The sequence below is a fragment of the Dermochelys coriacea genome, chromosome 8, assembly GCF_009764565.3.
Source record: "Dermochelys coriacea isolate rDerCor1 chromosome 8, rDerCor1.pri.v4, whole genome shotgun sequence".
Classification (NCBI taxonomy): domain Eukaryota; kingdom Metazoa; phylum Chordata; order Testudines; family Dermochelyidae; genus Dermochelys; species Dermochelys coriacea.
Window position 1 is genome coordinate 68,708,169 of NC_050075.1, and position 72,089 is coordinate 68,780,257.

The window sequence follows — 72,089 nt, forward strand, 5'->3', positions numbered from 1 at the left end:
CACTGCACAGATGTTCAGCAGAAATGAGATTTGTACTCAGAATGTGCAAGAGTATTACCTATTTTATTATTCTGACTGTATGCATCAACCTGGGTATATGACCTTGACTGGTGCTTTAAAAATCCCAGTTCTAACTGCAGGTATAAGAGTGAAGAACTGTTAAACAAATGTGGCTGGCCATGGTATGCCTGTCTGTTTTTTACTGAAGTACTTCTCTTGAGAAGAGAAATAAAGGGAATGCATTCAAAATGCAAACCAACCACAAACCAATTACACATATGTGGCAGCGTACCCTCCCAGGTCTTCTAAAGCTGTTATCTGCAATGTTATGGTTGAGACCTACGCCCAGTCCTGCTCCTGTTGAAGGGCAAGGGTGTTCTGTCATTGACTTCAAAGAAAGCAGAATGCAGCCCTGTATCTGCCTGGCAATAAAATGATGCGAGGCTGATAGTATAAATGAGTTTCAGACATTTTTTCCCTCTGCCTTGAAAACCTCCCGAGAGCAAAGCACCTGAACCATATGTATATTGCAGTCACCAACACTGTGACCTGTAGTGCAGCTGCATCAACGCCTGGGGAAAAGGAAAAGTAGATACAACCCAAAAATTCAATATTCCCATCTCTATTGGACACAAAAGGTGAACCACTGATCATACCCCACCCTCAGTCATTCTAAAAACATCTTCTCCAGTTAATGTGAGAAGAGGCATAGCTATGATTAGTTTCCCCTTCTGCTTAATCTTCAGCAAGATCCTCAATACTGAGGATACTTCCCCAAATATATAATCTGTCTAATTCTGAAAAGAAACCATTCTGATATTAACTAGACCTTCTTTTGTCCAGTATGTTAACATAGGTAATGCTCTGACTTCCTGAGCATGATAAATCTCTCTGGGGAGTAATTTATTGTAGTTCTAAACAAGTTCTTCAAGCCCTGTTCTTCCTCAGGAATTCAGTTATTCAGTAATTAATGCCATTTTGAATTAAAACATTATATATCTGTCTCCATATGTTCCAGGCTACAACCTAAAGATATCTCACAATCATCTTGTGCCCCAAGATATGACAGTGGCAAAATCACAAAACCACATTTATACGAATTAAGGGTTTGATCCGGCTATCTGTTAAGCATCCACATTTCCTGTTCATTTCACTGAAGATTGAATGTGCTCAGAATCTTGCAGGTGAACATCTTCAAAGAAATGCAGTTTAGAGATTTAACATCAAACCCTATACGTGTACTAATTTTTTTTCCCCCTTGGGTTTTTTTTGGGAGGGGTGTTTGTTTTTGTTAAATCTGCCAACATTTGGTATTATAGAAGCAACCCTGATAAAACTGTAAAACACATAGGAAAGCTTTGCCACAAGAAATATGTAATGCAATAAAATCATGGTTTATTTAAACAAAAATCAGCTGAAATTTAGTCCCAGCTACCCCATTAAAGCTTCGGTTCAGCAATTATTTAAGCAGATGTTTAAATATTTCAGGTAAGCACATAGTAGCGGTTAGGCCATGCTTACGTGCTTTGCAGAATTGAGTTCTAAATAAATAAGAAAGCAGCTGGCTATTGACATAGTCCAGTTCCATTGTGTATATAGCATCTCTTTGTGGTAGCTATCAGAGTTTCAGGATTAACTGCACTCACTTAAGGTTTCAGATTTACTAGCCATCAGCTGTCTTGGGCAGAGACTTTCTTGTGTGTCTCTCCCTCCAAACCAAGATTTTAGGCTTGCAGTCCTGCTGCACCTCACTGTGATTTCTTTGGCAGGTCTGACCAAGTCCAGCATCTGTGGTTAACTCTCTTTCTCCACAGGCTACAACAGTGTACACTAGTTACCAACTAGCCTTCACAGAGCAAAGTACATTTATTCTGAGGGCAAAAGCAATCCTACATGCATGCTAAAAATTTACCAATCTCCAACACAGGGCTCTGGTAGATATCTCTCTTTCAGACCCCTCAGATGGGTTTGCTCTCCTGGTTACCAGTTCATATGAGGCATCAGAAAAAGAACAGCCTCGGGACAGTCCAGCTGTTTCATCATATGGGTTGTACTTTTGATCTCTGGCCTCTCATCAATGGCCATCTTCAGGTAAAGCTTTAAAAGTCTGGGTTTTTGCACAATCAGTGATGTAGATTTGAATTAACCATTCCCCAGGAAATTCACTTAACATTTACTGTCACAAAATTTCATGACTGTCTGGCACACTTCAGTGTACTCCCTTGAATGCTTTATACTTCCCAGGCTTTGTATATGTCAAAGTGGCTTCAGCTTTGTACCAGTGAAAAAATAAATACTTTAATTCAGAACATTATATATATATATGTGTGTGTGTGTGTGTGTGTGTGTGTGTACCTTGGGATAAATGGGCCTTCAAACTTGTTCACCAGTTATAGCATCTCTCTTATTGGTGTATATAGGGTATAATTTCTCAGTGGTAATGATACTTCTAATTTTAATGTAAAGAAATTTAGAAATTGAGCTTCCTTACTGTGGTAAATAGACAAAGCTTAACAGCATTATTAAAATAAAATATCAGACATGGTATCATGGGCTAATACCTATTGCTGCTGTATTCAGCCCAGTATCATTAACAAATTAATCTACTTTGTCAAACTAATGAGAGAATGTATTCTAAAAAGAAATTTTGTAAAAATGGCATTTGAGTCCATGTTTAGGGATTTCCAAATCAAATGTGCTAATTTTAGAATAAAAAGATGTATGTTTGTGTGGTTTGTTTTGTCCTCCACTCCCTCCCACAATTGCTAGCTGTACAGGCTCACCCTGGAATCGGAAAGTCAAGCTGGGTTCTTTCTGACATAACATTTCACAAACAAAGGTTCTGTAATTGGAACTTATTAAATGTAAAAGCAGAGATGCACAGAAGTTTCTTTGGGGAAAGCAGAAAGAACTTGATGGCTGAAGATGTGCCCACAGCTGCTTTCTAGAGTCCTGAGAGCTGCAAGACTTGCTGGTGCTTCTGTACTTTGATATTTTTGACATTTTACAGTCTTGAACAGGGATTTAGTACTCCTAATAGACACACTTCTGTTTCAGGAGATAAATTAGTGAGGCAGGCAGAACAACTCAATCCAGAGGTCTGTCTTCCCTCCCCTCCCACCATCTGCTGGTGTGTATGCCTTCATGACATAGCTGTTACCATACTTGTTCTCGTAACGATAGCTATAGGGATAGTGCTATATAAACATCTGAGATAATTTTCAGTAGCATGTATATACTCTCTCTTGTTTAAATGGGTGAAATATAGATGAGGAAACAACTCGAACTGGTTGAAACTCAGAAGTTCTGTTCTGTGGGAAATTCTGACACTTCAAAAATTATGTTCTGAATCAGAATGAAAATGATAAATTACATTTTTTTCCATTTCCGAAAAATCAAAATGTTTCCATTTTGATTTCTCTGAAACAAAACAGAGCAGTAGGCTGCCCCTAACTTCTAGGGACTCCTTGGAAAGCCCCCAACTTGCTGCCATCCAACAGAAGCCCTGAGAGCTCTAGCTGGAGCCAGAGCTCTACGAGCTTCTAGACTTCATGGCTCTGGAGTGTCCACATGGTGGGGCTACCCGAGAGAATGGAATCTGGAAACCTAGGCTCCTCAATGCCCCACCAGGCAAACTGGCAGGAAAACTGACTGTCAGGAAGGAATCCTTTTGGAACATTGCCTGTTTTTCAGTAGAAGTTTGAAACAGAGTTTTCCACAAAACCTTTTTGGTTTTGAGGAATGGGCATTTTCTGGCAAAAATAAATCAGCAAATTCCTAACCAGCTCTAGAAACAAAAGACTCATTCACTCTAATGAATGAAGGAGTATAATATAAAATTGAATCTCTTGACTAGAGATGGGACAGTATTCTGATGTGTTTAGCTAATTATCCACTGAAGCACATTATAACATACAGCTGGAAAATTATTCATGGAGTGTTGATATTGTAGAAATGGCATTTCAATTTGCCATGTTTTCATTCCTCTGGATCCATTCTTCATGAGTGGTTTCAGAGTAGCAGCCATGTTAGTCTGTATTCACAAAAAGAAAAGGAGTACTTGTGGCACCTTAGAGACTAACAAATTTATTTGAGCATAAGCTTTCATGAGCTACAGCTCACTTCATAAGATGCATTCGGTGGAAAATACAGTGGGGAGATTTATATACACACACACAGAACATGAAACAATGGGTTACCCATCTGTGTGTGTACATAAATCTCCCCACTGTATTTTCCACCAAATGCATCCGATGAAGTAAGCTATAGCTCACGAAAGCTTATACTCAAATAAATTTGTTAGTCTCTAAGGTGCCACAAGTACTCCTATTCTTCATGAGTGTTTGTTAGAGCAGTTTTAGTTGTATAGTGTCTGTTGAAGATGAAAATGAATTCCCAATCTGTAACCAAAGGTAATTAACAAAAAATTGTTTTAGATTGGGTTGGAAATAAGCATCTTCTTGCTTTTTCCAGACAACTTGCCCAGGAAAGACTGTTCTTTCAGGCACATCCCTATTGTTTATCACTAGCACAAATGTCAGGTTGCAGATATTCAGTCTGCAAGTCTGAGCACTTGTATGCATAGCTTAATCACTCTCTAATATTTGCCGAGCACAAACATGAAAGGAGTGTGAGTATAGCAGGTGAACTCGTATTTACAGCTGAGGGGACACTAACAGCAACATTTCCCTTTATTTTTCCAGCCCAGATTCTGATTTATTAATGCTCCTTCAATTCTGACCGTGTCAGACTGGTGGTCTGGTTCATCGAAGCATCCTCAAGGTTGCTTCAGCTTACGCTGGCTGCTAGTATCCCCCAAGGGGTTTTTCTAGCAGCTCCTTTTTCTGTGGCCATGTTCCCTATGCCTGGGTGATCACCAGTTCTCCTAAGTAGAGAGATTTCCAAAAAGCCTGTTTTAAACTGGATTTACAACACCACCTGTAGCTGCAAGAGGAGAAAGAAGATTCTAACCCATGACCTCAAAAAAACTTTTTAATTGGTTTGGAGAAGGAAGAGCCTGTGACTGGAGCAGTGGGGTATTTTCCTAAAGATATTTATTGTGGGCTTTTTAACTAGGTTTTTTTTTTTTGTAATCTCAAAACTTCAAAAAGCTGGGTTTTTGCACAATTGGGTTTTTTTATTTAAAAGGAAAACAAATTTCTGAAATTAATTTCTACCTGCTGCTTATAGGAGCACATGATTCATCTTATTAGTCATTAATCTGAAGCCTGTAGTTTCCATATGGGGAAAAATCTTTCCTGATCCCTGCATCAATCAGCATACTCGCTAAAGCATCCCTTAGCATAGTATTCACCTATTCCTAGTGTTGGTGTCAAAATTATCCAGCTTCTCTTAAAAGTCAATTACAGAATTTGACACCACCTCAACACTCCGAATAGGGGTAAGTCATTCACATCATATCTTTTCTACCTTTTCTTTGATTTCAAGACTTGATTTCAAAAGTCTTTGAGTCCTAAGTAGTTATTAATTAGTTGTTTCCTATCTCATTTTTAGTGCTGGAACAGCACTTCTTCAAATGCTTTAAAGGTAACTGTGCTTTCAGTAAGGCTAGTTTAACACTGAAGCTCTCATTCAAGTGGTGATGATGAAGCCTGTATGTAACAAACACTGAAGCAAAATAGGTAGAACAATGCTGTTTCAATTTTTTTATTATCCAATTTACTAACTACTCCTTGAAAAAGTTATATTATTATTAAAGAGACACAATGTTGTTATCAGACTTGATGTCTGCTGCTCGGAGATTTTTAGGAGCTATACATTATGCACACACACACGTGGGTGTGCCCAGAAATACAATTGCTGGATTTGCGGGGTTGACTGTTTTACCTTTTTCCTGTTATGCATCACAAACTAGACTATGAAAAATGAAAGTCATGTACAGTAAAGCTGTTGACTCCATTAATGTTGTAGAATTACTCGATCTATGTCTAACCAGTTTGATCTATCCTATCAATACCAAGATAAAAGGATAGTTTCCATCCTTCTAATAACTAGCCTTGTGAACTCCTTTTAAAATCTGTGTTGGTGAATTATAAGGCTCTTATCATTTGCAGATCATTTTAGAAAGCAGCCCCAGGTTACATGCATATTGGATTACTGCACATCAAAGGGATTAAAATAGGTGTGTTATAAAGATAAGGTTTTTCTCCTCTGCTACTTGCTAGAAATTGCATTAAAAAGACCCTGCAGAGACGGGGAAAAAGGGTTCAGAGGAAGAGAACTAGAAGGAGCAGCTCATAGAAAATGTCAGAATGGCTGACAGATTTCTGACAATATACACTGGTGCTTTGTTTCTTGCTTTAATGTGTATTTAATATCTTTATGAAGAAGCATAAACTCTGGCATTACCATATGAGAACAGAAACTACTTACACATTAGCTACTCATTTTACAATTTTTGTGAAATTATAAAGAAAATTGTATAGTTACTTTCGGATGCCAATTTTCTCATGTACTCTTCATTGACGAACCTTCTATAAATATATAGATAACCAAATCTCTGCGCAACACTTTTGTATGCATTCAGTAAAATAATTTAGGGGGAAACTGTTCATTTTTCTTGAATTTACAGGTTGTATCTGATCGTATTCCTATAATTTCTTAGTACAGCAATAAGAGAACCTAGAGTGTAACAGTACAGAAATCATGTATAGCCTTTCATAAAGCATTCCAAAGAGCTATATGCAGAAAAATCAAAACCAATTAAGGGCTGGTTCCAACTGCAGTTTAAAAAGTTATAGAAAAGAAGCCAATTCTAAGCAAAACTTCACATTCATAATGACAGACACAGTGGTAGATTACCTCAGACTACTGCTGATTTAGGAAAAATATGTGCTCTCAAAAGGCTCTTGCACTACAAGTCGAAAATCTAGTTCTTAAGAGTCAACAGATTATCTGATGCTGACTCCAGGAGCCTGGAAGGGACAATATTTAATGAGAAGGCCTAAGAGATCCTTAATAACTCTACTAGAAAGAAAAACAAAAACAGTGAGCAAAGTATGGATGGTGTCATAGTTCAAAGGAAGTTCTGTGCTTCAGTATGTACTATATACAGCCTGAAATATATTTATTTTGACTTACACAATTTATCCATCCTGGGCTCCAGTTGTGTAGTTATCTTTAAGAGCATATCCTGCCCATGTTGGTCAAATATTATCTTTAAAGTATTATGTGAACTCAAACTGTTTAGGTATTTTCCTTGTGCTCATCACATGTGCCACTGACATCTTGTGACTAAGGAAATCCCATTATTGGGAGATAGAATGTAGCTAAGATGCAAAAATGATCTGAAATAAAATGGAAGTAAGCGTACGCAAAGGATTGCATTTTAGTCTCTCCCAAAACATGGTGGCAAAGCAAAATTCAGTGGAAGATTAATATTAAAGTAAAAAATGAATGGAAAGCTTGTAAACCACTGAGGCCAGATTCTCATTGGCCTCTGTGTTGGTGCATGATAGTGTGGGGGCAGGGCGGAAGACATTTACCTCTACTGCTCCTTAACCTCCATTCCCCATTTCTACACACACTTTTGCAAAACCTCCATCAGAGACATGAAGAATTTCAGTCCCTTTGCTCAGGGGAGCTTGTGGACACCATCCATGTTCCATGTGAGGGATTATGGCAAAGGGAGGTGAAACAAGATGATGAGATCATGTCTCCCACCTACTTAAGTACCAAGCTGGCTGGCCATGAAGGGTAAGTAAACTGCACTCTGTAAAGGGATATAAAGTTGGCTTGGCACACCGCTTCTGAATATCTGGGAGTCCCAGGAGGCATTTTGCCCCATAATATTCCTCTAGGGGTGATGGTCTCTGTGTATGCCCCCCCACCCCACCCTACCCACCTGCACTATCAGCTGTGCTTTCAGGTCATAATAAAACATGTTACAGTTGAGGTTTAGCTTCCCTTTTGACCCCTTTCAGTTCTCTCAGAGTGCACACCTGAAGATGAGGCCTTTCGCCTTCACCTGTCCTGGGGTGGAATCCTGTGATCCTCCCACCTGTAGACTGAGTCCCCATGCCAGAAGGCCTGCAAGTCTTCCATTGGGGAGCTGCAATCAGCAATTAATATAGTTATCAGACAACTACAAATTGGCTTGTCTAAACTAGGATTTTAATACATCTTAGTTAGCATATGTTAACTAACATATTAAAAACACATCCTTAAGAACATAAGAATGGCCCTACTGGGTCAGACCAAAGATCCATCTAGCCCAGTATCCGGTCTTCTGACGGTGGCCAGTGCCAGGTGCCACAGAGGGAATGAACAGAACAGGTAATCATCAAGTGATCCATCCCCCATCACTCATTCCCAGCTTCTGGCAAACAGAGGCTAGAGACACCATTCCTGCCCATGCTGGCTAATAGCCATTGATGGTCCTATCCTCCATAAATTTATCTAGTTCTTTTTTGAACTCTGTTATGGTCTTGGCCTTCACAACATCCTCCGGCAAGGAGTTCCACAGGCTGGAAGTATTTCTGTGAAGAAATACTTCCTTTTATTTGTTTTAAACCTACTGTCGCATTAATTTCATTTGATGACCCCTAGCTCTTGTGACATGAGAAGTAGTAAACAATGCTTCCTTATGTACTTTCTCTGCACCAGTCATGATTTTATAGACCTCAATCATATCTCCCCTTAGCTGTCTCTTTTCCAAGCTGAAAAGTTCCAGTCTTATTAATGTCTCATAATACAGAAGCCATTCCATATCCCTAATCATTTTTGTTGCCCCTTTCTGAACCTTTTCTAATTCCAAAATATCTTTTTTTGAGATGGGTCAACCACATCTGCACACAGTATTCAAGATGTGGGCATACCATGGATTTATATAGAGGCAACATGATATTTTCTGTCCTATTACCTATCCCATTCTTAATTATTCCCAGAATTCTATTTGCTTTTTGGACTGCCATTGCACATTGAGTAGATGTTTTCAGAGAACTATCCACAATGACTCCGAGATCTCTTTCTTCAGCTAATTTAGACCCCATCATTTTATATGTATAGTTGGGATTATGCTTTCCAGTGTGCATCACTTTGCATTTATCAACATTAAATTTCATCTGCCATTTTGTTGCCCAGTCACCCAGTTTTGAGAGATCCTTTTTTAGCTCTTCACAGTCTGCCTGGGTCTTTAGTAATTTTGTATTATATGCAAATTTTGCCACCTCACTATTTACCCCTTTTTCCAGATCATTTATGAATATGTTGAATAGGACTGGTCCCAGAACAGACCCTTGGGGGACACTACTATTTATCTCTTTCAATTCTGAAAACTGACCATTTATACCTACACTTTGTTTCCTATCTTTTAACCAGTTACCAATCAATGAGAGCACCTTCCTTCTTATCCTGTGGCAGCTTACTTTGCATAAGAGCCTTTGGTGAGGGACCTTGTCAAAGGCTTTCTGAAAATCTAAGTACACTATATCTATTGGATCCCCTTCGTCCACATGCTTGTTGACCCCCTCAAAGAATTCTAGTAGATTGCTGAAGCATGATTTCCCTTTACTAAAACCATGTTGACTCTTCCTCAACAAATTATGTTCATCTATATGTCTGACAATATTGTTCTTTATTATAGTTTCAACCAGTTTGCCCGGTACTAAAGTCGGGCTTACAGGCCTGTAACTGCTGGGATCACCTCTGGAGCCCTTTTTTTAAAAATTGATGTCACATTAGCTATCCTCCAATCATCTGGTACAGAAGCTGATTTAAATGATAGGTTACAGACTACAGTTAGTAGTTCTGCGATTTCACATTTGAGTTCGTTCAGAACCTTTTTGCAAACAAAGAAAAGGCCTCCATATGCATACTCCATGGCAATGTTGCTGCATATTTGTGGACCAGTTTGTGGAATCATGTATGGCAGTGTCCTACAGAACAAAAAGAAAAGGAGTACTTGTGGCACCTTAGAGACTAACAAATTTATTAGAGCATGAGCTTTCGTGAGCTACAGCTCACTTCATCGGATGCATTTGGTGGAAAAAACAGAGGAGAGATTTATATACACACACAGAGAGAACATGAAACAATGGGTTTATCATACACACTGTAAGGAGAGTGATCACTTAAGATAAGCCATCACCAGCAGCGGGGGGGGAAAGGAGGAAAACCTTTCATGGTGACAAGCAAGGTAGGCTAATTCCAGCAGTTAACAAGAATATCAGAGGAACAGTGGGGGGTGGGGTGGGAGGGAGAAATACCATGGGGAAATAGTTTTACTTTGTGTAATGTCTCATCCATTCACAGTCTCTATTCAAGCCTAAGTTAATTGTATCCAGTTTGCAAATTAATTCCAATTAATTAGCCCACCTTGCTTGTCACCATGAAAGGTTTTCCTCCTTTCCCCCCCTGCTGCTGGTGATGACTTTTCTAGAAGTACTCCTTTTCTTTTTGCGAATACAGACTAACACGGCTGCTACTCTGAATCCTACAGAGCAGGTAGAGATTGTTGTAGGTTGTCGTTATTTAGGGTTCTCGGTGATTCTTAACAGAAGTTCTAAACACTTAGCTGACAAGAAAGTATATAGTTTTATAAAAATCCAGCATTTCATTGGTATTCCCATTTTCAGGATCTTAAATATATGTAATCTCCTGCCCTCCTGTATTCACCTTCATGCCACCATTAATTACATATAGTTAATTTCCTATAGAAGTGGCAGCCCTTCTTAATTTTCAAGGTTAACAATAAGTATCATTTAATTTCTCAAATCTCTATTAATCTCAATTTTATTTTAATCGAGTAACGAAATATTCTAATGTGATGTTTGTTTGTTTTTTGTAACAGACTCTCAGTTTAAGAGGACAGTATTTGATATAGTATTGGCTCTCCTTCACATGATGGAGTACATTAAACGCTTAACATGGAGATTACTGGCTAAAAAAATCTTTTTCATTTAATCAGATATCATATAATGACAAGGTTGTTAAAGCTCCAATGCCATTATGCTGGGGATAGTTAAATTCCTCTCCTTTGAAGTATTCTTAATGCTGTATCTCAAAGATCTTGCTTTACTTTCTTATTTAGCAGTATACTAATACAGAAGTGAAAAGAGTGTCTAGTTATGATAGTTATGATAGTTATGATCCCATGTGGATGTGTCCTCTGGCTATCCTATTTTAGAATTACCTTCATCCACTCATTTGTACTCTCTCAAAGACTTAGACCAAATTTTTAAAAGCAGCCTCTGAAATTGTTCCCCTACACTCTTTATTCCCAATGTAGAAATGGATGTGCAATATGGTAGTTAGCTGTTGGCAATATAAATCCCTGTTTTGTGTGTGCAAATACTGTATAACCCTAAAAAGAAAAGGAGTACTTGTGGACAGCTCAGAGCTGTAGCTCATGAAAGCTTATGCTCTAATAAATTTGTTAGTCTCTAAGGTGCCACAAGTACTCCTTTTCTTTTTAGGGTTATACAGACTAACACGGCTGCTACTCTGAAACCTGTATAATCCTAGTTATTGCATATCCAAAAACATGGCATTTTTATTGCATGCAGGGTAAAAACCTGCCTGATTCTCCACCAGCTGTTACAAAGCACTCTCATTCTCAAGCAGGCACTTCTACTTTTGGATTTTGTCAAACACAGGATGGAGACTAGGATTCATCTTAACTTTTCCTGTGCATTGAGATGATAATTTCAGAACAGTGCAGGCTGTTTCTTGGGGTATAATCATGAGTATTAGTAGCTCATGTGAGGGGTTTGGTGAAGGGGAGTGGCTTATAGAATGATGGATTCTCCTACGTAAGAGCTAACACAAAAAATTGCTCCCCAAAATAATAGAATATCTGGGTTGGAAGGGACTTCAGGAGGTCATCTAGTCCAACTCCCTGCTCAAAGCAGGACCAATCCCCAACTAAATCATCCCAGCGAGGGCTTTGTCAAGCCTGACCTTAAGAACTTCTAAGGAAGGAGATTCCACCACCTCCCTAGGTAACGCATTGCAGTGTTTCACCACCCTCCTAATGAAAAAGTTTTTCCTAATATCCAACCTAAACCTCCCCCACTGCAACTTGAGACCATTACTCCTTGTTCTGTCATCTGCTAACACTGAGAACAGTCTAGATCCATCCTCTTTGGAACCCCCTTTCAGCTAGTTGAAAGCAGCTATGAAATCCTCCCTCCTTCTTCTCTTCCGCAGACTAAACAATCCCAGTTCCCTCAGCCTCTCCTCATAAGTCATGTGTTCCAGTCCCCTAATCATTTTTCTTGCCCTCCGCTGGATGTTTTTCAATTTTTCAAGATCCTTCTTGGTAGTGTGGGGCCCAAAACTGGACACAGTACTCCAGATGAGACCTCACCAATGTCAAATAGAGGGGAACGATCACGTCCCTCGATCTGCTGGCAATGCCCCTACTTATACAGCCCAAAATGCCATTTACCTTCTTGGCAACAACAGCACACTGTTGTCTCATATCCAGCTTCTCATCCACTGTAACCCCTAGGTCCTTTTCTGCAGAACTGCTGCCTAGCCATTCAGTCCCTAGTCTGTAGCGGTGCATGGGATTCTTCCATCCTAAGTGCAGGACTCTGTTGAACCTCATCAGATTTCTTTTGGCCCAATCCTCTAATTTGTCTAGGTCCCTCTGTATCCTATCCCTCCAGTGTATCTATCTCTCCTCCCTGTTTAGTGTCATCTGCAAACTTCCTGAGGGTGCAATCCACACCATGCTCCAGATCATTTATGAAGATATTGAACAAAACCGGCCCGAGGACCAACCCTTGGGGCACTCCACTTGATACCGGCTGCCAACTAGACATAGAGCCATTGATCACTACCCGTTGAGCCCGACAATCTAGCCAACTTTCTATCCACCTTTATAGTCCATTCATCCAGCCCATACTTCTTTAACTTGCTGGCAAGAATACTGTGGGAGACCGTGTCAAAAGCTTTGCTAAAGTCAAGGAACAACATGTCCACTGCTTTTCCCTCATCCACAGAGCCAGTTATCTCGTCATAGAAGGCAATTAGATTAGTCAGGCATTACTTGCCCTTGGTGAATCCATTCTGACTGTTTCGGAACACTTTCCTCTCCTCTAAGTGCTTCAGAATTGATTCCTAGAGGACCTGCTTCATGATTTTTCCAGGGACTGAGGTGAGGCTGACTGGCCTGTAGTTCTCAGGATCCTCCTCCTTCCTTTTTTTAAAGATGGGCACTACATTAGCCTTTTTCCAGTCATCTGGGACTTCCCCCAATCGCCATGAGTTTTCAAAGATAATGACCAGTGGCTCTGCAATCACATCCGCCAACTCCTTTAGCACACTCGGATGCAGCGCATCCGGCCCCATGAACTTGTGTTCGTCCAGCTTTTCTAAATAGTCCCTAAATAGTTCTAAATAGTAACAAACTAACACTTAACCAAATGACAGCCTTTGAACAGTATAGAGCTAAAAATGTCACTACCAAACTAAGGACTTAATTCTTATCTTGCTTCAGACAGCCTTCTCACTGTGGTAACTTAATTGGCCTGAGCTACAACTGAGTTACACTGGTCTAAGATATCGGCATCAGCCTCAGAAAACTGAAATATTTTCACTGTAGAAAATTCTACTTTATATCTGTGTTTCTCTTATTTCTATTTCCTCAGACATTGCTTTAACAGCGAGGTATCTGTTTTAGAAAAATAAAGCCCATGATCTTTATTCCTTAAATCTTCAGCTGCTCCAGCCACTTAATCTATCCTGGTCCAAATATGTAGCTCCTGTACCTATGTAAATATGTGCCCAGATAATGATTAATTGTCTCAGTTAGGGAATTTTGATTTCAAGTGGGGAATATGGACAAAGATCAAATGAACTAACAAAGAATGAAGACCCTTCTTTTAGGCTAATATCTCTTGAAATAAATAGCAAAGGAAAAGAATTGCAGAATGTCAGCAGTTCAGTATCCTAAATTCAATGTTTTAAAATGTTTTCCAAACTTTGATGGCTTTTTAATTTCTTATTTAACTAAGTTTTCTCTACACTTCTAGCAGTATTTCTTTGAAATGAATGTATGCAAACTATGGACTTTATTTAAAGCTTAAAGCATATATGGTTGACTATTTTTAAGTAACATATCACAAAAATCCTACTGAAGAGCCCAAACTAAATTCATACATGAAGCTCCCAGGGGCAGTAACTTCACATGCTACTGCTTTCTTCCACATTGAAGAATTATAGAATATGGCTAGAGAAACAAGTTATTGGCTTTGTGGTTTTTTTGCTTTATTTCTTTATTTTTAAGTTGGCATTTGCAATCATATATGGATCAGCTATTTCCTATCCCAAATATTGGGGAAAGCTACCACTCAGCTTTATGACAGGTTTCAGAGCAGCAGCTGTGTTAGTCTGTATTCGCAAAAAGAAAAGGAGTACTTGTGGCACCTTAGAGACTAACAAATTTATTAGAGCATAAGCTTTCGTGAGCTACAGCTCACTTCATCGGAGCTGTAGCTCACGAAAGCTTATGCTCTAATAAATTTGTTAGTCTCTAAGGTGTCACAAGTACTCCTTTTCTTTTCACTCAGCTTTAATGTCTTAGCTAGTACTATGCATGTATGGAGATTCCATGACACAGTCCATATAGTTCCAAACCCATGTTCTGGTCATAGTGCTGACTTGATGTGTGATGTTGGGCAAGTCACTTTACTACTTGTTACTTAATTTCCCCTGTAAAATGTATCCCTGTAAAATCGGGATAATGAAAAACATCTTTTAAAAAAAAACAAAACAAACTTTGCAATTTACCTTGTTAGAAAAGTAAGTATTATGTAATGTCTGTTGGCAAATACTGGCTTTTAACTGGTGACTACTGTAGCACTAAGGCTGAATTTTACTGTGTAAATATTCTAAAATAAAAATTCTAGGATGAATTCTTCATCCAACTGAAGAGAGGTGGAGTTTTTTACTGACTTCATTGGAGTTTGGATTTCACCCCTAGAGTGTCTTCCAGATTGTTTTCCAGTCAGAGCTTAGTTCAATAATGTCTTTATTCGGAGTACTCTGTTTTTTTGTTTTTCCAAAAGTGGCTAGCTCGAGCTCTATTTCTTTCAAAGATGTTGCAGCACAGGTTGAAGTGCAAGTGCCATTGTGCACAGTAGCTTAGCCTTTCTTGGGTCTGTTGATGTGATAGCAGTGTGGATGTGATTAAGTAGTTCCAAATACTGCAGTCTAAAAAATATATTGTAGTTGATTTAGTCCTGCCATTGGAGAGTCAAATTCTTCTCTTTCTAGCCTATTTTAAAGAGAATTTATGGCAAGCACTAGGAAGCTTTGCCATCTTTGTGTTTCAGACATTATGGAATTTTTTTTATACTTTACAGGAGACTTGTAAATGAATGTCATTCTTAGTCATTAAGGACAGAATAATTATAAAGAGAAAAGCAGGTGTTGCAGTCACGCTTAATGCCTAAGGAGTTATAGGTCTGCTAGCAAAGTCGGGGACCTTTAGTTCAATAGTGAGCATGCCTGACAATCAGAGTCTGGTTTGATAAATGATTTAGTATGCTGAAATACACATTGCTTAAAGCATCTATGGTTGACTTGCATTTTTAGGGCAGTATATCAAGGGATTAAGTAAAATAAAGTCATTCATATCATAGTTAAAAGAACTTTTTAGAAAAAGGCAGTTAATTCCTTCCACCGTCAGAAAATTGCAATGCTCGGATCTCATTTTTAATCTGTTTACTTCTCCTATAAATTTTTGTCTGTGTCTTTTGCACAATTGTTATATATTCCTCTGCATAAATTCCAAGTTGTAGGTTACTGGAAACAGAAGAGAGAGCCTAAACTTATTACAGCATTAAATTAAGGACAACTGAGTATGACTTTTTGTGAATAATATATATGCAGTATTCGCCGGTAAAAGCAATCAAACAATGGAATTGTGAAACCTTTGGTGTATAACTTAAGAATTAATCTTTAGTCATTAATATGACATGGGGAACTGGCTCAATCTAATTTTCAGAACAGTGGTGATTTTGCTAGCTACCAATGCAGAATCCCAGCATGTAATTAACTGACAGTACATTCAGTGAAAAGGCTTAAAGCTTCCATTGCTTGAAGAACAAGAGCTAAAAGGAACTTCTGGAATAAACAAGTCTCATTGCATCTGGGTTGTTTATATGTGATTTTTCAAACAACCCAGTGCAATGTTTAAAGAAGCATAAATAAGCAATAATTTTGTGTAAAGTTATTGATTAGCAAACTTACATCTTTGTTTTCTTTCAAATCCCAAACTAATTCTATGATTGAACTGTAAATGGAACATGTATTTCACTTTGTTAAATATAAAGATAGAATTCAGTCATGTGTCATAAACTGAGAGCTCATCTTCAATAGACTTAAGTGGGAGGAGGAACCAGGGACTTTAATTTCTGTCTAGCATTCAATCATAAACAACATTCAGTTTTTTTGTATGCCAAAAAACGTATTTCATTTTTGCTGTAGCACATAGATAAAATGTTTGAAAATTGCTAAGTTTCTCAGCCTTGTTAAGCTTTTATGATCACCTTGGAGATGCCTTCAAAGTTATATGGCATAAACTAATCTTGAATTCCCTCATTATCTTAAAAGGTAACCAATTTCGCTGTTCAATATTGTTAACAAATTGTCAGGCATATAAGGCTTGATCCCATGCCCAATGAAGTCAGCAGGAGCCTTTCTGATTACTTGAATAGGCATCTGATCTGGTCTAGACTACTTTGATCTCCTCCTTTTCATCCCAGAGCATCTTTGACAATGAGTGTTGTCATTCATTCCTGTCCATGGCTTGTTCCTCAAGTATTGCATAGAATGTCCCTCCAGTAGTCAGCCTCTAGGTCAGAGACTTTGTTTATGTCTAAGTTATTTTTAAGTTATTTTTTTTGCCAATGCCATCTACTGTTTGTCTTCTACAGTGGTCCCCACCATCAGAATCTTTTTTGATTATAACTAATATCATACCCTGATTTCAAATCTTACTTCCCTAAATTATTTTTGTCTTAAAAATCATTGCACTTAATATCTATCTTTTGAAGAACTGTCATCTCTACTGCCTCCAGACTTCTTAGGTCTGTTTCGTGTAATGCAGCTGCTTCCAAACTATAGTGTAATACTGTTGATATGCTGGTTTGATCAATTTCCACTTTGATACCAAAGTGGAACATCTGATGTAAGAAAAGGGGGCATGGAATCACCATTGTTTTTCATCATGTTCTTAAACTGGATATTAAGAATGTCAGATGAGTTTGAGAGCATGACATTGGATGATTTTAGAGTTAAGTTCCTTAGTTTATGCAGATGATATAGTACAATTGACAGATGTTTGCATTAATGATGATACTCTTCGCTACCTTGGAATATTGGTATCGTCAACTTGAACTTGAAACTACTGCATCTTCTTGGCATTTATTGTATCTTGGAAAAGGAAAGTGTTGAAATGCAGCAGTGATGAAGTTGTAGAACAAGTAGAATCTTGTGTACTTAGGAAGCTTGATCAGTTGCAATGTTTCCATCAAGGATGAGGATAAAAGATGTGCTTTAGCCATAAGTGCTAGTAAGAAATTGAAAAAATTATGCACTGATAAAAATTATGTTTTGGTCTCTAATTTTGCTTGATTGTGGCATTGCATTTAAACTTCTCTGAGTATTATTGATTACATTCTTACTTGGTTTTTGATTGTTGTAATTATTAAACACAGACAGTATTACTCCTTTCTAACCCTTTCCTTTTGGATGCATTTCTTAGTTATTTCCAGAAGTATTCTGTGGTTTTCCCATGTATTGTCCCTGATATTTTGCTTCTCAAATTTCATTTTGGTGTTGAGTGTGCTACGTCCGTGCATATGGATATGAACTATTTAAATCTCCCACCGACCTCCATGTATTCTCGCTATATGCTGACTTAACCATGTGAATACTAGATTGTAGGATGCTACTTTTCCACTCTATAGTGTACTTACTTTGTAGTAAATATCTGAAATTATACTACCACGCTGTCTCATAGGGCAGTGATTTACACTTTGGACCAAATAAGATTACATTTGAAAAAGTGGGATTTTTTTCACCTTAAGATTCTGAGAAATGTACAATCACATTCACCCATACTCTATTCCAAAGAGAGATAAGGGTGGGTCTACACTGAAAAGTTACATTGGCATAACTATGTTTCTTATAGGTATGAAAAATGCATACCACTAGGCTGACCTAACCCCTAGTGAAGACTGTGCTAGGTCAATGGACAAATTCTTCCATCAACCTAGCTACCATCTCTCAGAAGTGGATTACCTCCAGTGACAAGAGAACCTCTCTTGTTGTGTAGTGTCTATGTTGAAGCATTACAGTTACACGGCTTCCATTCAAATCTACCACAGAATGCATCATGGTCATACATAATTATATTTTAAAATGGATGTAAACTGTGCAATCTATGTGTACCATCTGTAGATAAGAAATGAGAGATGAAATCCGATGGGAAGAGACTTAAAGATGTAGAATATATTGATAATCGGAAGGGAAATTTTTGTACTGGACAGAACAGTGGAGAAGGGAGATGGAAGGCAGAGTGGAAGCAATGTGGTTGTTTTGGGAGTAAATAATATGTGAGAGCATTCCCCCAGCCCAAGAGTTTCAAAAGAAATGGAAGAATGGAGAGTGGAAGTGATCGAGTTTGGGAGGCAAACTGTGGAGATATTGCTGAGAAAGGAATTTAACTTTTGTGGGCAGCAGCCAGTTATCACTGGGCAATGTGGAGCTGCTTGACATGATGTGGAGAACAAGGGGCACAAAATAGGCAGAAGACCTGATAAGTGGATTTGAACTGAGCAAGGGAATATCTTTTTTCAAAGGATGAAGCTGGGCAGGTGAAATGGAGAGGAAATTGACTGAGGTAATTGGAGGCTATGTTCTTGGGGGCAATGGGACTGGCTGAATTGGCAAAAATAATTTCAGTTGTAGTATTTCATATTCAAAACTAGAACATGACTCTAACTTGGAGGTCGTCTAGGAGGGGTTTCAGAAGGAATTTCTAGGAAGAAAGAGGAGCCATTCTCCATTCACAAGAACCACATTATTGCACTTCAGGTTCTCATGAATAAATTTTCTATAGATCACCACCAGCCTATCCACAGAAAATACCTTTTCAAAACATGTTAATTAGAATAGATTAAGCTTCTTATGCCAAAACCACTTTCCAAGAGTGTCAATCAGTCACCAGAATAAAAAAAAATTAAAATTATCATTTGAACATCAAGTTTTCACTACTTAGAGAAGATTTCAGATTATTAATATATGAACTTGTAATGGTAGCCACAGGGGTCAGTGCATGCTGACCCCTGTTTATGTGTCAGGTGTACTAATCTTTTTTGTAGTGCTTATGTCAAGTGAGTGGGATCTGGAAATAAAGTTCACTTTCTTATTAGCACCAGTGTGACCAGGATGGAAAACTATCAATTATCTTTTCTTTCTTTCCTTTTTAAAAATGGGGGTGGAGAGGAAATTTTTTTTAAGAATGCACTTTCTTTTTAAAAAATAAACTTCTTTGATATTATGACAACATATGTTAAGGCCTAAATTTACTACAATCTATTAAAATCATTTAAATTAGATTTTCTTTAAAATCAAGCAGTACATGTTTGCTGCCAAAGTTTTAAACAATGTCAAACCACTGAACTGTGGAAGTTGCTGGGCAGAACCCTGCAGAAGGACTGGCATCCTGTGGGTCCCGCAGAACACGCTGCCATAATAGCAGGGGAAAATGAACTTTTTTGTGGGAGGGATAGGGCGGGCAAAGAAAAAAACAGACTGTGGTAATTTGTGGGAAAACACTTTAAAACTTTTAATATTTAAATTTAAGAAAGGGATAGAAAAAGATTTGATGGCTATTATAATGAGTTAAAGTATTTTTAGATGGTATAAGCAAGATTTGTTCTTGTTAATGGTAAAAATTCTCTGAATTCCATTTATTTATATATATAATATATATTAACCAACTATTTTGGCGTTTGCTTGTTTTGTGGGTTTTTTTTAATAGCATGGAGGAATATCTCTCTCTCGTGGGATTTGTGAGATCTAAGGTGTTTGCAGGTGGGAGCAGGATAAAAATGCAAGAAACAATGCAGGAGCAGGTAGAAGTAGGAGTGGGTATTGGAGGGTGGGACAGGAGCGGGATTAAAAAAATAGTCCTGCACAGGGCTCCGTTGCGGGTAGACATCTGGAACCAGAGTTGTTGGAAAGCTAAACTGGTTTTGGACAGCAGTAGCCTCTTCTACAGGATCATAAAAAGTATTTTCTTCACTTCACTGAATTCAACTAGTTCAGTTTCATGACTAGCTCATTCAAAGTTGAAATATTGAATGGAAGGTGAAAAAGTAGGAAAGTGGTTTTCCTCTTCTAATCTGTGAATAAAAACAAGATGTGGAGGATGAGATCTACTAACTCCAACATTTTGAAGGACAAGATGAGCAGAAACAATCAGTTCAATTCACTAAATACATAGTTTTAAATTTAAAATATGTTTTGATAAACTTACTTTTTTTCCCTCCGGTATCCAGAACACTTAGGTAGTTTTATTTAACTACAAAATTTTAAAATGTTGTTTTTGTTCATCTTTAACTCCAATTTCCATCCAAATTCAACTTGGCACAAATAAGTAAAAAATTAATCATCTAGTAAAGTTAGAGTGACCAGATAGCAAGTGTGAAAAATCAGGACAGTGAGTGGGGGTAATAGGCACCTATAGGAGACAAAGGCCCAAATATCTGGACTGCCCCTATATAATTGGGACATCTGGTCACACTTAGTAAATAAGAAATGTCATCCACCACTTCCTAACATTAAAAAAAGTAAAAGTTAAGAATCTTAATAAGTGAATCATCCTGGCTTAAAAAAACTATCAAATTATATCCATAAATGAGTGTCATAACCATAAGGGTAGCCTAAAATTCCTCCTTACCTGTAAGGGGTTAAGAAGCTCAAATAACCTGGTTGGCACCTGACCAAAGGAAACAATGGGGACAAAAGATACTTTCAAATCTGGGGAGGGTGTGGGGGGGAGCAGAGGCTTTGTTTTGGGTTCTTTGTTTCTGTGTTTGTTCGCTCTTAGGACTAAGAGGGACCAGACATCAATCCATGTCCTCCAAACCATTCTGAACCAGTCTCTCGTATTACAGAAATTGTAAGTACAGCCAGGCAAGGCGTATTAGATTATCTTTGTTTTCTCAATTTGTGAATTTTCCCTTTTCTGGAGGGAGGTTTATCCCTGTTTTGTTGTAACTTTGAAACTAAGGCTAGAGGGGGTTCCTCTGTTTTGTTTCAGAGTAGCAGCCATGTTAGTCTATATTCGCAAAAAGAAAAGGAGTACTTGTGGCACCTTAGCGACTAACAAATTTATTTGAGCATAAGCTTTCGTGAGCTACAGCTCACTTCATCGGATGCATTGTTTTGTGCATCTTTTGTTACCCTTTAAAGTTATCTTCCAACCTGATTTTACAGAGGGGATTTTTACCTTTTTTTAAAATAAAATTCTTTTTTTAAGAACTGATTGGTTGGTTTTGTTTGTTTATTTTTTCCAGTGCCTGAAGATCCAGGGATTTGGGTCTGTGTTCACTTTATAACCAATTGGTTAGGATAGGATATTATTCTCAAGCCTCCCCAGGAAAGGCGGTGTAAGGGCTTGGGGGGTTATTTTGGGGGAACAGGAACTCCAAGTGGTCCTTTCTTTGTCTAAATCGCTTAGTGGTGGCAGCATAGTGTTCAAGGACAAGGTGGAATTTGTGCCTTGGGAAGCTTTTAACCTAAATTGGTAAAAATAAGCTTAAGGGGTCTTGCATGTGGGTCCCAACATCTGTACCCCAGAGTTCAGAGTCGGGAAGGAACCCTGACAATGAGAATCAACATTTCCTTAGGAAAATACAAATAAGTACAAAACAAGATTAAAACCATATTGTCTTTTTTGTTCTGTTTTTAAATCAAGGTTTCCTGCTTGCTGGTTTAAATCAAAATTAAAATTGGTGATTTAAATCCAATCTACCCTGTATATTACACAACTAAGCGAAAACTTCATTCGAGAAACACTACTTCAGTCAAGAATAGTTTCCAGCATCTACTAGAATGCAGAAAAGAAAGCTAAATCGAGTCTACAAGGGGCTGCGGGGCACTTAGTCCATTTTGCTACTGCCATCTGGACTGGTCCTAACACATGAAACGTGCATATAGCACTAACAACTCACTGGATTTTTTTTTCCATGTGTGAACTATCTCTGTGTTCTTCACATGGTACCATAGCAGCAGCTGCAAGAGTAGTCACACAAGTTGTAACATTCTAAATATGCCGCAAAATGGCCTGTGGAGCGGTATTTGCCACATTCTGAGAACTTGTGGCACCTTAGAGACTAACAAATTTATTTGAGCTTAAGCTTTTGTGAGCTACAGCTCACTTCATCAGATGCATGGAAAACTTTTCCACCAAATGCATCCGATGAAGTAAGCTGTAGCTCACAAAAGCTTATGCTCAAATACATTTGTTAGTCTCTAAGGTGCCACAAGTACTCCTTTTCTTTTTGCGAATACAGACTAACACAGCTGCTACTCTGAATTCTGAGAACTGTGTTTTTGGCTACTGGCCTGGTGAATATTAATGGTTGCACCTTCATTTAGTAGAATAAGATAAGCATGAGCAATCACCTATTGCTGATGAAACAACAGCAGCGTAATTATCAGAGAGCCAAATAAAAATATAATCAAATTTGATGGTCTCACAAATGGTAGGTCATCTGGTAAAATATTTAATACAGTGTATGATGTAGTCCCGTTATGCAAGTCTTACTTAAATACAGAGGGATATTTGCCCAGTCTCGCACAGATACACACGGCAAGGAGAGGACATAAACACAACTAGCTTTCTTTCTGTTCGATCCTCTGCTCAATTACGGTCTGTGCATCAGGGAGCACAAAGACTAGGCAGATCTTTGGCCTGTACTACTTCCTGGTTCCTCAAAATGCTGCCCCACTTCCACACCAGCAAACAGAGTTAGACCAACATGGGATAAGGGAAGGCTGCATGCTGACACTTTGTAGTAACAGCCATGCTTCCCTCCTGCTCTGGAGTCATTGCCCTTGACTCAGGCACAATGCTTCTAGGAGCTCCAATGGGAAGTCTACGTCTGATCCTGCCCAATGCAGTGAATCACATGCCAAAATCTGACAGTCCTTAGAGAAGCTTACTTTGTAGTATGGATGCAGAATTTACTTACCCAATGAAAATAAAGCGTGGTAATAAACGGTCATTGTTTGTAAACTTTACAAATTATGTAGAGGATATAAGAAGTGGAATATCTCACTTAATCAATTCCCTGCTATTGCAGGGGCCTCTGGCATTGGTGCACCTCAGTCGCTCCTGTTCTTTCTGTGGCACACAAAATATTTTAGTTTCCTGAGGGCTGTAATATTTTGGCCAAGACTGATTGCGGTGTATGGATGTTGGGTTAGCTAGACCATCCTTGACAGATGTTTGTCTAACCTGTTCTTAAAATCCTCCAGTGATGTAAATTCCACAACCTCCTTAAGTACTTTGTTCCAGTGCTTTACTACCCTGACAGTTAGGAAGTTTTTCCTAATGTCCAACCTAAACTGCCCTCCTGTCCACAGTGGATAAGGAGAACAATGTATTACCATCTTCTTTATAGCAACCTTTTACATACTGGAAGACAGTCATGTCCCCCCTCAGTCTTCTCTTATCCAAACTAAACAAACCCTTCCCCCCCCCCCAATCTTTCCTCACAGATCATGTTTTCTAGATCTTTAGGTATATTTTTGCTCTCCTCTGGAGTTTCTCTAGTGCGTACACATCTTTCCTGAAGTGTGGTGCATAGAACAGGACACAGAACTCTGGTTGAGGCCTTATTAGTGCTTAATATCACCAATTGGGGCCTGATTCTGATCTTGCTCACAGTGGTGTAAACCTGCTAGAAGATCAGATTCTGGCCCCAAGGATTTATTTCTCCATATGCACACAGCACAAGCCTGCTTTTCTAAATCTATCTAACTTAACCCCTTTATAGGGCCTCCAGTACCTTGTTGTCTGAGTATCTAACAGTCTTTAATGGACCTATGTGCACAACACCCCTGTGAGGTAAGAGTGCTACTATCCCCATTTTACAGATGGGGAACTGAGAGACAGAGAATAAATGATCTTCTTGTGGTCACACAGGAAGTTTAGCAGAGCAGGGACTCAACCCACATCTCCCAAATCCTTGGCTACTGCCCTAATCACTGAACAATCTTCCCTCTCAGCCTTCTTTACTCTATGGTCTTGATTGATGTCATCTTGCACATCCTCAGTTTATATGAACACAATTAAATCAATGGGGCTTTGAAATTGCTTTAGTTTGGAAAGCAGTATTGCATTCTGCAATGCCACTGGTAAATAGAACCTGTAGAGACAGAGAAATTAACAAGAGGCACATTGTCAGTACTACAGAAAAAACCCAAATTTACGGAAAGGAAAGACTTAACAAATGTCAAATATAGTGATACCACGAAGCAAAGATTGTCTTTTCTTGGTAAAAATATGTATCTTGGTGATCTTACATGGGTGACCTAGAGCTTTATTGTACCAGGAACTTTAATGCAAACATGATGTATTGGAGAATGACTTCAGCATCAGAAAATAAACTATCAAAAAGAATAATGACTTCTCCGTAAATGCAGTTAACAGTAGCTCAATAGAAGCGTAGTAAATGAAGAAGCTGAATGTATCTGTTATAAACTTGGACGGCTGACTCGCCTGCTGTCAACCAACTTGACACTGTTTTTGTTTTTGTTTTTGTTTTAAATGTACTTTGACAACCAGATTTAAGAGATGAAATTCCCTGCACACTGTCAGAGGGCATACAAACAATAATATGTACAATTCCACTTAATATATTATCATAGTTCAGCTGAGGAGGAATTTTGTAGCAAACTCTTTTTTTGTTTGTTTGTTTGTTTGTTGTTTTTTTGTGTGTTTGTTTGTTTTTGTTTAAGGTGCATTTAACTTCCCTGAATGGTTACCCTTTGGTCTGAAATTTCTTTGTTTTTGTTTTTTCCAACCGCACTCTGTGCCCCTCCCCCCGCCCCTCTCGCAGTACATGGAGTATCTGGCACAGTTAAGTACTATTCTGTTTTTGTGTAAACATTTAAATGTTTCCATCCACATTGTAAAGTGCCCTCTTGAGTGCTCTTATGAAAATAAAGAGAAGAATTTTGGACTCAGTCCTCAGAAAAGCTGAGCTCACTTGATAAAGCTACAGGGAGGAGGACCTGAGCCACCTTTATGCCTCCGCCAATACTTGACTTCCCAGGGTCCAAAATGACATCTGGTACATCTTGTCACTATTCTAACTCTCATTGGCTAGAAAGACTGCATGTTACTTGGGGATGGGTGCAGCACATCAAACTGTGGCTCTTTTCACATCCTGTCCCTTCCCTGGAATGTCTCCTTCCTACACCAGCTGGTCCGGATACAACCTTGTCCTGAGTGCTGCACTGGCTTCATGCCAGCGTAGTCTCCTGCTTTGTTTTTAAAAGTTCAAATGTGGTATGTATACGCTCCTTGGTGAGGGATCAAACACTTCACTTATGGAGGGCTGAATCCACCAAGGCACAGCACACACTGAGTTCCTGGGCATGTAGTGGGTTGCTATATGAGAATGGCCTCTACCCCTCCAACTTGTGAAGCGGATGCAAAGCTACCACACACTCCTGAGGCTGGCATAAGCCCTGCTGTGATTATGCATCTCTTTGTGGGAGCAGAGGAAATGAGGATGGCAGGATTCAAATATCAATATATCCCCTGTCTTTGCCCCAATCGCTTCTTCAGAGACAAACTATCTCATAAAAAGAAAAGGAGTAGTTGTGGCACCTTAGAGACTAACAAATTTATTTGAGCATATTCATAGAGAACATGAAACAATGGGTGTTACCATACACACTGTAACACACATTGTTTCATGTTCTCTTTGTATATAAATCTCCCCACTGTATTTTCCACTGAATGCATCCGATGACGTGAGCTGTAGCTCACGAAAGCTTATGCTCAAATAAATTTGTTAGTCTCTAAGGTGCCACAACTACTCCTTTTCTTTTTGCGAATACAGACTAACACGGCTGCTACTCTGAAAACTATCTCATGTACATGGCTCCTCATCTCTGGCTTCATTCCTTGCACTATGGAATTACATTGCTATGAAGGGAGCCTCCAATGCCATAGGGGCATGGGCACAGAAATGTAGGGCTGGAAGGGACCTCGAGAGGTCATCCAAGTATACCTAGCCCATCTCTGACAGGTATTTTGTCTAACCTGTTAAAAACCTCTAATGACAGGAATTCCACAACCTCTGCTGGAAACCTATTTCAGAGCTTAACTACCCTTATTGTTTTCCCCAATATCTAACTTAAATCTCCCTTGCTGCAGATTAAGCCAATACTACTTGTCCCACCTTCAGTGGACATGGAGAACAATTGATCAGTGTGTTCTGGTAACATCCCATAATATATTTAAAGACAGTTACCAGGTTCCCCTCTGTTTTCTTTTCTCAAGACTTAACATGGCCAATTTTTAAAAAATTTTCTCATAGGTCAGGTTTTCTAAAACTTTTATAGTTTATTGCTCTCCCTTTGACTCTTCTCCAATTTACCTATGTCTTTCTCAAAGTGCGGTGCCCAGAACCAGATATGGTACTCCAGTTGAGGCCTCACCAGTGCTGAGTAGAGCTTAACAATTACCTCTTGTGTCTTACAACACTCACTTTAATACACTCCAGAGTGATATTAGCTTTTTAGCAACTCCATCACATTTACTCATTCAATTTGTGATCCACTATAATTTTCAGTTCCATAACTGCTACCTAGCCAGTTATTCCCCATTTTGTGCCTTTGTTTTGTCCTTCTTAAGTGTAGTACTTCGCTCTTGTCTGTTATTGAAATTCATCTTGTTCATGTCACACCAAGTCTCCAATTTTGTCAAGGTCATTTTGAATTCTAATTCTTTCTTCCCATATGCAACCTCTCCCAGCCTGGTGTCATCCACAAATATTATAAGCATACCCTCTGATCCATTATCCAAATCACTAATTAAAATATTAAATAGTACTGGATCCAGGACACAGACCCCTGTGGAACCTCACTAGCTATACTACCCCACCACCAGTGGTCTTTCAACCAGTTATGCACCCACCTCATAGTGATTACATCTAGACTACTTTTCCTAATTTGCTAATGAGAATGTCATGTATTACTCTCAAAAACCTTACTGAAATCAAAAAAATGTCACTTTTACAGCTTCCCCCCTTCCACCAGCCAGTAATCCTGTCAAAAAAGGAAATTAGGCTGATCTGGTATGATTTGTTCTTGACAAATCCATATTGGCTACTATTTATAACCCTATTATCCTCTAGGTGAATACAAATGGATTGTTTAATAACTTGTTCCAGGTATCAAATTTAGGCTCACTAGCTTTTTTTTTTGGTCAGACACTATATTTGAACTTCTCCAATCTTCTGGGACTTCACCTGTAATCCAGGAGTTCTCTGGATGATTGCTAATAGTTCTGAGACTGTTTCAGCTAGTTCCTTAAGTACCATAGGGTGCATTTCATTAGGGCCTGCTGACTTGAATACATCACATTTATTTAAATATTCTTTAACCTGTTCTTTCACTATTCTGGCTTGCATTTCTTTCCCCTTGTTGTTAATATTAATTGTGTTGAGTAGCTGGTCACCATTAATTCCCCCCCCCTTTTTTTTAAGACTCAGGCAAAATAAACACATAATACCTCAGTCTTCGTGATGTCATGAGTTATTAACTCTCTCATTCTTGGCTAAGTAGAGGACCTACATTTGCATTGGCACCAAGAGAAAGACAAAGGAATTGAAAAAACTTCCTCTTATTGCCTTTTATGTCCATTGCTCTGTTTAACTCATATTGTGCCTTAGCTTTTCTGATATTGTCTCTACATACTTGTGCTGTTCTTTTGTATTCCTCATTAACAATGTGACCATGTTTCCAATTTTTGTAAGATTTCTTTTTGATTTTAGGTCATTAAAGAGTTCCAGATGTAGTAGTCATATTGACCTCTTACTATTCTTCCTATCTTTCCTTCTCATTGTGTCTTTAATGTTGTCTTTGGGTGAAAATGTCACACTCTCGAGTGTGAGACATTCAAGGTTATTTATTCAACAATTTATTTTTAACCAGAAGCTTTCCTTGCAATTGCATTTACAATTACTATTAAAGTAAGAAATAGCAAACATACAGGAAAAAAGTTGTCAGTTGCCTTAACCTGGGACAGAGGCAGGTCATGATGGAATTCTCCTTTGATGCTCCCTCTTCACCTTACAACTGCCTTTATACGCATCAAAATTACTTATTCTTTAGTTCTTCCAATCACCGTTAGGTATAATTAATATTCAGTTATCTTACAAAACTCATACATTATATATGAATGAACTTTGGCATAACTTTTGCTGTCCAGGCTATTTTCATGTTATTTCTCCTTTCCAATTGATTATTCACTGACCATGCATATCTGACCAGGTCCCTATGTCCTGTTTCTCTGTATATGGGCTCTTTCCTGTTTTTTCCTCTAATTCTCTCTTGGCAGTACATTTTGTTGAATTTAAGACTGTCCTGGGGCCAAAACATTGCCTTTATTTCACATAGAAACTTATAAACACATAAGCGGCCAGGCCAAAAGTCAGCCAGTCAGCCTATAAGCAACAGAAATTACCCTTAAAACAATTCGCAATATCTCTTAGAGAAATTGCCAGCTCTCTTGAACTCCTTTTGCCCTTAGATTTTCTTCCTTTGGTACCTTACCTTCCAGTTCTCTGAATTTGTTAGTTTGTTCTTTGAAGTCCATTGTCCTTATTCTATTGCTCTCACTCCTTCCTTTACTTAGAATCATGATTTCATTATCATCCAAATTGCTTTCAGTTTTCAAATTAGCAACCAATTCCTTCCTGTTAGTCAGAATCAGGTGTAAAATAGCAGTCCCCCTGGTTACTTCCTCCATCTTCTGAAACAAAAAAAAATTCTCTACTACATTCCAGGAACTTATTTTATGTATTGTATTATGACATATTACTTTTCCAACAGATGTCTGGATGGTTAAAGTTCCCCATTACTACCAAGTCTTGTGGTTTTGGATATTTCTGTTCTAGAAAACAGAGCTTCATCCTCCTGCTCCTCCTGATCTGGTGATCTATACTAGATCCTTAGCATGACATATCCCGTGGTGTGTGCGTGTGTGTGTGGGTTATGTTTTACTCTTATCTTTGTCAGCAGACTTTCAATGGGTCGACCTCTCACCTCCTTCTGGACCTCAAGTGTATATATTTTTGATGTATAATATACAATACCTCTTCCCTTTTTCCCATCTGTCCTTGCTGAACAAGCTATACCCCTCTAAACCAGTATACCAGCCCCTGAACCCACCAAGTCTCTGAAGCTAATTGCCATAATTTAACTTATGAACTAATACTTCCATTTTTTTCTTTTTTATTCACCATACTCCTTGCATTTCTGTATAGGCATCTAAGATACTGAGCAGATTATCCCACTGTTATCACTCTTGTTGCTGCTTCTTCACACCAAACATCTACCCCTCTTTTAAAGTCACTTTTTTTATACCTACATTTGGACTTTTGTCATCTGCCCCTTTGAATGTAATTTAAAGTCCTCCGCGCTAGGTTGGCAAGTCAGTCCACAAAGATGCTCTTCCCCTTCTTGATCAGTTGGGCCCCCATCTCTTCCCATCAGTCCTCCTTCCTGGAACAGCATCCCATGGTAGAGGAAGGTGCAGCCCTCCTGTCAACACCATCTTCATTGTTGGCCATGTGTTCATCTCCAGGATGCGTGTCCCCCTGCCTGAACCCTGACTGACCATCAATCAGGAGGATGAATGAGAACACAACCTGTGCCCCATAACCCTTCCTCCCAGAGCCCTATAGTCATTGCATATCTGCTCAGGGGCATACCTGGCAGTATCTGTAGTGCCCAAATGGGTGAGCAGCATGGGATAGTGGTCAGAGGAATGTCAACCTTTCCGTAACATCTTGAAGATGGGCTCCAGGCAGGCAGCACACCTGCTGGGACATCATGTGAAGTCAGAAGACAGATGCCACCATTCCCTTGGAGAGTCCCTAGCTACCACCACCTTAAATCTTCTCCTTTTGGGTGTGGTGGCCAGGGGTCTCCCATCCCTAGTGCCAGGTGGACCCTCCTCCTCAACCACTGGGTTCTGCTCCTCTCCTCCTGTTACCAGTATGGCATACTGGTTCTTGACTGCAATGGACAGGGGATTTGGGTGGGTGGAGGATGGTGGAGCATTGTATACTACCTGAGATGGCCAGAAGCCAGTCTCTGCCCCATAAAGCCTTGTCCTCTGGTGCTGTTTTAGTTGGCTAAGCTCCTTCATTCTGGATGTCTCCATATGCATCCTGCCAATGAAGTCCTTGTACTCCTGTATGCTGTGCAGGCGAGTCACCTCATCCTGCAGTTCTTTGCTTCCCAACAGACTCCACCAACAAATACCTCTCACACCGGGTAGTTTCGCCCTTCCTGGCTTTGTTTGACAGGGAGATGCAGGCTGTATTCAGAAAAAGTCAGGACCAGCACCCAGGTAGAAGTCTCCAAGGTCAGGATGTGTGTCTGGCCAGGGCTCCCAAAGGCAGAGGAAGAGCTAGCAGTGGCATTGGCAATGTGCCATCTTCTTCTTATCTAAGGTTCCTCCTTGTAGAGTACCTGCAAGGTAGGTGGTATCTCTGCCTTTCTCCACTTGCTAACTCAGCTGGCTAACTCCCGTAGTCTCATAGCTGCCTTCCTCTTGATTTCCTATTGAGTGCAGCAATCCTGAGGCCCCTTCCAACCCTGATATTCTATGAATCCAATTATATTTGAGCATGCATATATCGGGTTATCCATACATTAGAATAAGGCATTTGAATTTTAAAGCTGGTACAGTAAAACAATATAGGCCAAATTCTGCAGTGGAAATTAATGGAAAAGTATGAATTAAGCTAATACATAAATGCAATACTCTATAGCAAATGACACCAAAATTTTTCTGCCAGGCCCCTAAACTCTGCAGTACTGCAATGGTGAATTCTCTGGCAACCTCAATTAATTTCCTACATTAAATGAAGAAAAGGAGTACTTGTGGCACCTTAGAGACTAACAAATTTATTAGAGCATAAGCTTTCGTGAGCTACAGCTCACTTCATCGGATGCATTTGGTGGAAAATACAGAGGGGAGATTGATATACACACACAGAGAACATGAAACAATGGGTTTATCATACACACTGTAAGGAGAGTGATCACTTAAGATAAGCCATCACCAGCAGCGGGGGGGGGGGGGGGGGGGGGGGGGGGGGGAAGGAAGAAAACCTTTCATGGTGACAAGCAAGGTAGGCTATTTCCAGCAGTTAACAAGAATATCTGAGGAACAGTGAGGGGTGGGATGGGGGGGAGAAATAACATGGGGAAATAGTTTTACTTTGTGTAATGACTCATCCATTCCCAGTCTCTATTCAAGCCTAAGTTAATTATATCCAGTTTGCAAATTAATTTCAATTCAGCAGTCTCTCGTTGGAGTCTGTTTTTGAAGCTTTTTTGCTGAAGGATAGCCACTCTTAGGTCTGTAATCAAGTGACCAGAGAGATTGAAGTGTTCTCCAACTGGTTTTTGAATGTTATAATTCTTGACGTCTGATTTGTGTCCACTCATTCTTTTACGTAGAGACTGTCCAGTTTGACCAATGTACATGGCAGAGGGGCATTGCTGGCACATGATGGCATATATCACATTGGTAGATGCGCAGGTGAACGAGCCTCTGATAGTGTGGCTGATGTGATTAGGCCCTGTGATGGTGTCCCCTGACTAGATATGTGGACAGAGTTGGCAACGGGCTTTGTTGCAAGGATAGGTTCCTGGGTAGGTGGTTCTGTTGTGTGGTTGCTGGTGAGTATTTGCTTCAGATTGGGGGGCTGTCTGTAAGCAAGGACTGGCCTGTCTCCCAAGATCTGTGAGAGTGATGGGTCGTCCTTCAGGATAGGTTGTAGATCCTTGATGATGCGTTGGAGAGGTTTTAGTTGGGGGCTGAAGGTGATGGCTAGTGGCGTTCTGTTATTTTCTTGTTCACCTGCACATCTACCAATGTGATATATGCTATCATGTGCCAGCAATGCCCCTCCCCATGTACATTGGCCAAACTGGACAGTCTCTATGCAAAAGAATAAATGGACACAAATCAGACGTAAAGAATTATAACATTCAAAAACCAGTCGGAGAACACTTCAACCACCCTGGACACCCAGTTACAGACCTAAAATTTGCAATTCTTCGACAAAAAAACATCAAAACCAGACTCCAACGAGAAACTGCTAAATTGGAATTAATTTGCAAACTGGACACCATTAACTTAGGCTTGAATAAAGACTGGGAGTGGATGAGTCATTACACAAACTGAAAACTATTTTCCCATGCTAATTTTTCCCCTACTGTTACTCACACCTTCTTGTCAACTGTTTGAAATGGACCATCCTGATTATCACTACAAAAGTTTTTTTTTCTCCTGGTGATGATAGCTCACCTTAATCGATGAGTCTTGTTAGAGCTGGTATGGCAACACCCATTTTTTCATGTTCTGGGTGTGTGTGTATATATATATCTATATAACTATATCTTCCTACTGTATTTTCCACTGCATGCATCTGATGAAATGGGCTTTAGCCCACGAAAGCTTATGCTCAAAAAAATTTGTTAGTCTCTAAGAAGAAAAGGAGTACTTGTGGCACCTTAGAGACTAACAAATTTATTAGAGCATAAGCTTTCGTGAGCTACAGCTCACTTCATCGGATGCATTTGGTGGAAAAACAGAGGGGAGATTGATATACACACACAGAGAACATGAAACAATGGGTTTATCATACACACTGTAAGGAGAGTGATCACTTAAGATAAGCCATCACCAGCAGCGGGGGGGGAAAGGAGGAAAACCTTTCATGGTTTCATCGGATGAAGTGAGCTGTAGCTCATGAAAGCTTATGCTCTAATAAATTTGTTAGTCTCTAAGGTGCCACAAGTACTCCTTTTCTTTTTGCGAATACAGACTAACACGGCTGCTACTCTGAAATTAGTCTCTAAGGTGTCACAAGTGCTCCTCGTTCTTTTTGCTGATACAGACTAACACGGCTACCACTCTGAAACCTGTTATTATTAATGTTTGCTTTTCAGTACAAGTATAATTGGACAAATAAACAGTGATAGATTTTTGTGTCTTTTTTTAAAAGCGGTGCTATAACTGCAGGTTAGTATGCAATGTGAGAACACATGAAAGAAACTTTGGATAAAACTGTAGAACCTGATTCTTGTCTCATCTGTCCGAGTCTGAATTAAGAGGAAATCCAGTGTAGTTAATGGAGTTCTAGTGGAGTAGAACTAGTATAAGTGAAAGGAAAATCAGGCCCATATATTTTATTCCAAAATAAGAATGAAGCTGCAAATGACTTTTACAATCAGATCACTGATTGCAATTGTATGTAGGCCAGGGTGGGCAAACTTTTTGGCCTGAGGGCCACATCTGGGAATATAAATTGTCTGGCAGGCCATGAATGCTCACAAAATTGGGGTTGGGGTGTGGGAGGGGGTGAGGGCTCTGGTTGGGGGGTGTGGGCTCTGGGGTAGAGTTGGGGATGAGGAGTTTGGGGTGTAGAAGGGTGCTCCAAGCTGGGACCGAGGGCTTTGTAGGGCAAGAGAAGGATCAGGGCTGGGGCAAGGGGTTGGGGAGTGGGGGGAGGCTCAGGAGTGCAGGCTCCCCGTGGTGCTTACCTCAAGCAGCTCCCAGAAGCAGCAGCATGTCCCTTCTCTGGCTCCTATGCAGAGGCGCAGCCAGGCAGCTCTGCACACTGCCCCATCCGCAGGTACCACCCCTGCAGCTCCCATTGGCTACGGTTCTTTGCCAATGGGAGCTGTGGGGGCGGCACTTGAGGTGGGGACAGTGTGCAGATCAGACCATCCTGGCTGCTCCTACGAGTAGGAGCTTGAGGGGGGCCATGCCACTGCTCCCAGGAGCTGCATGGAGTGTCTCCCAACCACTGCTCCCTGGCGGGAGCGCCAGAGCAGGGCAAGCCCCACACCCTGCTCCCCAGCAGGAGCTCAAGGGCTGGATTAAATCAGCTGGTGGGCTAGATCCGGCCCACGGGCCATAGTTTGCCTACCCCTGATGTAGGCCAAGAGATAGTGTGTCTCTCTGTGCGTGTGTTGTTATGCAGATATATATACACTCTTTTTTTCTGATCCAGATTAGGATACTTTGCACCACAAATAGTCCCATTGTCTTCATTGGGATGACCGCATAAACTTTGTGCTATTGAACACAAGTTAAAGGTATCATATAATTTCATCTTATGTGGCATGTACCTTGCAGATCAGAGAGGATGCTGTTATGGCATCCTATCAGCGTAATCTGTTCATGATAAATATCCAATGTCACCATCACACTTGGAAATAGCTATACCTTTGTACTCGGCTTTGTAAAGTTCTGAAGGAAGCCATCCACTTTAAAGGCATGGCTTCTCCTATCACCTTGGGAAATTAAATCTAAATGTAAATTAATTAATTAGAGTTGCAGGGATTGCACTAGATTCTGCCCAGGGTTATACTGGATTCCACTAGTATAATCCGGAGTACAGGCACCCCAGCAGCAGAAAGTCCCTCTGGGGAAGGTAAAATTTTCACAAAGCTATGGAAAAACTCCCATCTATGAGTTGGACTGTTTCTCTGCTTCTGCTTTTTGTCTGGGTCCACTGGCTGCAGTGGCTTGACCCTTCCTTAGGGCAGGGTGTCAAGTGTTAGCTTTTTAAGCTGTTTCTCAACAAGCCTTAAAATGGTGTCATAGCTATGGTTAATTATTGCTTCTCTTTTAGGGGAAGAGGAATGGGAACCCTGTAAGGAGGCAAATTTGATCTCATTTGGCATTCTTACATTCTCTTTGATTCCTTTCAGTCTAACTTTTAAACTGGGATGTGGTACAGAATCTTCACTCGTTTCCTTGCTTAATGCTGTCACTCTAGCAATGGGCAAAAGCCAGGTGAATTAATCTGTTTGTAGATTCAAATACCATTTGACCATAACATTTTGTAACTTGCTAGCAGAAGTGTATGATATTGTTTTTGAGTTTTTGTTATCTTTTTATCCTAGATATCCTGGGGGGAGGGGGGCAGGGGGGTGAAGGCAAATACTTATCTACCCTGAGCCATTAATCATGTGGTGCTACAAGGATCTGCCATATTAGTGTGTGTTTGGGGTCCCTAGGACAAATATAGAGAGAGTTTGGGTGGAAGTATAGCCAGTGTGCTTATGTCACCCAAGTCTGTGTCCTGTTTTCATCAATCCAAATAAGAGGGTATCTGCTGTTTGACTGGCTGAAGGTAATCTGAGTAAGACCAATAAGAAGCTAGTGCCATGAGGGAAGAATTTGAAGCAGTAGTGATGGCTCATGCCCATACTCTTGAGGTAGCTTGTGCATCTTTTGTTAAAGAGATTTGTAATGTGACATGTTTTTGGCCATCTCTTTCTATAATGTGAAGTGGTATTAGTGTCCCAAGAAATCTTTTTTTCAGCTCCATCCGGTTCTCTCAGATTTGTGCCTTGCCAGAGTTAACCACAATTTTGCAGTATTCCGCTCTGGAATTCACAATGTGTTTTCATGGGGTTAGCTTTTCAGATCACGCAGAAGCATCAGCTAATAAAATAGGCAGCTGCACATCTGTGCATGTAGCATATTTAAAGACAAATTTTGAAAAGTCTTTGAAATTTTGGCTACATCAATTTCTGGGTTCCCATCTCAAGATACTAGATGTCTACAGTGGAAACCCTAAAACTGAAGTAACCAAAGTGATGTGCACTTATGAAAAATTTGTAGATCCCGAGAAATGTAAGGCTGCAAGTGGCCTCAGGAGATCATGTAGTCCAGTCCTCTGCAATGATGCAGGACCAAGTACACCTAGACCATCTCTAACAGGTGTTGGTCCAACTTGTTCTTAAAAATCTCCAATAATGAGATTTCCACATCCTCCCCTGGTAACCTATTCCAGTACTTAACTATCGTTATAGTTAGAATGTTTTTTTCTAATATCTAACCTGAATCTCCCTTCCTGCAGATTAAGATGATTACTTCTTGTATCCTCAGTTGACATGGACAACAATTGATCACTGTCCTCTTTATAACATCCCTAACATATTTGAAGGCTGTTATCAGGTCCCCCCACAGTCACCTTTCTTCAAGTCTAAACATACCCCTTTTTTAAAGCTTTTCTTATAGGTCAAGTTTCTATACCTTTTTATAATTTTTGTTGATCTCCTCTGGACTCTCTCCAGTTTGTCACCCCATCTTTCTTAAAGTGTGGTGCCCAGAACTGGACTCGGACCTCCAGCTGAGGCCTCGCCAATGCTGAGTAGAGTAGAACAGTTACATCCTGTGTTTTACATACAACACTCCTGTTAATACACCCCAGAATGATATTTGCCTTTTAGCAAATGCATCCCATTGTTGATTCATATTTAATGTGTGATCCTCTATACCTCCCAGAGCCTTTTCAGCACTACTACTACTTACCCAGTTATCTCCCAAGTTGTAGTTTTGTATTTGATTTTTTTTTCCCTTCACAGGTATGGCACTTTTCACTTGTCTTTATTTAATTTTATAATGTTGATTTCAAACCATTTCTCTATTTAATTTATGGATGTCATTTTGCATTCTAATCCTTTCTTCCATCTTGGTATCATCCACAAAGCATATAAGCATACTCTCCACTCCATTATCCAAGTCATTTATGAAAATATTGACTAGTACTGGACGCAGGATGTACCTGTGTGAGTTCCCAATAGATACATTCTCCGAGTTTGGCGAGGAACCATTGATAAGTACCCGGAGTACAGATTTGTCTACTAGTTGCACACCCACTTTATAGAAATTTAATCTAAACCACATTACCGTAGTTTTCTTATGAGTATGGGCTGAAAACAGTTCTTGAGCAGCATTAATTTGAATGTATAAAACCCTATTTATCTTGGGTCCTGTCTACCGGACTGTAACTTTTTAAAAAAAACAGACAAAAAGAAAATAATTTTATTGCATACAATTATATACATATCCCTTGAGATTTTTTTTATAGATGGCACATTTTATAAAAAGAGAAGAGATGTATAATAACTTTATAGATAGCTAAATTAAGGTACTGTGACGGGATTGGGACTCACCACCGCAGCACCTCCTGCTGACTCGTCAGGGAATTAGCTCAGTCCAGTGTGGAACGCCTTCCACTGGTGGTGTCCCATCTGTCTCTCACCCTCTCTTGGCGCCTGGACCCATGTTCCTCCCTTCTTACGGTGTCCTCTTCAAGACACTGCCCTCTGGCAGTGCCCCTTAGTCCTCACTCACCCCCTTCCGGGGGCAGGGCAGGGGTGGGTTATTAGCAGTCTTTCACTTCGCCCAGCCATAGCAGCCAACCACACCCCCAAAGTCTAACCCTTTGTGCCAGGGGTCTGGTGCAGTCCGCTATCACCACGTCCAATAGGTTGGATGTATGTGCAAGGGGGAGACCCAAGCCCGCCCTCTACTCTAGGTCCTGACCCAGGGACCCTTTGGTGGCAGCCTTCTGCCCTCCTTCTCTCCCTTGTCCGCCTCTCTCTCCCTGGGTCGCTTCCCCTTCGGCCCCTTTGGATTGGCCCGGCCCAGCCCTTCCCGCAGGGCCTACATCCTGGCAGATACCAGGCTGGAGTTCCCTTCTGCTCCCTTCACCTGACCCGCGCTGCGCTGTCCCTGGTGCTAGTCCCCTCACACAGGAGACAGACCTTCACCCTCTGGAGGCCCAGGAGAGACTCCTTGCTCCCTTTCTGGGCAGCCTTTATATAGGGCTGAGCCTGGCCCTGATTGGCAGCCTCTTACTCAACCTCTGATTGGCTCCCTAGCAGGCCTTCCCTGATTTGGCCGCTGACCCGCACAGCCTCTCTGGCTGCTGAAGCCCCATCTAGTATATGGATGGGGCAGCCACCCCACCACAGGTACAAAGAAATTTAAGTGGCATATAGTAAACAAGCTTGTATAAGTCCTTATGTGATTCCCTCTCAGCCTGACCACTTCCCCTCCCAAATGATACTGCAAGAATGGTAGGCAATTTTTTTCAACCCGTGTGTTTGCCAAAAAGAGTTCCTTACCAGAAACACTGAATATAAAACAAATGGTATTTTTCTCATTGCTTAGAGAATTATAGTGCTCTCATTTACATTAATTTGTCCATTGCATCCTTATCTTTGGATTAAAACCTGTTGGGGATGTTTGAGATTCTTTGTTCACTCCTTCGAGCTGCGTTCTATATTGGCAAAGTACTATCCTGTCAAAAACTCCAAATGATTTTTGGAAATATATTTTCTATGTAGTTGATGGATTTTTACGTTCGCTTATTCCTGTTTCTTGAAATCTTTTTAAGACTGTTCATTTCAATATTGGCACCCCTTAAATGTTTGGGCACAAGCAACAGATAAGTCCTTAAATGACACTTGGGTCAAAAAACAAAAAAACCTTTTACCAGAAGGATTGGCATACGTCAGTGCATTAAGAAAGGCATTAAAAGTCTTAAAGAGGCAAAGTGATAAAGAAGTTTATCAAAGGATAACTGGAATGGAAGTAAAATATAGCCCACAGTGAAGCTGTATTAGGAACCCCATGTTCATACCACAAGTGAAAGTTAAACTTATGACACGTAATCTAAATTGTATCGAACTCACCACTATCAAGAGGAATACGCAGTTGCTGTGGGTCTTGTGGTGGATTGACCCCACTTGTGTGATTTCCTCAAAACCTTTCTTCTTTCTCCCTTTTTGTTATGTAAATAGTTCAGTCTTGATTATTCAAACCACAAGGAACTGGAACTCTGTTATTCATAACAAGGTTGTGTCCCTTGATATCTATTAATTATACTGAAAATTCCCTTGACTATCTGAAACTCGGTTATACATGCATAGTTAGTGCCCCCACCGCTCCTGGTGTTTATGATTGTGCTGTATAGCTCTAAGACTGCACTGATTGAGTCCAATGATCCTGTGAGATGTACAGCACATACATGGGACATGGACTATAGTAGTGCCAATGACGGGAGAAGGAAGTCATGTAATGCTTCTGTAGAGTGAAGTGCTCTGCAAACCCCCACATGCGTGTTACATTCAGGAGGCGAACTCTCAGAAAAAAAGGAATGGTTTCAGACAAAGTAGGTGTGGCCAGGATTAAGGCCCTAGTCTAGCAAAGTACTCAAGCATGTGCTTGGCGTTAGTAGGACTACTCCCAGGTTTCAAGATAAGTGTGTGCTTCAATACTTCATGAGATTAGGAACTAAGTAAAATACCCCAGATAGTCTCCTTCTAAATTTAATTAATGAATGACAATAAGGGAAGTATGATTTCTAAACAGTCATGGATTCTGTGAATCACAATTTCTGCAGTATGTAGACTACATGTAAGGTACCACTCCTAAACTTCATCCATTAGTCATGTCGAATGACTCTAGGGCATGCAGGGAAAGAGGTGAGTGTGTTAAGGGTGAGTAGTGGAGCTGATGTATGGCTGTGTCTAGACAGCACTTAATAGGTGATATAAAACACTTGCAAGAGATCATGGTCTAGAAACTGCAAATGTAGTAACCTCAATATCTGTTTTGTACAGGATGACCTCATAGTAGTTGTGATATTCACCTGTCTGCTAGTCAGCGCCCTCTTGCGCACTTGCTATTGGCATCCATCACTCTGTGCTACATAATTCACTGTCAGATGTGGCAAGCTGCCCTCAGACTGAATCCCAGTAGTGCTGTGCCATCAATCACAGACTAGTCAATAAAGTAGTCTCATTTGCTGTGCCTGCACTGACACCTCATCTGTCAGCCAAAGGGTAGTTTCCTAACTTGTGATGCTTATTGTCTGACGTGATCCCTGCAGCTAAGAGATGCTGTAAATGTCCATGACTTCACTGTTTTTCTGTCACTGTCTTTTACTCTTATATTTGCCCTGTGAGAACTGCAAACAGGCATATCCTCATGTGTCTCTGCACATGAATTCCTGAGTAGAGCCAGGAGGAAAGCAGCATATGTCTTGTATGCCACAATTTTAGCCAATTTTGTGGCACATCACTTTCTTTCCAAGTTTTTGTATGTGAAGGGGATGATATAGCCTCTTGAATTAAATACTTCTACACACTACACTTAACTACTGCAAACACCAGTCTAGTTTGGAAGCAGGTCGTGTATGTTTTTCAGGGGAAAAAATGAAACTGAAAATGTTGCATGACCCTCTAAAGTGGGCATAATCTTTGTTGGCATGACACACATCCTGCCATTTTCTCGGTATGTCACTCCCATTGAAAATAGGCTAGATCCTGAGGACTGGCCATGTTGGGACCAGAGGCTATGAGGCATGATCCAGGCACAAAAGTGGCTGGAAGTTACTTGTCTCATCATTGCCCTGATCACAGGGCTGCTGGATGCAGGCCAGTCTTCTGCATACATTACAGAAACATTATGGCTTCTCTCTCAAACCTGGCTGCCTTTGGCCCCCATGTTCTGTTTCGGCATCAAGAGATTAGCCAGCATCTGCAGCTCTCTATCCATGCTCCCTTTTCCCAGGCATGCCCCCAAAAGGTGCCTTACAGTAGCTACTGCAATGCCAGCCCCAGCCACTGAGGGATTTTCCCATGCTAGAAGAATTCCCAAGAAGCTAGCTTTTGGGCCAGAGCTGTATGAAGCTAGTTCAGTGTAGGTAGCCCCCCAAAAAGGGCTGAAATAGCAATGATTTTTAGGTGAGTGTGCTGTGCTAGCAGACTTGGCAACCCAATAGGAGTATTGCATAATTTGGTATGGCAAGATATGAACGTAAAAAAGAAGGAAGTGAACAAAAAAATGTAATTCTTCCATTAAATTTTGCTGTGGGACAATAAAGAAATGTTCCACTTGCAGTATGGTAGGCTCTAATTGCTGGGATTTTTATCTTCTGCCAGTCTTTAGTAGTAGTCTCTGACAGAGTTAATGGATTAGTCCACTGATTTATTCCACTGTGGAAATCCTTGTGCTCTTTAAATATGCAGACAACAGATTATATTTAGATTAAACTCTTTTTAGGGTAGGGACCTTGTTTCTAAAACACCTTAAGTATGTACTATGCCAATAATCATTTTTAGAACTATAGAAATACAGGACTGGAAGGGACCTTGAGATGTCATCTAGTCCAGCACCTCGCACTGAGGCAAAACCAAGTATAGCTAACAATTCCTGACAGGTGTCTGTCTAACCTGCTCTTCAAAACTTCCAATAATGGAGATTTCCACAGAATAGTAGGAGGCCAATCTTTCCTTCACATCAGTATAGTTTAAGTGCCTTAAATATTGTCTCCTGGAGAAACTGCCAGCTCTCCTGAACTCCGTTGTCCCTTAGATTTCCCCTCACCCCATGGTACATTGCCTACTAATTATATAAATAGACATTTATGATGTCTGATTTTGTTCTCATTTAATTTCTCCTTTATCTGAATAAAGACCCTTATTAGCATTATTGTATTAGGTTAGATGCAAAGTATGGGACCAAAGAGTCAAAGTTGTTAAATTGAGCCTGAAACAGTCCAACATAAAACAGTTTCAAACAAGGTTCCAAGTTTGGTATCCAGAGACCTCAGCCTGCTTAGTACCATGGCAAACACAATCCTCTTGTTGACTAATAATAACCTTAACACAGTGGTTGAATGGTATCAATAAACCTTTTCTGTTTAAATTAACTCAGTGTCTGACTCCTCTTTACTTTTTTCTTAATTTTATATAACAGGTCATTATTGATTATTAACGAACCTTTATCCACTTTTTGTTGGTTAGGCTAAAAATTAAAATAGGTTTGCTAGGCCCTAATTGTTATAATATCATAGACAGTGGCTTGTTTAGACCTTCTCCTTTATCTCATTTCTTTACCTCTCTAGTGATTTAGGGTGTAAATTCTAAGTATGATGTTACAGCGTTTGCCAAAGAGAACTATGCAGAACTATCTTCACACCTCTGGGTATAACTCTGTTTTTTCTCTCTTCAGTTCTTACTAAACCAGAAAGTAGAGCCTGGTTGTTCAAAGATAACTATCTGCATTCTTTCTGGCTTGGAGAATGAGGCCAGGTTTTGGTATATTTCAGGTAAAGGGTGGGGTCAGCTCAAATGAGAATATTGGCTTCTGTTTGAGCTTGGACCTTTGAAGAAGGATTCCTCCCTCCACCCCACCCCCCCAAAAAAAAGAAAAAGGAAAAAAAGTATGACTGGATCCTGAGAAGTACTGAGACCAATGAGTAAAAGTTGCAAGTGCTTTGCTTAGCATATTTCAGGATTTATCTGAGGTGTGTGGTAGAATCTCTCATGCTGTTCTGATACTGCAGTACTATAAAATGAACAGTAGGAAATTCAAAAACAAGTGCTAAACTACCAAACTATTTTGGTTTATTAAGGAAAAAATATTTCAAGACTTCAGCTGTTTCTCAGGCATATATTAGGTGTGCATGCCTATCCCTGAAAAGCTGTGAGAGGAGATTCACTGTCAAACAGTTGTCTGCCTGAAAGACCAACTGGCTTGGATTCCTTACTATTGTAATTTGAGTCAGTTGAGTGTTTCCCTCAGTGACATTACCTTAGTTATTAGCATTTAAAGTGAAAAGTACCCATTGCACCACTACCAAATATGTATTACCTTAAATGGCAGATTCTCCATTGAAAAGGCTAAACATTGAATTACCATGAAAAGTAAGAAATTAACCTGCCCTCCTTACTCAAGCAAATCTCCCATTAACTCCAAGGCATGAGTGGACAATGTAGGATGGGCCCTAAATTTCCTCTTACATATAGTGAATCAAGGTTATATCTTTGCTGAAGTCAGTGAAGAAAGCTAATGCTGTGACTTCTTATCATGATTCTAGGATTAAATACAGAACCTATATATATATATTTTTACCTGTCCCTTAGCTATCACCAGCTAAAATATGCACTTCTCTCAGTTGTATCTTAGTTCTGTCATTAGCCCTACTTTCCCTTTCAAATTCACCACATTTTAAAAACACTGACCTAAGAAAATGTAAGAAAAAATAAATTAAATAGGACAAATTATCAGACAGACTGTAAGAGAAGAAAGCAGAGCATTGAGACATTTTTGTAAGCATTTAGGTTCAGTTGAACAAAAGCTTTAGAGATGAATCCATTTCTTTATTTATCTTTTTTTGTTCTGCATTTTTTAGAATAGTACATTAGACATCCAGTCTTGTAATACATACCAAGTAGTCATGTCTGCTGCTTTACTGTATACTTATGATGTATATCCTTACCATTTAGTTGGCAGTGTCAGTTCTATGACTCATTTTATTATGATCTTCTACTTTGATGGTCTTTAAGCTATCTGTAGCAGTTAAAATCACTGCAAAGCTAGAAATTCTTCCTTGGAATGACTTAATTCTATGATCCAATTATATTATTTTGAGCCAAGCTATTTTTGAAAGTTTGATTTCTTTTTCTTGTGTTATCATGGAAGCCAAGATACCTTTGTGATGAAAAATTCTCTTAAATATTTTGTTTAAAATTTCTAATAGAATAATATAATGTTCTAAAACAAACAAAATTTTTAAAATTCTTTCTTGATAATGGCATGCAAATCCAGGATTGTTTTCCTGTGTGATATGTGTCTGAGTCTGCAGGTGTTCAGGTTGGGTCAATTGCAGATCGTAAATAATAGATAGGTCTGTTTCTGCATGCTGCTGCTGCTTTTCTTTTTCGTGATTCTTTCCAGTGAGTGTAATTCTTTAAACAGTGAGTGTAATTAACCACTGGACCAATTTACCAAGGGTTCTGGTGGATTCTCCATCACTTGTAATTTTTAAATCAAGATTGGATGTTTTTCTGAAAGATAAGCTCTCGTTCAAACGGGAATTATTTGGGAAAGTTATTGAGCCTGTGTTATATAGGAGGTCAGACTAGTTATCACAGTGCTCCTTTGTGGCCTTACTGCATATTGATTCTTTGTCCTTTATTATATAGCAGAGTTTATCCTCTGTTTCTTAAAATACTAACCTCCCACCTCCTACACTCTGTAGCATAGAAATGAAGAGTTTTGAGAGGGCTCTTTCACCTGGAATGAAAACCCCATGCTTACATTATTGGATGAAGTGAAGGGACACTGGCTTCCTTCTATTTTATATCTCTGGATGTCAATAGGGAGGAGGTTTTCAGCATGATGAAGCCCTCTGTCCCATCTCCCTGGCTTAACCCCTTTATGGTGGCAGGTCACATTATCTATTTAAGGCCTTCCCTGACACTCAGGCATGTAGTCAGAAGGTAAAGAACCTGCAGGCTCGGTGCCTCCTTACATTGCTCTCATAATCCAAATGCTATATATATATATATATATATATATATACATACATACATACATACACATGCACGATGACACAAAAGTCAAACTCTGCCCTTGCAAAGCAGGAGGTATTGGGCTGTATGCAGCTGCCTTTGAGGCTGGAGACTGTTCTGCATGGATACAGGATATCCTCCTCAGCTGCAGAGCCCATGAAGGATGAGACGCCCCTACAGAGACTGTGTAACCTTTTTTCCTCCCTTATCATGGTGTTGTAGAAAGGACCTGTCAGACATCTGATCAGCACAGATAGCGTCAAAGTTCAGTGGCCACTGAAAGCAGGGAATATCCAGGGCTGAGTGTGAAGGCCTCCATTGCTATCAGTATAAGGTGGGGACTTTGGCATCTAAACATATATCTTGCTAGTCCAATTGTTGTCACTGCTTCAGATAGCTCTAGGTTGTCCTATTGGTGCTGGAAGGCGTGGGAGCTTCCCCATCCTATAGTAATCGTGAAGGCACTCAGATACTATGCGATAAGATCATTTGGCAAGGCAGAGGAGGTTTCCTCTAGCTACAGCTTTACTTGTGGTTATGGTTTTTATGAAAAGCTTTGCAGAGAAAAACCTTTGAAATTTAAACACACAAGTTTATGTTCATTTTTGAAGCCATTCACTAAAGGAAATACTTCGTACGGTTTTATTCTCTTATTAATGCACATGTGCATTCTACCAGTTATCATTAATAAAAGTTATCCATCTAAATCTCCTATTGCATTGAGGAGACCACAGCAGTGGCAATTTTATGCCAGTAGAAATGCAAAAAAATAGTGTCTTTACAGACAACTGAACTCTTAAAGTAATAATTCTGCATTAGGTGTTTGTGGTGCATGGATAGGAATGCAATTTAAGGTACAGTTTTCTCATGATCCTAAAAGTGATGATATCACGTAGCTGTAACCATTAGTATTCAGAGTATAAGTAAATATGCCATTATAATACAATAAATCAATATCAGTCATTTATTAAATTCTCTATATGTAAATGTCTATGTAATATGCTTATTAAATTTTAAAGACTACTGCATATGTGCTTTATCCATCTGAATATATTAATTAAATGAACACATTTTAAGTCGGAGATAAGTCAATGGAAAGTGAGAAATCCTGTAACTGTGCTTCACTGTTGTTTATGTAGCAGACGTGCAAATAAATGCATCAGCATAACATTCTAGTTTTGGATTAGCAATGTAGTGCATAATTTGATGGGATTATGAAGATAAGGCTGACAAGGAATAGACAACCCTAATGGTGTAAAAAAAAAAAGTCTCTCCTAATATATAGTATTAATGGAAAGTAATTGGTGGCCAAAACACAATTTGAGGCTTTTCTGTATTTTAAAGAAGAGGACTTTTCTAACGTTCTGCTATGTCTAATGAAAGTGAAAAGTGGATGGGGACAAGATGCTGAGAGGTCAACAAGTATGCCATATAGTTTGCCTTGAAAGAGAATGTCTCAACTGAGGTACGTTGGTATGCCCCATTCACAAAAATAATATCATGGGCCATCTGTTTGACAAGGAATGGCATCCTGTTATAAAATGAGAAAGTAAGGTGTGTTACTGTTGGACAGTGATTGATGAGATAGGTATTAGTATCCATTTTTTACTGATGGGAAAACAGAGGTTAAGTGATTTGCCCAAGATCATGCAGCAAAACAGTTGCAGAGCTGGGAATGGGACTCAGGTCTCTTCACTCCCAGTCTATTGGTCTGTTCATGGACAAGTTTATTATGTAAATAGCATATTTTTAAAATAACATGCCTCCGCTCTCCTTCTCTTAGAAACTGATCCAAAGCACATTAAAATCAGTTTCTAGACTCCTTTTGATTTCACTGGTCTTTGAATCAGGCCCTTATTGTGCATAGTTTTGGTTCCAGATGAACTACAGTGCACAAGAGGTTTGGTAGCATTGACAGCTGTTCAAGCATAGCAGCCCATAAAGATAAGTGCTGTATACACTTTGCCTAATAATATTTATTGGGTTCACCAAAGAATGACATTGACATGCAGGGGTCCTATGAAACTGTTTAACTGAATATTCATGGAGCCTTTCATGAAAGGCACCAATTCTTCAGAGCTCTTCTCTAGTCAAGTAAAGCCCATGCTCTAGCACAGTTTACAAAATTCACTGAGCAAGTTTGTTGGGCTTCTAAAGTATACAGAAGGCCAGCCTGCAGTCCCTCTTCAGCTGGTCACCTGCACAGATCAGGAAAGGTTTTTCTTCCATCCCAGTGTATTCAGTTCTGTGTTTTATTTTTGTGTCCTTATTCTGAAGCATCAGGGATGGCCACAGCTGGAGATGGGACATTAGATGGAGAAGGCCAGGGCTCTGAGGTGGCACTGAGCATTCTCTGTCTCAGGGACTTGGCTGGCTGATTCTTGCTCACATGCTCAGGGTCTAAGTGATCACCATATGTGGGGTCAAGAAGGCATTTTCCCCCAGGTCAGATTGGCAGTGACCTTCCTCTGTGGCGTGGGGTGTTGGTTGCTTGCTGAGATCATCTGAGTATATCTCATTTAATCATTTCCCTGCTATTGCAGAGGCCATAGGCACTAGTACATGTTGGTTCCTCCTGTTCTCTGCCTGTGGTACATAATAGTTTAATATTCTTGGGCTGTCATACTTTGGTCTAATTTTAGTTGTTGGGTTCAGTGTGCAGGTGCAGGGTCGTGTTAGCGGCCTTTGATATACAGGAGGTCAGACTGGGTGATCTGGCCTTCAACTCTTTCTCTCTTGAGCAATTTAGGAGTTCCACAGGTATACAATGTCCTGATCTGTACCAGAATCTGTAACTGATTTTACAGTTTCACAGAGCAAGCACCTTGAAAAGCTTCCCAGTGTTGCCTGCATTTTCTTCAGCCTCCTCCAGTGCTTCTTGGCTTCTATCTACTGCTTCATCAATCCCCAGAAACATGGGCTGGGAATTTCATGCAACAGATTCAGATCTGTATGGAAACTTTTCAAAATGGAGAATTATTTTTACAACAGTAATGCCTAAAGGGTCCCATTGAGATAAGACCCCCATTGTATGAGGCACTGTACAGCCACATAGTGAAAGAAAGTCCCTGCCCCAAAGAGCTTACAGTCTAAATAGATAAAATGGATAACGGGTGGGAGGGGAAACAGAAGAGAATTGACTTGCCCAAGGTTATGCAGCACATCAGTGACAGAGGCAGGAATAGAACTCAGATTGCTCAAGTCCTAGTTGTGTGCGCTACCCAATGAACCACACTTCTTCTGATTATGCAGGCACTTGTGCCTAGCAATTATGTGGTAATCTCCATGGCTGCATAATCCCAGACTGCTGTATTGGGTACTGTGGTCATGAGCTCTGCATCCTGTGCCATTTGCATGTTGTTTGTTTGATAACTATGATCTTATTCAAAATGGATGTTCCCAGTCCATTCTTTAGTTTGAAATGAGGCCCATTTGAATCAGAATTCTGTGATTTGGTGACTTATTTCCAAATTTCCATAAACTTTTAAAATACTTTTGGAGATAAATACAATCATGATCAGATTTCACTAGTGTTTCTTGAATGACTTTTGTTAAAGTTTTTTTTTCTTTTTTTTTTTCAAAAGACTAAAACAGGCAGGATGTTGCTTGAAAATTCAATCTTTACTTCAAGGTGAATAGACCTAACTCCTTTCTTCTTTAAAAAAAAATCTGGCAAGATCTAATATTTTGATGTCCCTGAACTCCAAAGAGAATGGAAGCTTTTCAGAGGGAGGTCCAAAGGGACTCCTGAAAGAATTTGGGTGAGCTTTGAAAATGATAACCAGCTGGTTCCATAGCAGCGGGCTGCTACTACAGAAAGTGCAGCAAATCTAATAATAGTCCAGAAAGAATGGCTGGTTTTCAGAATGTCTAGCTGAGTGTAGCCCCCTCATCTAATACCGATCTCAGTTTAAGGATTGCTTGTGTAAATCCAACTCTTCCATGAGCTCAAAAGGTGAAGAGACATACCATGTCAGGTATTTATTTCACACGTAACAATCTTAACTACCATATCTTTAATTGACTGGCCTTAAAACATGCACCAGCTAAGAGTACACTGTATCTATTTGAGGGAAAATAGCTAAAAACTAATTAATGCAGAAATATATTCCTCAATTTCTCTGAAATGATGTGAAGATTTGTCAGTCTTCTAAAAAAGATGACAATTTTAGTTATATACTCTAGAAAAATAATATTCAATATTTACTCGGGTGGTTCTGAAGATCAGAGATATGTGTGTTGGATGAGGAAATATTCCAGATACAGAATGATCCATAGGACTTTTTAATCTAAACTCTTGAAGCTCCTCACAAATGTATAATTAATCCTCACCACCCTACCAATCTAAAAGAGAGATTGTTAATATTGTTATAAAGATTGGTTAGTTCAGACACAAAGAGGTTAAGTAACATACCCAAGACCACTTAGTGAATCCAAGAATGGTTCAGAAACAGAGCCCAGGAGTCTTGGCTCCCTTGTCTGAGTTCTATCGACCAGATAATACTGTGAGTCAGACTACAGTAGGCAAATCCAGAATGTTCTGTTCATTGTTGGAATATAAATTGGAGTAGCTTCTAGGCCAAATGCTTCAAAGCTAAGGTTACTTCATAGGTTAACTAGTTTAATTTGATTTATGAGGAGGAAAGGATCACTGAAGTGACTGCTCAACATTGAGAAGGTGAGGTTAGACAGTCACTGATCCTGAAATGCTGTGAAATAAGCAACTGAAAGGGAACTGAACTATTAAAGGGGAAAAGCAGAGATTTACCATCTGAGGAAAAAGAAAAGGATTACTTGTGGCACCTTAGAGACTAACAAATTTATTTGTTAAATAAAGCATTTTGTGAGCTACAGCTCACTTCATCGGATGCATTCGGTGGAAAATACAGAGGGGAATACAATTTGTTAGTCTCTAAGGTGCCACAAGTACTTCTTTTCTTTTTGTGAATACAGACTAACACAGCTGCTACTCTGAAACCACCTGAGCAAGATCAGAAATAAGCAGGAGATGATTGGTTTTTCACTAAGTTTCAATTGTACCAGCCTCTTTTCTTTTCTTTTCTTTTCTTTTCTTTTCTTTTCTTTTCTTTTCTTTTCTTTTCTTTTCTTTATGGACAAAATTTCAAACAGGCATACCTAAAGTGAGGCATCTAAATCGAAGCTTAAATGCTTAAGCTCTGGTCTGATTTTTCAAAGATGCTAGGGGCCTACAACTTTGACTTCATTAGAAGTGGAAGACACTTAATGTCGTTAGCCTGCTCATGTAGGTTTGGAGGCTAACACAGGGCCAGGTTCTGATACCATTACTCACATTGAGTAGTTCCTTATTGCTTGAATAATTCCATTGAAATCCATGAGCCCATTGTGGAGTAAAGTACTACTCAATGTGACAAAGTCTTCATAGTCTAATCCATGAATGAATTATGTAGGATTAGGACCATATCTTTAGGAATTCTAACATTTTGGCTTATTTATTAGTTTATTGTTTCCTTTGCCATTGATGTATACTTTGTAATTATCTATAAATGGAAAGGGGAGAGGTTTCAATTGTGCACAACCTCTCCAGAGATTCTGTGAATATGTGGAACAGGCAGGCTTGATGCCTATTAGTATACTGCCTGCACTTCCTTCCAAATTGTGCTGTTCCCACTACAGATTCTACCCTCTCCCTAGACTCTGAAGTATTAGTGAGAATTAAACCAATATACACAGCCTGCTACTAGGCAGACATTTTTGTCTGTTGAGTCCTTGCATTGAGCAATAGTTTTTCATAGTCAGAATGTTGTCAACCTTTAAAGCAAGAGGTATGCAAATAGACTTTGAGGTCTTCCAACACACTTTGTAATTTCAATTGCTTTAAATCTAGTCAATGCAAATCATCTTTCTCATGGATAAAAGATTCAGAGGTTTGCCGGACTGCCATAACAGTGAAAATGTATTTCAGTTTTACAGCTATTTGACTTTGTTTGGACTCACGGCAAATTGTCCTGTGACCTGAATATTTCCGAATGGTGTATTCTAACAGTCATGATTAGATACCTGGTTGTTAATATGAGTATCAGTGTGACTCTAGTCCCACATCCCTCATACATACTACAAAAATGATTTTACCTATGTTTTTTAAAGACTAGATCAATGTGTATATCTGAAGAGACTAGAAACACAAAATAATCTGACTGCCTCTAGTGAGAGCTAGCTGGCTGAAACTTGAAGACAGCACTGTTATTTAATTGAGCTTTAAAAGTGTTGCTATTTCTATCTGTTTTGCTGCCACTTTTTGGTGTGTTGTGCAGTGGACAGATATCTGGTTCAGTGGATATGGTCTCTGCCTCTAACTACTCAGAGGTCATCCTCAGACAACCTCTAGTCAGAGATGCCTGTCTAGCTCAAACGCAAAACATTGTATGGTCAATGACTCCCCTTCTTCCACATGGATGACATTTAAAAAGTGGGATAAAGTCAGCAGAAATCCATATTTGATGGGTTGGAAGATCCTTCCTTGTGGCCAGTCCAGCTGAAAAAGTGTAGACAAGGAATTTACAGGAATCTTCACAGTTATTGTAATGTAGCTGTGATGTTTTTAAGTATATGTATTTATCATTGACTCGATTTAAAGGACAAAGTGATTGTCCATATGTGAAAAAACAATTTGATTTTAATCCTGAGTGTAAAAAACCATTCACAACTATAGAGGCTGGGACAAGTGTCACAAAACAGAAAATCCTGTGTTTTGATTCAGCCCCTAGGCTTGTTTTAGAAATGAATAAAAGTTCACATTTCTCGCAGGTGTACATTGTATTGCAAAGTCCATTTTCTTCATGATTAAGAATAAAATACTATGTTAAACATGACATGCTAAACATTTTTGATATTTTCACCACTGAGCACTTCTTTTGAGCAGTGTTATAGACATTTTCTTTTCTCCTTAGCAATTTGAAAGATAGCATCAAATGGACAGAGGTCAACATTCATGTTTTACACTTCTGGCAGCATGAGCAAACTATGACAAACATTCAGTGATGACAATAAAAGGGTGCATACATTATTTAACATTGCTTATTAACATCTGACTGACAAGAAGAATAATTTGTCCTTCATGTATGCAGGAACAGAAAGGTTACGTCTCCCTACTTCCACTCTAAGTGTTGTGACAAAGAAACTATCTGAAGCCAGTGAAAACTCAGCCTTAATGCAGAAGTTAAAATACAGATGTATATACAATTAGTGACCTGACAGAAGCTCTAGCAGTGGACACACAGGATTTTGTTTGAGAAATTGTGTTGGTCCATTATCAAAACAGAGATAAAAGACAAATAGTTATAAAGGTTTTGCTACATTGGACATGGGTTCCCAGTGTGTATAATGGCTATATTCCCAAATATCCAACTTTATACTGTGAGGCTACATGTACTGTTTAAATCTGTAGCGGGAAGCCATGTAGGATTGGAGCTGGGGAAAATTCTAGGCAGAAGCTGTAAAGTGAAGCAGAAAGAGAATTTATTTTAAGTGATAATCCTGTTTTCCTTATTTCAGTGAAGTTCCTTGTTCACTATTAGAAGAAAGGTTTCAGAGTAGCAGCCGTGTTAGTCTGTATTCGCAAAAAGAAAAGGAGTACTTGTGGCACCTTAGAGACAAACAAATTTATTAGAGCATAAGCTTTCGTGAGCTACAGCTCACTTCATCGGATGCATGAAGTGAGCTGTAGCTCACGAAAGCTTATGCTCTAATAAATTTGTTAATCTCTAAGGTGCCACAAGTACTCCTTTTCTTACTAGAAGAAAGTGGCTTTTTCTGTTATTCTTTAGTGCTATCACATTACATCCACCCTCAATAGCTCTGATTAGTAGACAGCTAGAGCATAGTTTTTCCCCCTCTCCATCTAATCTTTAGTTATAGGTAGTAGAGAACATGAAGATAGCATAGAACATTGTATTTAAAGATGGCATGTATCTTCTTTCCATATGGGGAAAAAACAAAGCCACGTGTGCCGTATACTTGATCTTCCTTCCATATCTTCTCTTCCTTGTAGAAGCAGCCTCTCTGGTTTTGTGTGTGTGTGTGTGTGTGTGTGTGTGTGTGTGTGTGTATCAAAAGTTTTTACCAAAGGTGAAAAGTGCTATAGCAACAAAATCTTAAAAGAAATATCGAAATGGTTATTTTTGATCTTTACTACATACAATTACTATATTACCACTTTAATATCTTTTTGCTTAGATTAAATAAGCAGAGCTAATGTAAGGTAAGTTAATGTAAGGTACTATTGTATGTATTTCTGATCAGGCCAATGCCAAATCTTCAGTCTTTCTCATACACATCAGAGCGCCTAGGCAATATACTTAGGGACAAATTCTGCTGAAGGAGGCACTGCATGCAAATCCCACTGACTTGGAAATCCCTCCAGTGGTTTATAGTGATCATAGTGAAAGAGAGGTCTGACTTCTTCCTCTAAGTAATGTCACCAGGAGATTGTTTGTTTGTTTTTCCTCTATTGATGTAGAAAACGTACTTTAATATTTATTTTTATATGTAAAAATAGAACCACTGGTATATTGAAGACTTCAGTGGTGTCTTAAGAATGGTGAAACACATCAAGAATAAACATGCAGAGAATTTCTTTTCCTTTAGTAAGGTGGATACTAATTCACATGTAGCAGTCAGCAAAATGAAATGGCCTTAGAATCCAGATAAGAGGATATTCTTGACTAGGATAAATAGATATAAACATCACTCTGCAGCTGACTCCTTAATTCATTTTTAATGAAAAATCAAAATGGTGCAAATAGTGTCTGATTTGGATTTCCTTTAAAAATCAGCATCTATTGGCCTTGTGTGAGCAGGGCTAGTGTGAAAGTAGATGAAGGAATAGAAGCAGGTTTCTAGGTAGGCCAAAGATTTGTCCCCTCTGTACCTGCCTGCAGAATGGGTCATCGTAGCCAGGTATTCCGTTCCATCCCCAATTGATGGAATATATTATGACTACCACCCCCATATACAACAAACAGCAAAGGGAGCACACTCTTTGAGGAATAATCTCTGTCTGGTACTCCTCCAGGGGAACTGTATGGCTCCTTGCTGCCTTCTACATAGCATTTGGTCTTAAAGGCCAGCAGCTCTCCCAAAGAAGGAGAAATAATGAACTCTTATCCCTGGCATGAATATTCAACAAGTTATTTAGATGGCACCTTAAATAGAGACTCCATGACCAATAATCTCCTTTTCAACTGTTGTGATTGTTGCCACAGTTTTCCTACTGGCTTGATACTCTCTCCTGTCAGGCTGAATCTGTTTTGCCTAGTAAAACTTCCCTTGATACGGTTGTGTGTACCACAAAGGCCCTTGAAAATAAATGTGATATACTTAAGAATAATCTTGATTCATTCAATACCCTAGTGTGCAATTTGGGGAAACAATGGTATCTGTTGACAACTTTCTTTAAAAACTTAGAGGGGAAAAGCAGTTGATTTACAATCCTAGAGAGAGAATTGTAAAACTCTTACTGGGGGGGGGTTTTATAAAGATGTTATCACATTGTTTTCCATTGTCTTTATATTTCAACCTTAAAAGCTGTAACATTCAGATATTAGGTGTCCTTGAGAGAAGCAGTTCCTATAATCCTTTCTTTTATATATAATATTATATATTATAATATATAGTTCATCTTTGCCAATAGTGAATTCTTTTAAACTTTAAATCTTTCTTTCTGCTCCTACTAAATTATTTGGGCCAGATCCTCAGATGATGTAACTCTAGTGTAGCTCAGTGATTTCAGTGGAACTACTCTGATATTCCCTGCTGAGGATCTGGCCTTTTGTACAAAGCTTTTTTGTGTGTGTAGTTCTGTTACAGTTGGTTTTATTTCAGTCTGAAATATGAACCATGTTATAGACTTGATTCTCCTTTCAGTTAACACCACTGTAAATCAGGAAAAGCTTTGTACAAGCCATGCAACCACCACTGTTTGGAGAGGAGAATTAGGCCTAATAAGATATTGTATATCAAGAAAAGTATACAATTCCTTACATACATATATAGATATCATTCTGGCAACCCAAACCTGAAGTAAAAGCTGGTGGCCATGAAAACAAAGGAGCCCAATCACATTTCCATTGAAGTCAATAAGAACAGGAGTACTTGTGGCACGTTAGAGACTAACAAATTTATTTGAGCATAAGCTTTCGTGGGCTACAGCCCACTTCATTGGATGCATAGAATGGAACATATAGTTAGAATATGTATATACAGAGAACATGAATGGTGGAGTAAGAGGCTAATTAATTAAGATGAGCTATTATCAGCAGGAGAAAAAAACTTTAATTAGCCTCTTACTCCACTTTTTCATGTTCTCTGTATATGTGTATATATATATATCTTCTTACTATATGTTGCATTCTATGCATCCAATGAAGTGGGCTGTAGCCCACAAAAGCTTATGCTCAAATAAATTTGTTAGTCTCTAAGGTGCCACAAGTACTCCTGTTCTTTTTGCGGATATAGACTAACATGGCTGCTACTCTGAAACCTGCCATTGAAGTCAATGGATTTTTGCCACAGACTTCAGTGAAAACAGGATTGGGCACCAAGGGTCAAATCTTCAGCCTATGTGAACATGCATAGCTCCACTGAAGTCAAAATATGTTTACAGGTATATACAGTCAACTAATGAGACTGGATGAGTCTGAGAATTCAGAATGCGATATGAAGCCTTTTGATCTTTAGGTCGAATCCAACCTAGATTTGAAGTGACTGAGAGTCCATATCATCTGATAGGTGTTCAGTGCCCTAAGTGAAGTAACTTGTCCAGTGAGTCCAGTAAGATACCTTGTCCAGTAAGTTTGTCTTGTCAAGTTCTTATTGGACTAGTGTCCACATTACAAAAAGCATGATCATGGTTGTAATTCCCATCTCTGACAATCTCAGCAGAAAATTCAAGCATTTACTGGGCATCAAGACTGAATTACCATCTCTTGCTGTTAAGCTGAAAATGAAGCACATTAGTTGGTAGAGGGCAGTTACACTTCCACTAATCACAGTATACCTGTTCTGTGGATAAAGGATGTCAGTCTGCTGTAATGATAGGGAATTATTTATGTGAAGTAAATTCACATGAAGAAAAATATCACTGGAACCAATCCATGTCCATAGTCTGGTTTTAATATTAAATTGTTTTTTCTTTCACTTGGACTTCCTATAAACATCCATTTTTAATCTTTTACTGCAGCACTATTGTGCAATAATGCCTGGTTACTTTTGAGAACATGGGTAATGCTACCAAAGATTGAGATACGCTTTGAACATAACACTGTGCTTTCACTGAGATTGCTTCCTGGCATAGAATTAGTGAAAGAACAACAAACATTCCATTCTGGGCTCTCCAGACCACAACAAAACAGCAAGCTCTGCATAGACTCCAGCATAGAAAACATAGAACTGTACAAGCACAAGGAGTTAAAAAAAGAAAGGATCCTTTCCCTAAACTAGTACCACCATGTGTAGAATTATTATTTGAATTACAATAGTGCCTAGGAACTACCAAAAAGAATGTCGGCTCTATTGCGCCAATCACTGTACTGAGAAGCAATAAAGATTTTGGCAATCCCTGTCTCAGAGTGCTCACAATCTATGTGATATGAGATCATACATTGATTTAATAGATCAGTGCATTTGATTGTATACAGGATTTTCATTAATGTTGTAATATTTGAATCTGTGTGTCATAAGCAGAAAATGGCTCACAAGACTTTAACTTCCTGTGCAAAGCAAAAGGTTTGTTCTCAGGCCAATAATGTAAAGTATCTAAGAAGTTCCATTGGGATAATATTGCAGTTCCAGTTATGTAAAAAGGAATTGTATTTCACTTGTGCATTTATCATCAATGGTTTGTGATATTTCCTTCACTCATAGAATAATACATGTTGTCCCTAAGGAACTCATTAGTTATTTTTCTCTCCATAGTTTTCTCATGAGTACTTTTGTTCTTAATCTTTTCTGCAAAAATTAATATTGGCCACTAGGTTAATTGTTATCATGTACAGATTAATGTTGACTCTTTTATAAACCACTTAAAGCAAACCCATCAAAATGAAATTCAAGTTTGAATGTCTTGAAGGGACTTGAAGGTAGCAGCTTATCCTTGCTTCAGAAAGAAGCACAAAAATAAAATGTTTTCCACTATTGACAATTGTTATTGTTTGTTCTTCAGTCAAATCTGATTATGAATATGCTCTGATTATGAGCAAAGAAAAACATCAATATTTGAATATTACTAAATTTCGTGAGGATTAATATTTGGATAAACCTTTTTGATGAAGGATTTACCATGTTAGATTTATGAACTAACAGGCTGTTTTGAAGTGAATTGACCTATTTTTTTAGTGTGAGATGTTTGGGGATTTTTTTTGTTTGTTTCTTGTATATTTCCATTAGCTTTTTTCTTCTGTCTGATTGATTATACGCTCACATTGATAATGTTTATTTATCTCTGTACATTCTTAGCACCCAGCTGAGGCTTTTGCACTATTTTTTTTAAGATTGTGAAATGCTGAATATCTGTGTAATAGAAAAATATTGAATCAAGTCCAGCTAATTCTCTTTCTTCTCCATTGCAGATTGGAAAGAGTATGATAAATGTAACTGTGCTCTAATGGATTGTTTTTAGACAGTGACTTTTTTGGGTGCCCATGCTTCCAAGAGTGCAATAACTGTCATTTGTGAGTGCAAGCTGCTTGTTTTGCACATTAATGCAATTGTGCTCATAAGCACAGGTGTTGACTTTTATTTTGACTGGTGGGAGCTCAGCCCCTGCTCTGCCCCCTCTCCTGAGCCTCCCTCCTCCACCTTTCCACCCTTCCTGGAGTGGCTCCCAGCAGCCGCTGAACAGCTGATTGGCATGGCTGCTGAACAGCAGTGGCTTGTGGGTGCTGAGCACCCCCTATTTTTTTTTCTGTGGGTGCTCAAGCACCCATGGAGTCAGCATCGATGCTCACAAGTACAAGTTTTTGTATTCTGTAGCAGATACTGGGTAACCAAATAGTTAGACACACAAAATATTTTAAAGTTTTAAAAACCCCTTATGAAAATTCTGTTGATGCAGATGTAAAAAAGTTTTATTGATTTGTCAAAGTGTGTAGCATTGTCTCTAAACAACTCTACACAATTCAGCCTAAATTCATAGTTTAGTGTCCACATAGTAAAATCTCTACCTCTGAAAGCAGAGCTCTGAAAATACACTAAGATTTATTTGTTGTGATTTGGGTAGTTCATTGAAACCAGACCTGCAAATTGTCCGCATTGTATTTCAGTAAAACCCAACAAAATAAAAGAGGTAAGGACTTACCCTTCTCCCACTGAAGTCAGTGAAATAGTTAACCCCCCTGAATTATGGATGGGATTGTTTTGGGGATATGAAGGGGAGTGTAGGAGGTGTGGCAGAGCAGAGCTTTGCTATACCAGTCTTCCACTGGAATGGTCCCTATCTCAGTGGTGCAACTTACAGCCGCTGCTAAGTTGTGTCAGAGCAAGTGCCAGTATCAGAATCGGGGAGCTCTAAGCATCCTCCCTCTCCCTTTTCTCTCTTGCACCAGGCAGAGCTCTGTCCTGGGAAGGAATCTATCCTACAGTCTCTACATCTATGATGCATATCAAGGTGTCCCTAATGGTTTCCATAATATCATGTGGTGCTTCCTCAGGGTGCCCAGAGCTGTGAGTCACCTTTTTACTCCTCTGCCTCCAGCAAGAGAAAGATTTGCTTGTGCTTAACTCTGATACTACTTTTCAGTTAGCTACCCAAACCATACCCTCAGGGCTATGTCAGCCCTTTACTTTGCCATACAGGTTAAAAATAGGTGGACCGAACCTCTGAACCCTCTTGAATGTTCCCCTGAAGTGTCCAGACCTTAACCACTGGACACTCAGAAATTACCAGGTAAACTGTCCCCAAAGAAACAGTGTACACATCAGCTTCTTTGATTTAACTGAGGATCAGCTCCAATATAATACACAGAGCTATATTTATAGTGAAAACAATCATAAGTTTGTTTCATAAGGATAAGATTTAAGAGTGAGTGAGTAAGGGTAACAATGGAAACAAGTGGTTACATTTAGAACAAAAAGTATAATATGCTTCCTAGAATCTAAACTTAACTTCAACAGGTTAAATCCAGTGGTGAGCTGGAGCTGGTTCACACCAGTTCACGTGCACCGGTTGTTCAATTTTACAGCCGGTTAAGAACTGGTTGTTAAAGGGCTTCAGCAAACTCCATCTCGTGGGCCACATGTGGCCCGTGGGACTGTACTGTCCATCCCGCCTGAGCTCTTGGCTGGGAGGTTCCCCTGAGAATTTCTACTCACCCAGCAGCCCTGCGGTCCTTCGGTGGCACTTTGGCGGCACGTCCTTCAGTTGCTCCGGGTCTTCGGCGGCAATGAAGGACATGCCGCCAAAGACCCGGAGTGACTGAAAGACCCGGTTCTTCAGCTTCTGGCAGCTCATCACTGGTTAAACCCATGTCTAAAATAGTTTCTCATCTAAAGTAACTCCCTGCAAGGCTTGGATCCCCTTTTCATGAATGCAAAAAGCTTCATCCTTTTTGGTTCCTCATTGAAGGATTGCTGCTGCCTTATATCCCTAAAATTCAGTTTTGTCCCCAGAGTCAAGATGACCCTTGTGGTTTATTTCCTGGTGTGCTGGCTTCATGTTGCCTACACATGCTAATGTTGATGTTTCCTGCAAACAGGCTTCCATTGTGTTGGCTTACAATGCTTTTTTTGCATGTGAACCAACGCAGACTTGTCCAAATTGTACACTCAACCTGACTCTAATAAATACAGGTACAAGGCAAAATCTGAGACCTGAACTTTGGAGATGTTCAAAATCTGAACCTAGATCTGAATTGTGTAAACGGTCCCCAATGTGAGCCTTGTCTAGAGTATATGATTCCTGATATTTTTTTCTCTACTATTTTTAAAGTAAAGAATTGGCCCTTTATTATAGCAAGGTTGGGAGGTTATGCCTTAAATAAAAGATACTAGGTTAACAACCTATCAGTAAGTGAGTTTGAACTGAAATATGGATGCCTGGTGATATAGAGGCCCATAAATGCTCTATTTTCCAGGTTTGTACTTAATGGTCAATGAGGTATATAGAAGATCTGTCACAGATAAAAAAGCAAAAGGAATGATGGCTAGACTGCCAGTGGGCAAATATCACTCTGACTCATAAGGTGAAAAGAATTCTTAAAATTTTATTCTGTAGCTCTGCAGCACAAAGAGACTTCACCTCTGTGCCATAGTATCTGTGCAATCTTGATAGCCAGAATCTTTCCTCTCTGGGAACAACTAAGATATGTTGGATTGCCTCTGCATAGTTCCAAAATTCAGTATTTTAAGCCATGAGAAACTTTCAGATTACTTCATAAATAAGTTCACTTGGGTTTGGACTGTCTGTCTAGTTTCTTATACTGTACCCAACACTGTGGTGTCTGTCTGAGTGCCTTAGACACTTTTGCTGTCTGCCTTCATGATATGTCTCCAGATGTATGTCTGGTGACAAAGCAGACAAATGAAACATCTTCTCTGCTTGAGTTTCAGCCAGTGTCATGTACTGAAGTTATGGAGGTGCTGAGAGAGCTGTGGGCTATGATCTATTAGTTGGGCCCATGTCTGCCTTGGCTGGTGAAGTCTAGCCTGGAGGGATTGGATCTTTTTAATGTGATCCATATCTGTATATTGCTCTAATGAAGATTTGCTATGTGTTTATTAATAGTAGTCTGGGGCCCAGAGTTTCTAAATATGTTGGGGCTGGTTGATAAACTGGCCATTTATTAATTTCATATTGAATGGGTAGTGGGGGGAGAAAGCATGTAATAAGTCTCACTCTGCCCCACCTTGTACCCAAAATACCTCCATGGAGTTCTTCTTGGAGTGGCATGGCTCTGCATTGTGCCTTCAAGACATAATCTGGCCCTGGTTATAACATAAACTGTGAAATTAATTATTGTGGAAGATGTAACCTCGCCATCTGTCAGATACCAAGAACAGAGGGAAACTGAAAAATGGGGATGTATGTCTCTGACTTCAAAAGAGAGGGAGTTCTAACAAAATGCCAACCTGCTGTAATTTATGTATTTATTTACGTCAAAGGGCAGGTTAACTATAAACTAGATGATTTTTCTACGTCTTTTGTATGAAAGCAGTACATGAGTGCCAAGTATTTATTATAATAATTAATATTACCCTCTGTGGAGACATATTGCTATCCAAGCCTGCAAGGACAGATTGTTGCAACAGCTCTCTGTTAACGAAGCAGTGAAAGAAAATTACATTCATCTACTTTTCTTTGCAACTTTGGTGTCTAGGACCAGTTTGCAGGACAAAGGGGATAGATTCCATGTTAATTATGATGTAAGTTTTTAACTAACTTTTAATTTGTGTTTCTCTCCTCTGTAAATTGCTAATAAATGCTACTTGAGTTTAATCTAAATAAAACTATAGTTTATTCTTATCTTGGAAAAAAGATTGATACTAGGCATAATCATTCCTGTACAAAATCCAAAAATTGTGTACATGTTTTCATAGAAGCAGCAAAATGTAGGATATTAGGTTTTAGCACTGAACTCTTCAGTGTACTACAGCTCTCATGGTGAATTCTGGTTCACCTTAAAAGAATACAATTCTAGTTGTCCTAAACACTGACAGTATGTCTAGTTGTCTGGTTTTTTGTGTTAATTTTCTTTATCCTCTTCCAGTATCTAGTGTCCTAATCTATGTGGGTTATTCTAATCTCTTTCATTCTCTCCTTTTTAGTCAATTTTCATATCCATAGTATTATCTCCTTCCAGGGAACATGTAATTCTCTGACCCTAGAACTGCTCTGATAGGTGTTCATGAATCCCACTGATGAATGGAAGTTGCATGGGAGCCTATGAAGGGAGAATCCAGCTTTCTGGTGTTGTTGATAAAATCTGATAATTACTACACCTGCTGAAATACAAAGAAAGCAAATTTAAAACTATAAGACAAACTTTTCATTCTGTGACACCGAGAACACTCTTTTAAAATGAAACATACAAAAAAAGATGAAGTACTTGACTGAAAATCTTAAGGGAAGTCAAGAATTTAACATGCCATGTAGCAATCTGGCTGAAAACCTTACTAGTAGTGTATACGCTCTAATTTTTCAAGAGATAATGTGCTATAGGGAACAATCCTCTCTGCAAGATAGATTGACTTGATGATTTCACCATCCTTTCTCATCTCTTGACTTCTCTGATACTATTGTGGCAATGTGCATTTGTTATAAATATAACCAAGTACTCGAGTCACCACATATTTCCTTTAGAGTACCTTTAAAATGTACTGTACTTTTTATTACTGCATGTATTAATGTGTAAATGCACATTACATATTTAATGAAATACTTATAATGAAAATAAAATCAAATGCTAGGAACTTAAATGAATGACATTTTTTCTTCATCATGATATATCATCTATTTTACAGAGATCACAAGTAAAGTGTTATGGGGGAGCTAATCCATTCACATCCCTCAAAGAGTTGTATCAGAACTAGGTTTGCATTTACACCTGATAAGCATGGCTGCTGCTATCATCCGTCTCCATCCCCTGAATAGTGAACAGTAAAGCTCTTCCTGTTCAGGAAGGCATATTACTGTTAGATTGGCTTTGAAACCAAGCTAATGCAGGTCACAAAGTGTAGTAAATTGGCAGCTGCTCCTAACTGATGAAAAAATAATTGCAATGTAAGGCAGGACAGGTACTAAACTAATTTGTTCTCAGCAGAAAATAGGCATTATCAAATAGAGAAAAACTATGTTAAAGTAACCTTGAGAGCCTGCCTTGGAGCCACAAAGTACTGGAATTTTTGGTCCTGTTGTGTCTATGTATTGGAGAGGTTGTATGCTGCTACACCTAGGTAGCTACATGATGAAATTTCAGCTTCAGACATATCTTCTTCTGTAGATATGCTCCCCACAAATTGAGTTTGTATTTTTCAGAAGTAAGTCTACATGGTCAAGACTTGCTCAGTCTTTGCAGGATGATGCCCTTAATAATGTAAAAGCTTTCTTATGGACCACATTTTAAAAATTGGATCGCTGAAGTTAAGCTTCTACATCCATCGTTAAGAACCTAAAATCAGGCCACTTTGATTTCAGAAGAGCGATACTCTTTCAGCACTCATTGTGAAAGATGTGGGTGCTCAGGAACTTTGAAAATCAGGCCATTTTAATTTTTGGTGCCTAAATGTGGATTTAGGTTTCTAAATGTAGTTACCCTAATGTCACTTCACTTATATCTGATCTCAGAGCTAAACACGGAAGAGATTGCTTCAAGCCACCCATCTCCTATTAAATTTCTTTTCCTGGCTAACAGGAGTAATATGTATCAGGCAAGATTAAATGTTCACTTCCCATGAATTTCTAAGATTTGTAGTGTTTTGCAGGGTAAAATGTTACTTTCATTTAACTGCAGAAATCTGTTTTTTCACTCTCTGAAATGGAAAAAAAATGTCATTGCTCTAGGACATGATCAATCGGCTTTTGATCAGGTCTCACATCCACAAACTCTCATGCATAATCAATAAAATCTTAATCATTGAATGCACACACAAAATTGTGAGGTGAAAATGAATGAATTCCTACAGTTCTGCTTCATAAATGTCAGGGACTGCTGACGGTCTCTGCAACAGTGTAGTTGTCGGAATAGGGTCTTAAAAAAACCCTGCTAAACAAGTAAGTTATCATTCGGTAAAATAGCCAGTGGACCATGAGGAGTACTGACTGCCTAAATTTTGTCTATAACTTTCTGTGACCCAATGTGAGTACTCAGTTGGGTAGACAATGGCTGGGCAGATGCCTAAATTTTACTGCGTAATCCCCAACATCTCTAGTAATTCATGCATTTAAAATACCTTGTGATTGTTCTATCACAAACTTCAGTGTAATTTCCTTTGTACAAGAAATACCACTTTGGTAGAGTAGAGGGAACACTTTCAAGAACTAGGAAGTAAATATCTGATGAAGTTTAAGAATGGGTTTCAGAGTAGCAGCCGTGTTAGTCTGTATTCACAAAAAGAAAAGGAGTACTTGTGGCACCTTAGAGAATAACAAATTTATTTGAGCATAAGCTTTCGTGAGCTACAGCTCACTTCATCTTTTAGTTTAAGAATACACCCTGAAGCAGAACATAACATTTGCATAAGAAATGAATGACTTACTACATAAATGTTCCCTATATCACTTGCCTCCAAGAGGCATGTAAACCTGAAAGAGGGTGAAGTCAGATGAAGAAGTGGTATTTCTAGTTCAAAAGAACAGCCTTATCTGAGTTTGATATGATGTATTCTGATACTAAGGACTACGTTTCACTTTAAGGGCACGGAGAATTAGGTAAGCAATTTGTGAGACTGAGATGAGCTCTGAAAACTAAATTACTTTAATGTTATGCTGGAAACGTACAGTACCCCTGAAAGTGAACTAAGCTTCTTAAAAAATGAGTTTTATAGTATCTACGATATTAAAGACAACAAAAGTCTGTCTGCTAAGATGAATAGATAGAAAATACCACTGACATCTCTAAGAAACAGGAATACTTTATCAGATTGATGTATCACATTTTAATGTACTGTAACAAAGAAGCTATTTTTTAAAAAACAGTATGAGCTGACATACATGAATTGAATGATTTGGTTGGCTGTGTGAGCTTAAATCCACATTTAAGAGGCAAACTGTAAAAGATGCAAAAGATGATGGCTGACTAATGTCAAGTATGCATACAAATGGATTACCTGGAGCAGAAAAACAGAAATACAACTCTTAATCAACACTGGCAATGAAATAAAAATGAAAAGTTGGGTTGATAGAGCATGTTACCAAACATCACTGCATTAAATATTTAATGTTTAAAACACTGCTGGTTGGTGACCAAGAAAATTGGAAAGTATCTTTCCATTTAATGTATTTTATTCATTGCAGAGATTTGGAGGGAGGGAGGCATAGGCAATTGGTGAAAAACTGGTACACTCTGCTTCCCTGCGTGGTAAACAATTTTCTCTTTGGGCCTGATCTAAAGCACATTTGAAGTCAATAAAAAGGCATTAAGATTAATAGGCATTGTTTCGTTTGCCATCAGAGGTACTTTGGTCATTACTTCTCATCTGTTTGTTTAGCTCCCAAACCTACAAGCCGCACTATGTGAACAGATAAAATCCATGGGGCTGCATGAAGCACCAGTGTCTTAAATAGTGTCTTCCGAGAGTTCACAGCATTTACTGCAGGAATGGGCCCACGGATTCTTGCTCACAACTGCAAAAAGGGTGAAGGTCAATGAGGATGTAATATAAGGAATCCTTCTTGTAAAGAACCCTAAAGTTTTGTTTATGAATAATTAATAGTTTAAATTATTGTGTGTGAAAAGGTAGTAAAGCTAAACTAGACTGAATCACTGACCTACTTCTGTGACATTTTGTAGTGGATTTTGTATATATGAATATATAGATGAAAGCAAGGGGGAGAGACACTGATTCTACAATGTTGTACAAAACTCTGACTATATAGGGCCAAACTCTGTTCTTCGTTATCATGCTTTGAATCCAGACTGATCCAACTGATTTGAATGAAGTCACTCTGAATTTATGCCAGTACAGCAGAGAGCAAAGTTTGACTCCTAGAGTACTTCCGAAGTAGAGGTGGTGGTTGTTACCTAAGCCTCACTGTGCCTGTGGCTGAGACCTTTGAATTGGCAGAGAGGCTCTGTCAAAGAGATCTAAAAGTAGGGTGATCAGATGTCCCAATTTTATAGGGACAGTCCCGATATTTGGGGATTTTTCTTATATAGGTGCCAATTATCCCCCATCCCCATCCCAATTTTTCACACTTGCTATCTGATCACCCTACTAGGTCCTTTTGGCCTAGCCAATGAGAGTCATGCTGGCATGTCTTAGCTGTAAGCTGAACTTTGTATATTTTCCGTAGTAGCATTTTTGCTCAATGCCAAAACTGTTGCTGTGGTATTTTTTTCTTCATGAAAATGTTATATTTTTATATAATGTCAAGATGTGGAAAGACAATGACACTTGATTCTGCATGTTACTCTCCACATTCCTATTCTAAACACATGGAAATGCCTGTGACTGCAGATGGTCATTTCCAGCTGGTTTTAAAGTAGTGAGCATTTGATCCTTTGAACCTTCAGGACATGATCCGAATGTCTGTCACGCCACATAATTAAGGCTACGATTATGTCACGTGACTTCGATTGACCTCCGTGACATTGTCTGCCCTGGGGTTTGAGCTCTCGGCCAGCCCTGCCCTCTCAGCTCCCAGGTTGGTGAGGGGACCCCGCAGCTGACCAGCCATGACAAGCGACTGATAGGACCCTGTGCAGCTAACCGATGGTGGCAGGCGGGTGGGGGACCCTGCAGTTACCAGCTACCGAGGGTGAGGGGACCCCACAGCCCCAGGGGCGGGGGCACCCTGGAGCTCCCATGCACTGCAGCAGTGGGGGACTCAGAAGCGCTAGCAGCACTAGGTGCTGAACCCACCTTCCCCTTTTATCAGGGATATTTTTAGTGAAAGTCAGGGACAAGTCACAGGCTGTGATAAATTTTTGTTTATATCCTGTGACCTGTCCCTGACTTTTACTAAAAATACTCGTGACAAAAATTTTGCCTTATGCATGATGACACAATATGATCCTTTCTTGCCTCATTAAACTGGCCTTTTAAAGTTTCAATTCTGCCCCAAACCTAGCAGTGAGTTTATTAAATCTGAGATTAGCCCCTTTGAGGGGCTAATAGCGAGCTCCATACTAACATTGTAACATGAGTGCTAAAGCTGTGTGCAACCAATGATGTAATCGCAGGAGTGAAATTAGGTTGGTATGAGCCAATACAGTTTACCGGTAAAAAAAAAGTTGGGCAGCATACCGGTAAGAAAGGGACCAAAGCATTCAATACCAGCTTACTTTCACCTTTTTTGGCTGCATAACAGCTTAACCTCAGCTAATAGAAGCCTGAATAGTGAAAAATCCCTCTGTCAAATTTTTCTCTTCCCTCCTCCTGCAGCCTGGCTGCAGAAGGCAGCTAGGCTTGGCACTTCACCTCCGCCTCACACTCAGCAGTAGCTGTGGCTTCTCTTCAGCTTGCGGCGGGGAAGAGGGGTACTGGCTGATGGAGAAGCCCAGGATGCCTGCAAAGCAGCTTAAGATCCATCTTCAGTTCAACCCACAGGATTAAGGGCCATTTCTGACATCATTGTTTAGTTCACAGTTGGTGGTGTGACCAAAAGGCAGTTTTTTTCTGCTCTGGATCCAATATACAAATCAGAATCAGGCACCATTTCTGAGTCTATCCCTCCCCATCACAGGATGGAGATGATGCCCAAACTGCTTGCAGATCATCGTTGAAATGTTACTTTTAAAAAAAAATGGAGAACATGGTGGGAAGATGTGTCATGATGATTGGGGCTTATTTTTGGCAAAAGAATTTTGTTAAATCAATGAAAGAATCACAGGGAAAGCAATTAGCCTGATAGACAAAACTACAAAGAGATCGGAGGGGAAAACTTGGTATTTAGGGAAATTATTGTGCCGCCTTTGAAAGAAAAAAAATGTTTCCATTCCACCTTATTTATATATTGAATTAAACACCTGAAATAACATTAGGACATACCGGCGTGATCATAGATCTCTTTTCTGTGTTGTTTCAGTGTCCAGCAGTGGCTGAAATTGACAACATTTTCTCTAAGTGTGTTGTATATTTCATGAAGACCATTCTACTTGTCCTATGTTCACTTCTCCTTCACCCTACTACTAGCCACCCACTGGTACCCCCTGCACCCTTTTATGCACCTGGGAGATTAACCAATCCTTGAGATCTGTTAACTTCCTAGGAAATATGGAGGGTCTAGATGGGGCACTGGAGGGCATGGCATAGTGCAGCCCTTGCCCCTTACCCCCTCGCTGGCTGGTTGGCTGTGGTTTTTGCCTCAGTTACTTACTCATTGGTGGACCCAGCCCAGCACTGTGGAGATAGATATAGATCTGTGAAGCAAGACAAGAAGATTTTGTTTTCACAGGAAGACATTCACATGGTTGGTCCGAATGTTAGCTTTTGAGTGCCATACTGCTACGTGGTAACCGCGCTTGCTTCTTATTGGTCAAGTGCAAGTCTTATAAGATGTGCCATTTACAGTAGGAGGACAGTGAGTGGGGGAAAAATGCCACCTAAGAAGATACATGTTCAACAGACCCTAACGGGTAAGCTTAAATGCAAAAGTGAGAAAATGGGGGATTGTCAATCAAAAAGAACAGCAACAAATGAAGAAGCTGAAACTAGTCATCCACAGGGGAAAAAATCTGACACTTTTTTACACTTTTGTCATGAGGTGAGCCACAGCCAACACAAAGAGAGAAGACAAATGCAACTGCTAAATTGCTGGGTAAGAAAACTGAGACTCCACCACCATATCCTGCTGTGTGGTCAAAAATACAATTTGAGGAGTTCAGAAAGAAAAACTACTGGCTTTTTTCCTTCAGGCGGTAAACTTGGGTGCACAGTATGTCATGACGTTTACGATTTGAAGCTGCATTCTGCAAGAGGGGTTAACATCTCTCCAAACTGGGCCTCTTGTGAAATATGCTTGTACAGAAAGAATAAAGAGACAGAGCTGTCCTCCTTTTGCAAAAAAATAAACGAACATAAGAAATCTGTGGCTCACATAAAGGCTGAAAAAATTCAAGCCATGGCTAAAAAAGCAAACTCTTCTTAATCTGAATGCTAAAAGTGAAGAAGCAGCATTTGAAACTACTGCTTGTGTATTCCAAGCAGCCTACTAAATTTCCAGAACAAATCAACCACTCAGTGACCACAAGAGCCTCATTGACCTACAGCAAATCAACAGAATTGAAATGGGGTGTTTGTTGGATAGTAAAACAGTTTGTGTAGACATAATCAATCATATATTCACTGAAATGTAAAGGAGAATTGTCAACTAAATCATCAACAATAAGTCAAAAATTACAGTACTTGTCAATAAATCGACAACCCTCCCTGGAAACTCAACTCTCAATTTTTTTGAAAGCCAGTATAGATGGAATTATGAGGCCACTTACATTTCCTCTGGACTTGATTGAGCTGCAAAGTGCAACAGCATTAGCCATTAAAGGGGAATTTTTAAAATGCTTGCTGTGTTGTGGGTTCACTAAAGAACTATTATTGGAAGTGTTGATCCGCTTTTGTAGTGACGGCGCAAATGTGATGTTAGGAGTCAAAGCTGGTGTTGGAAAATTACTACAAATGGACTTTCCTAATGTGATATTATGGCATTGCCTCAACCATAGACTCGAACTTGCTGTTGATGAAGCTTTAGAAGTCACCAGAGGTACAAATAACTTTAAGGCTTTTTTGGATGGATTATATTCCTTGTACAGTCAATCACCAAAAAACTCTTGTGAACTGAGTGATCATGCCAGAGAATTACATGTTGTACTTCAAAAAATTGGCAAAGTGTTCAATTTAAGGTGAGTGGCGTCAACGTGGAGAGCAGTCAGTGCAGTCTGGCAAACATACCCTGCTTTGGCAAAACACTTCAAGGCAGCCTCACAAGACCGGTCAAGAGTTGGAAGCAAACTTCCAGGATTTCTTAAATTTCAAGGATTACACTTAAAGCTGAGTTCTGTAAATTGTATCAGAAACCTTTCCTTAATGATGGGTGTGCTGACAGAACTGAAGAACTTGTCTAAGATGTTTCAAGAACGAGACATGAGCATTCCAAAAGCAGACAACCTAATGAAAATATACATCAAGAAAATCGAAAGTCTAAAAACAGACCCAGGAGTTCACTCTGAACAAGCCCAGAAGGTTGAACAATTCATGATGTTCAAAAACAGCAAACTAAACAGCACTGGAAAAAGCCCCAGAATCAACTCCATCTCAATTCATTCAAGTAGTCATTGAAAACATGAGGACAAAACTCCTTCACAGCTGCCTCAAACAAAGCCAATCAAAGCACATGCAAAGAAAGGGCTTATGATTATAAGAAATTAATTAACAATTTATTGGTTTTGAATCCTGAAAAATGTCAAGAGAATCCCCACTTTGGAGAAAAGGAAATAAGAGCATTGGCTAATCAACTGAGAATCAATCAACAGGAAACAAACTTGGGATTTGTGGAATTCAAGGCTTCTCGAGGAAAAAAAACATTCTTGGAAAACTTAAACTCATCCTTGCAATGGACAACCTTGCTGCAAGCAACACTGACTGCAAAACAGATGGCTAGTAGTAGGGTGAAGGAGAAGTGAATGAAGGACAACTACAATAGCCTTCATGAAATATACAAGCTACTTAGAGAAATTTGTGTCAATTTCAGCCTCTACAGGACACTGAAAAAAACAGAAAGAGATCTGATGTCACGCCTGTATGATAGACAAAACCACATATGGGTTTCGTCTATCAGGCTAATTGCTTTTCCTGTGATTCTTTTGTTGCTTTAGCAAAATTCCTGTGCCAAAAATAAGCCTCGACCATCATGACACATCTTCCTACCACGTTCTCCATTTTTTTTAAATGTTTCAATGAGGATCTGTAAGCAGTTTGGGCATCACCTCCATCCTCTGATGGGGGGAGAGGGACTTGAACTCGAAAATGGTCCCTGATTCTGATTGTACTTGTGTATTGGATCCAGGACAGAAAAAAAACCTGCCCCTTGGTCACACCACCAACTGTGAAATAACCAAGGATGCCAAAAATGGCCCTAGTCCTGCGGGTTGAACCGCAGATGGAATGTTAGCTGAGTTTAAGCTGTTATGCAGGCGCCCTGGACTTCTCCATCAGCCAGTCCCCCTTCTCCCCGCTGCAAGCTGGAGAAGAGCCGGGGTCACTGCTGAGTGCGAGGCGGAGGTGGAACGCTCAGCCTAGCTGCCTTTTGCAACCTGGCCAGATGAGGAGGGAGGAGAGAAATGTGACAGAGTTTTCATTTTTCAGGTGTTTCTTCCAATATTAAAGTTTTATTAGAGGCAGTATTGGTTGTAGGTTTCAGAGTGGTAGCCATGTTAGTCTGTATCAGCAAAAACAATGAGAAGTCCTTGTGGCACCTTAGAGACTAAGGAATTTATTTGCTCATAAGCTTTCATGGGCTAAAACCCACTTCATCAGATGCATGGAGTGAAAAATACAGTAAGCAGAATATATATTATAGCACATGAAAATATGGGATTTGCCTTACCAAGTGTGTGGGGGGTCAGTGCCAATGAGCCAATTCAATTAAGAGGGAAGTGGCCTATTATCAACAGTTGACAAGAAAGGGTGAATACAAAGGGAGGGAAAATTACTTTTGTAGTGCTAACGAGGCCAATGTAATCAAGGTGGCCCATTTCCAACAGTTGACAAGAAGGTGTGAGTATCAGCAGAGGGAAAATTACTTTTTGTAGTGACCCAGCCACTCCTAGTCTTTATTCAGGCCTAATTTGATGGTGTCCAGTTTGCAAATTAATTCCAGTTCTGCAGTTTCTCACTGGAGTCTGTTTTTGAAATTTTGTTGTTGAAGAATTGCCACTTTTAAGTCTGTTATGGAGCGTCCAGGGAGATTGAAGTGTTCTCCTACTGGTTTTTGAATGTTACAGTTCTTGATGTCTGATTTGTGTCCATTTATTCTTTTGCATAGAGACTGTCCGATTTAGCCAACGTACACGGCAGAGTGGCATTGCTGGCACATGATGGCATAATCACATTGATAGATGTACAGGTGAAAGAGCCCCTGATGGTGTGGCTGATGTGGTTAGGTCCTATGATGCTGTCACTTGAATAGATATGCGGACAGAGTTGGCAATGGGGTTTGTTGCAGGGATTGGTTCCTGGGTTAGTGTTTTTGTTGTGTGGTGTGTAGTTGCCAGTGAAAATTTGCTTCAGGGTGGGGGGCTGTCTGTAAGCGAGGACTGGCCTGTCTCCCAAGGTCTGTGAGAGTGAGGTATCATCCTTCAGGATAGGTTGTAGATCCTTGATGATGCACTGGAGTGGTTTTAGTTGGGGGCTGTAGGTGATGGCTAGTGGTGTTCTGTTACTTTCTTTGTTGGGCCTGTACTGTAGTAGATGACTTCTGGCTCCATCAATCTGTTTCTTCACTTCACCAGGTGGGTACTGTAGTTTTAAGAATGCTTGGTAGAGATCCTGTAGGTGTTTGTCTCTGTCTGAGGGATTGGAGCAATTGTGGTTGTACCTTAGAGCTTGGCTAGATAATGGATCGTATGATGGGTCTGAATGAAAGCTGGAGGCATGTAGGTAAGTATAGCGGTCAGTAGCTTTCAGTATAGGGTGGTATTCACGCCTTCTTGTCATCTGTTCAGAATAGGCCACTTCCCCCTTTATTGAATTGGCTCATTAGCACTGACCCCCCGCACTTGATAAGGCAACCCGTCTTTTCATGTGCTATAATATATCTTCTGCTTACTGTATTTTTCACTCTATGCGTCTGATGAAGTGGGTTTTAGCCCATGAAAGCTTATGCCCAAATAAATTTGTTATTCTCTGAGGTGCCACAAGGACTCTTCATTGTTTTTAGTATTGGTAGTAGTAGCTTTAATTTCTACATCAAAGTCATG